The following is a 70,576-nucleotide window of genomic DNA, read 5'->3' on the forward strand; positions in this document are numbered from 1 at the left end:
GCAACAACCCATTTAAAAAATGTGAAACACTGAAATATAAGGAGGTGCAATGTGATAAAACAATGAGTATTTTTCCCATTCTTAAGGAGGTACCGTACCACTATTTTTTATATAAAATTTGGTATCTTCATGTATCTTAAGATATCAAATTTACGTAGAAAACAATGATACCTTCTAATATCTTCTCAAGGATAATAAAATTACTCTCAAACAATGGATTGGAACATAAATTACCGTAAGTTCAAGGAGAGCCTTCCGCCATCTTGCTCTGTTTTCGGTGGTCAGATCCACCTTCTTCTTGTACTCCAGTGGTTCTCGTAGCCTCCTCCTCCTCCGTCAGTCTCCGGCGTAAACCCCGCCATCATCAAGACCAGCCCTAATATTTTGGTAGCTTAGGGCAAACTAAAAACGGGTACCTCAATATTATATTCAAACAATAAGCAATATATATAATATATATACTGCCTCTGTCCCTAGATATTTCACATCGTTGACTTTTTTATACGTGTTGGACCGTTCGTTTTATTCAATTTTTTTAAAACATGTAAAACTATATATATATAAAAGTATATTTAACAATAAATAAAATGGTATAAAAATAACTAATAATTATGTAAATTTTTTTAATAAGACGAGTAGTCAAATATGTATAAAAAATCAATGACGGAGTGAGTATATATGTCATATATAAGGAATGTTATCGTAAACATTTATTAGTGCATCCAAAAGCAATATTTATATGAAAGTTAGCACATTGCTAATATTACCTTGCATGTATCTTCGGACATTTCTAGATACGAAGTAATTGATGAGTACTAGCATCAATCTCATATATCAGTACTACTATAAATGTTTAATGGTATAATTTCTCAATAACATTAAATATATGAAGAATGGGCAAAAAAAATGACAAACTTGTTAATCTATCAGTGGTCAAACTCATAAATGACCGAATTAGTTCAATCAACATTTTTTTTTGCAAATACTTGCATTCTTGAATTAAAAGAAAACGGTCAGCAATACATACTACAAGAGAAAGAATTATTAACTATGGGAAATGTGGTTGTTAAAACTTATCAACAGCCACAAAAGTGTGGTCGATCGTCAACGGTCGTTGAAGGCTCCGTATGTTGGCAGATCGTTTATGTCATTGTATACCGGACTGTCGTATAGCTGCCGAACTGTCCGACTTCTTCGTACGACTTGTTTAGGTCGTGAAAATTTTTAGGTTGGGTGATGTTTGAACGGATATTGAATTACTATTTTAACGATTAATTAAAATACTAATTATAGAGTGTCAAGAAACCACGAGATATTTTTTTAGCGTAATTAATTCGTCAGTACCACATGTGAGTTACTGTAGCAGTTATGCCTAATCATGGCTAATTAGGCTCAATAGGTTCGTCTCGCAAATTCCTTTCAAACCGTACAATAAGTTATTTTTTAGCTATATTTAATGTTATATACATATGTCCAAAGATTCGATGTGAGGGACGAATACATAATTTTTTTGGAAACTAAACAGGGTCGTAGTCAAACTACCCGCAAATGGTCCTTCAATTCAGATACCCAACTTTCTGTAATTCGAGAAAATGTGTATCCACACCCTTCCTCAGTTCCTCTAGGCTTCATCAAAGTACATTGGTTAGAAACCATGCATGTCATGCAATTGAATAAAGTTTACAGCCAGTCCTAAATTTGTTCATGTGTTATCTAGGTACGCATCCTCTTAAAATACACATATAAATCCCAAAACTTATTAAAGTGTGTTATCTAAATCTTAAATTGCCACAACCTCTCTAAAATCCTACTCCCTCCGGTTTCTTTGACGCTGTTGACTTTTTGATTTATGTTTGATCCATCATCTTATTTGAAAATTTTATCCAAATATACAAAATTATAAATCATACTTAAAATTACTTTAGTAATAAACTAAATCGTAATAAAATAGTCAATAATTATATAATTTTTTAAATAAGACGAAGGGTCAAACGTATATCAAAAGGTCAACTGCGTCAAAAAAAATAGGAGGGAGAATTTATCACCGACGTTGCATATCGTTTGTGTTAAAGATGATGTAGTACCCACGTCCGTGCATGTGACATACCACGTAGGAACCTAATGAAAGAGGTTATGACAATTTAAAACCTAGTCTTAGATCTAAATATATATTTTGCTATAAGAATAAAGATAACACAGACGAACAAATTTATAACCGATCTTACTTTTTACTCCACAAAAATTCTATGGGCGCATGCATGCTACATCTTCCCTACGGCCCTGTTCGGTCATTTCCTAAGTGGGAGGGATTAGAGAGGATTGAGGTAGAATAATTCTACATCATAATAGGTGTAGAATAAGTTTCTTTCTAATCTCTTTAAATCCTCTTCTGATAGGAATTAACCGATGAAAGGCTGACCCACGCATTCTACGTCCCTCCCTCTCTTCTCGCTCGCTTCAATCCAACATCTCCTCTCTCTCTCTCTCCAACCATTACATCTTCATTTATTCCCATCTCTCTCCTATCCGGTTGATCAAGGTGAGCTAGCGTTCCCTGGCCCTCTGCTTGCTCGGACTAATTAATTACAAAATTGCATCATATGCATGCGTTTAGATCAGGTGATGTAAATAATCCATTAATTAATGATCTTGCTGCCACACGAAAGCTCAGTCAGTTTCGATTGATTGATTGATTGATTGTGAATTAATGCGATCTCACGTATGGCTATTGGTTGATTAGTTGTTGCATGCATACGGATCGAACAAATCAGTTTTGCACGCACGCAATGAAAAATTGCAAATTTAATTATGGGTTCCTCTTCGTTTTCTCTTTGTGAAAAGGAAATTTTGGTTTCATAAGAATGAAAGATCCCGAGTTTAGAAATATGCTACCACCGAATGTTTTTTTTTCAATGATGGCGTTACAAATATCTGTTTAGTTGGAACAACATACAGAAATATAGAGTCGTTGATTAATTATATATTGAGGATTATACTATCTGAAATTATATACTGGGCATGAAGTTAGTATTAATTCACCGTGTAACTAGCTTCTTAGGAGAAGTGCCAATTAGCGACTAAGAAAAACACCAGATTTTTTTACCCTTCAAATTGAATCTAGTGCATTTTTCAGTATTCACTTACTTCCATCAACTCCCTTCCCTATCGTAAGAGTTTCTAGCTTTAGCTAAATTCATCCATTAGTCAATGTATATAATTTATATATGTGTCTAAACTCATCAGCATTTATATAAAATTTAGGCAAGACTATAAAATTAGCTAAATTCATCCATTAGTTAATGTATATAATTTGTATATGTGTCTAAACTCATCAGCATTTATATAAAATTTAGGCAAGACTATAAAATCTTACGTTATGAAACGGATGGAATAGTTTCGTGGAGTATCAAAATTCAAATGTTTTGATGGACGAAGACACAAAATCTTCCTTTCAAAGGGAATAAAATTCAAGATTTAATGCTTTATCGCACCGTGATGTAGTATCGGTCAATCCATCTTTAATTACATCATTCCTTGACCAAGATGCATATTTAGTTTGATTATCTTTGTTGTTTGCTTCCAATTGCACTCCATTTGTTTGGTCCAAACAGTCCTTGGGGTTTTGCTTCATGAACTCGAATGCTTCTTGGGATGGATTGGTGAAAGAAGTGCACTCCAATGCTGTACCAACGGTCCAACAGTACTCCACCAGTGTTTCCAGGAGAGGACCCTTTTTTTAGGGTGAAAAGGGACTTCCTAATTAAGATTCTTTAGTTTGAAACAATCTAATTAGAGATTTGCTCCAGTCCAACAAAAAGTAACTCGAGATACCGGTACCTCGAGGTACCAAATCATTTCCCACCGTTGGATCTAGCTGAGTGGGATGTGCACTATTAGATCCAACGATCAGAAACGATTTGGTACCGCGAGGTACCGGTATCTTGAGATACTTTTTAGCAAATCTCATCTAATTAAGATCTCTTAATATATGCACGTGAAGTTATAAACCATGACCCAGATCTGATGTTGATGTGTGTGTTGGTTCGACCAAGTCCCTTGGTTTTTGCACTTTTTCTTCAGACTTCTCAGGCCCCAAGTGATCATGGCAGGTAGGGTTTTAGTTGGGTTCAAGAGATGGTTTTCATCTTGATTTCTTCTCTCCTGCCTTTCACTTTCTCACCTCCTGTCTCCTTGGAGACAGTCCAGGTGATTTTTCAACATTAAAAAATAGTATGGAGTTCGCGGAAACGATTGAACAAACTTCATATATTCCTAAAAAAAAGGTTAATTAGAGAACTAGTTCTTCCTCTCAAGATGTAAACACCAGGTTCCTTACTATCATGGAGTTTGTTAGAACGTTAGAAAAGTTACAGAAGATGTCAGTGCTTACTGCATAGTATATATATATATATATAGCCTTCTTCGCAGTCCCATTAATTCCCTTGCAAAAGTTGCCTAAACAATTTTACTCAACCCTGTTGCTTGTTCAAATTCTTTCACTTGATATGAAAGAAGGTCAGCAGGATAGTTACTGTGGTCTAGTCTTCATGGCTGCACGCACGCAGAATACAATAGTACACAGATGCCCCTGCTGTCTCTGAAATCTGAAACTCTGAATATATATATATTCAGCAGAGCTACATTTGTTTCCTGTCTCTCTTGCTGTGTGTGTACGGAGCATGCTGCCGTTCTTGCCAAGACTTCGTCTCCATTGGTTGTTTTTGACTTGAAGCCATCCATTTCAGTAGCCCCTGAGGTAGCTAGCGTAAGCCTCTTTGACTTCCAAACACACAAGTTACTTGCTGCCTCAGATTCATCTTCAAGTCACTGTTACTTTTCAGTATCAAGCTGTAGCACATATATATAAAGTGCAAGAAAAGCTGCCCATTGTGTTCTGATGATCATGAGGAGATTCAGGTGCTTTCTTGAAGTATGTATATGTATGGCCATCTGCGTTCTTTTGCTTTATTTTAATTTTTTTCGTATGTGATGTGGAGAGCAAATTAATTATGTCTTATCGCATGGATGCTTTATTTTCGTTGCGAAAGGGCTGTGAATCTGTGATTGCAAGAAGACACTGAAGAAATTAAGGTGGTTCTTCGTAGGTTTCAGAGTGCAGGGTTTGGCTTAAAACGTTTTGCAAACAAGAAGGTGTCTGACAGTAAGAAGATCTGCATATATGGGTTCCTGCTCTAACGATAGCAGCTCTGAAAACGATGATCCTGCGTCACTAGAGAATTTGGATGATGAACTGGTTTTACCTCTGAAATTGATGCCCTTGCACACCAATGGCTGGTTGCATGACATGAAGTTGTCATCGCCAACTGCGGTCCGTGTGAGCAATGGCTCATCATCTGGCACTTTCGATCCGATCTACCGAGCTTGGACGGTGAGTTTACTATCCTACTGACTGAATCATTTGAGTACGAGCAATTTTACCATTCTTGAGAAGACACTAGAAGGTATCACTATTTTCTATATAAAATTTAATGAGTTTTTTTACTATCTTTGAAAAAGTATCTCAAGGTACCACACCTTTTAGTGTAAAATGGGTGGTACCTTAAGATAGTATCTTGAGGTATCAAAAATTTGTACTAAAATTCTGGGTACCTTGAGGTACTTTTTAAGGATGGTAAAAAATGCTAAAATTTAATACTTCTTGGTATCTTAGATACTAAAAGGTACTAAATTTTATATAGAAAATAGTGGTACTTGGTATCTCCTTAAGGATAAGAAAAATGCTCTTTGTGTGTTGATCCTGTAAGAAGTTGCGCAACTGCGCATTTGTCGTTGCTGCAGAAGAAGTACCCTTCAGCTCTAAATGCTTTCGACCACATTGTTGCCTATGGCAAAGGCAAGAAGATAGCGCTGTTCTTGGACTACGACGGCACGCTCTCGCCGATTGTCGATGAACCTGACAATGCTGTCATGTCTGATCAGGTAGTACGTTTTCAGTGCAAGTTCTAGCTCAATTGGGGTCTCTTCCTCTTGCCAAGGTTCTATTGACTGAAACTTCTGCGCAATGTCGCGCTTGCAGATGCGTGAGGTGGTGAAAAATGCTGCCTTGCAACTCCCCACTGCGATTATCAGTGGAAGGTCTCGTGATAAGGTCTTTGTGTTACTTAAAATTACAAACTTTCGACGTAAATATGTTGCGTCTATTACGTAGTTTGATGATTTCCATGCTGTCTGTCTTTCTGATCTTAACTGTACCCCCTCTGTATCAATTTTAGGTGTTTGATTTTGTTAAATTAACAGAACTGTACTATGCTGGTAGCCATGGAATGGACATCATGGGTCCAGTTGGGAAACATGATTCTGCTACTGACGGTAGAAGCTCTACCAACTCGAATGAAAAGCAGGTGTGGTGAACTCTTAACAGTTCACTCGATCATAATACTTTTTCCCCTACATTTTGGTGAATAGTACGATGGTTGTTTGCTGAATTGGATTCATCTTTTCAACTGTTGTTGTAGGGCGAGGAAGTGAAGATCTTCCAGGCTGCTACTGAATTCTTACCGATGATCGATGAGGTAGAGAAAGTTTCAGCCTTTACAACTCCATATTGTAGCTTCGTTGTTCATCTTGGTGCAATGCAATGGAATGCAGTTTTTTAGATTGCTCGTCGAGAAGACCAAGGCGATTGAGGGTGCGAAAGTTGAGAACAACAAGTTCTGTGTGTCGGTGCACTACCGCAATGTTGCGGAGAAGGTGAAGTTTTTCATCTGCTCAAAATCATTTTTTTGGGAAGAAATATGGAGAAAAGTATTTGAAGACATGAACTATTTATCATCGAAAAAAGACATGAACAATGCCTTGCTTTCTGGCTCATCTGATTTTCAGGATTGGCAACTTGTTTCTCAATGCACAAACGATGTCCTAAAACTCTACCCTCGACTCCGGCTGACTCATGGACGAAAAGTAAAGATCTGTAACTGAAGACATTGGCTATCCTGAACATGACTGTCTGCTGTATCTGATCATTGCAATGCAGGTTTTGGAAGTTCGTCCAGTGATAGATTGGAACAAGGGGAAGGCAGTTGAGTTTTTGCTCGACTCACTAGATCTGGCGAGCTGTAAAAATGCGCTTCCTATTTATATCGGGGATGATCGCACCGACGAGGACGCTTTTAAGGTACATAATTTTGTTTTTTATGAAAAATAATTTATGTTTTCCATTTATAAAATTCATCCTTATGGTTCAATTTTCAGGTTCTTCGTGACGATAAGAGGGGTTTTGGAATTCTGGTGTCATCTGTACCAAAGGACTCTCATGCCATGTATTCTCTGGTTGATCCATCTGAGGTAGGTACATGAGTTTGCACAGCTGTTCCATGTAAGGCACTGTTGTTTGATCACGTTTTCCTAAGATTGTTTTATTGCATAAGATTGTCTGAAGATGTTTCCATAAGATTATCTTATGGCCATTCATGGTATTTAGAGCTGTTTCAATTGTTGCAGGTTATGGAGTTCTTGAAGAGACTGGTGATGTGGAAGAAGGAAGAAGCATCAGATAGTAAGTAGATGGTAAATATCTCTGATGTTTACTTTAGGTAGATTTCTGAATTCTGACAGACAATAAGAAGGGCAGCAGAATTGAATTGCAAATAGTGGACAGTTGCACACCTTATAGTTAATCCATTTTTTTTAGCCTGGGAAGCCGCAACTAAAAATAATTGCCATTCTGTACAAGAAATCGAAGCATTCTGCACCAATCCAGTTCTTTGAATAATGGTCTTAGTTGTATCATGTGTGACTTGTTAACTGTGACATTTTGAGCAAGATTCCAAGGAACTTTGTGGCATTGCAGCAATTTCAAACCAGTGGCAAAAGAAAGCATGCGACTAAACAGTGCGGACAAACGAGTAATTTAATGATCTTTATATACCATACGCGTTGCAAATTACAACAGAAAGCAAAATGAGTATTAATATTTCCAACTCCAAGTCGGTTCTAGGAAAACATGTACACGAATTGTTCTTTACATATGAAAACTAAAACACACACACACACAATTTCTCCAACTGCACAAGTTTAAAAGACTATTCCCTCAACCTGCAAATTCTAACCATAGAAATCACAGCACTAAATGCTGCCCTTTGGGCCTTGTTGATCAAACATCATTTTCCAGAATTACACCCCTCTTATTGATCAACGTTCTAGAATTAAGTGCTGCCCTTTGGGTCCCCGCTCCCCCACTGATCAAGCATCGTTTCAGCATTATGCACTCTTATTGATCAACGGGTCAACAATGACTTGAGGTTTAAAATCTGGTTCCAAGTACTTCGCAAGCAAGGAACCATACATGTCGTAACGGGCAGTCATGCGGAAGCCCCACTTGTCCTTGATCTGGCGGCATAAGTTGAGGTTCATATCAGATATTACCAAGCCATCTCGGTAGCGAGACAGTGATGGTGTGCAAGAAGCATCAGGTGCAGAGAAATGGCTGGATCCATAGAAATGACCAAAGTCGGCATGCTGTGGTCTCCCATCGCCAGAAGTGAAAGGATTTGGGAAGACCTCTGTGCCAACCCGGTTAATTGATCCCACAAAGTAGCTATTTGCAATTGCAGCATTCCTTGCCTGAAACAGTACAGTTTAAGCATCAGCTCTGTTGTAGGACAAATAAGATCAGAAATCAAATAAAAGTATTCAAACTTCTAAAAATTTCACGAAAGAAACAGTGTGGAAAACTTTATCTGACCTCAATGGGCCACATTGGTTCGCTAAGTTCACCAACAGTTGCAGATGGGTTGAACACTATCTCAGCTCCATTGAGGCCAAAAGCAAGCCAATTAAGGGGATGATGCCTTCCATAACAGATGTTTATTGCTATTTTGCCATAAGCTGTTTCAAACACTGGATGCCCAGTGTTACCCTCCATATAGTACGTGCTCTCATTGAAATCACCAACTCTTGGAATGTGATTCTACAGTAGTGTTTAGTGAGTCTGAATAAATGCTTTCAGATAGCAAAGATGCAGCCACAGGAAAATAAATATGTACTGATTACACATACCTTTCGATGTATACCAATTATGTTCCCATGATTACCAATGACAACAGCTGTATTCCACATAATCTCTCCATGGTTTACATCTCTTTCAAGGATTGGGCTCACAATTACCATGTTATATTTCTTAGCAAGTTGTTGAAGGAACTGGGTAGATTCTCCATCAACAGGCTCAGCAAATTCACACCATCTTTTCTCACGTGTGCAGAAGGCAAAAGGCATAGTCCAAGCTTCCTGAATTTTGGGTATGAACGATTAGAACAATCTGCACCTTTGGAAATATAAGCAAATTTGTGGAATATAACATTGTCCAACATTGACAAGTTACTGTATTCTAAGCACATAAGGTTTGGAAATGAATATGTTCATACTAACATGGAGAACAAATATTCTGAGAAACACATCAGGCTGGAAATGAAGAGATAGATAGATATAAACAAGTTGCATAGGCACTATAGAGTAACTCGCCAAACGCCAAAAGGAAGTTGTATAAACGGATACTGGACTCACCTGTAAACACAAAATATTAACACCAGAATAGCCAGCTGCATCGATCATAGGCTTGACTTTCTCCATGATAGCCTTCTTTTGATCTGCAAAATGGCTAGTGGTAGGAATAGCAATTGAGTTCTGAATTAGGCCAACTCGAACAACCCTTGGTTGCCTAAGATACTCTTTATCTGCATCAAAACGGAAGGCCTGCAGCACAAAAGAGCACTTCTTACAAAATTGAGACAACAAGAGTGCAGGGAATTATCAGTTTAATTTTCTATGTGCTAAGGATCAAAAAGAGCAGGGCCCACAAGTATGGAACCAATTCACAAGCTGCCACTACCAAATAAGAGTTTGACCCAATGCTTTATTGGCAGTAGGCATTAAAATTGTCCTGATTATTTTCTCAATAAACAAGGAAATTTTTTCAATAAACAGTGTGTGTTTGATTCCATCCATAAATTAACGAAAGAAAACGAGAACTATCAGGAAATAACCTGCACATCAAAATCATGGGCTTCTGCAAGAGCAGATGTGGCTTCAGGCAGTGAGATGGCCTCAAGAGCACGCCCACAGTTCAGTCCTAGCAGCAACCGGCTTGCTTCCTGTTAACAAATATACAAACTAAGTTAACAACATCTCATCATAAACAAGGTCGATATCTTCAACACAACCTTACCACCATAAAGCTTAAGGCCTTATCGTTTCGCAGTTGTAATTGCTTATAAGCTAAAATTTGAATTCTAGAACTTAATTTTGGACTTGATTTTGTGGTTTTTTCATCGTGGTTTGTTTTATGTATTTCGCTTTTAAGTCGCTATGGACACATATATAAAAGTTTTACCTGCAAATTATTTTTCGTTTGCTAAAACGCGTTTTCGCTTCTTCCCCTAAAAAACGAAACGATGGGAGCCTTAGGGTCCGTTTGGTTGGTGGTCAAGATAGGATGGAATATGATCATCCATATTTTGTGAGATATGGTGATACAGTTTTATGTTTGATTAAATGAATGGGGTGATCTAATTTTTTGTTTGGTTGGTTGGATGGAATGAACATATTGAATTACTAATAAATAATAATATAAATTAATCATCATAGATTTATCGTAATTAGTATAAATTATCAATAAAATATATCTATCATCATTAATTAACACTAAATTAAACTTGTTAATTACTAAATAATGATAAAACAAGCTAATTATCACTAAACAATCACTAATGATCACGGTTAGTGAGGGTGGATGAGCTCGTCCGGCCAATTTGGCCGGATACACCCATCTAGTATCTTCGTGGAATATTCTTTTTCTAGGTCACCATATCCAATTTCGCTCACGAACCAAACGCATTAAAAACCTGGACGGCCATCTCCCATCCAGATATACCCCACCAACCAAACACACCCTTAGTGTATAAAAAAAATTACGAGCCCCCGAAGAATAATTGAACGATAATCTCTTCTTCCATATCGTAATTGAAGTTGATAGCGTCTGATCTTGTGAGTTAACTAGCAACACAACGAATTCTCGATTCGATTTCCATCAACAAACGGATGGGAAATGTAACGTGCAAAAATGTTGTGAGTACAAAGCGTTTCTTTCCTACGGAATCACTCACTGGAAACGGTCACTGTCAGACACAAAATTGACCTCGAAAGCAACCAAGCGAATCATTCATCCATCCATTCATGCACCCAGCCCATCCATCAATTCGAATCAATAATCCTACCGTTCCCAAGCCACGATGATCTAGCGATGACATATGTCAGGATGAACACGCTGACGACGACGTCACAGCACACTAAGGAAATCAAACGCGGGCGCGGCAGCCGCGAGCTCGGCCGCGGGCCGCCATGAACCAAGAAATTAACGGAGCGGGTGGGGGAGACCTGGAGTGGCCGGCGGGAGGTAATCAAGGAAGGAAGTCTACCTTGAAGAGGTCGGGGGAGAGGTTGGACTCGAGGAGCCTGTGCAGGGACTCGTACCCACCGATCGACCCCGCCGGCGGCGGCGGCGGCGGCGCCTCGTCGTCGTCTCCCTGCGGCCGCTTGCCGTTGCTGGCCTCCATATCCGATCGGGTGGCGGTTGGTGCGGCGTGTGATGCGATGCGGCCTCCCCTTCTCCTCGTCGGGATATTGGACTCGTGTAGATGGAGAGAGAGAGAGAGAGAGAGGCGAGTGGGACTCCTGCAGTGTATTTTTTTTTCTTGTGTATGTATTCCTCGCGTCATGTGATTTGATTGTCTTCATGTTTGGACGGATTAGGCTGGATTATACGCGACTTAGGTAAGTATAATAATAAGGACTTGCCTATATAATTATTATACTAGAAAAATATCCGTGCGATGTACCGGGTAAAATTAATATTGATGGTCTAAATTAAAATAAGTTTTAAAAATAAATCGCACGCTGAGTCGAAAATAGTAAATATAGTTAACGTGTAATTAATTTGACAAACAAACACTAAATCATGTTATGATATTTTCAATCAAGTTATCTAAGTCTTACTTCCTTTTATTTTCTTTATTTGATGCAACCAAATTAAAATATTTTGCGTAGAGAAAAGCATAAAGAAATTTGAGATTGTGTAAAAAAACAGAAAAAAACTAAATTTTAGATTGCTCAGAAAAATAAAAAAATAAACTTAGATAATACTGAAACTAAACCTTAAATTCAGACAATTTATTCCATCAGAAGCTTCTACACAATTATCAGTGATAGGTTAAATCAAGTGACTTGTTGTATTTGAAGTCTCCTCTATATAAACTTTATAATAGTGTGTGTATATATATACACACACAGACTCTTCATAAACCGAACATGTTCTATACAACATTTCTTTACTCTATTCAATTGTTAACATGCGCCACTAAATAAAAAGCATTTCTCCTTATTGTAAACAAATATGCAAAAGAAAATGTCATATTTAGTATTTGATATCAAAAACCATTTCAATATTTTTATTATATTAAGTTCTCTTGGAAGTGTATATATGAAAAAAATCATTGGTAAACTTTATACATAAATAAAATATTTCTATTTATAAACATAATATTTCCATTCATTAAATTTTTATATAAATATTCATAAACTTTACGTATAGATAAAATATATATAGTCATAAACTTTATGCATAAGTATTCGTAAACCTACGTAAATAAAATGTTTATATATAGAAATATTTTTGCTCGTCAACTTTGTATAACCATCAAAATAGTCTACCCTAATGATTTATTTAGGTGACAGAATTAATGCTCAGTCGATCGTGCACGGGCAACCTCAAGCTCGTACTGCCTCCTCTTCACCACCGGACTACCAAACCAATTTTTTCTTATATTTGAGCGTGAGTTTAGTTGACATAACCACGTGGTCCCTGAGGGCCAAGGCGGCCATGGCATTGTCATCGATAATGGTCTGTGGGTGACACACGGGATGCACGACCGACGAAAATTTGGTAGGGACGATAATCTTTTTATAAATAGTAGAGATTTGGTACATATTATTATTTGGTTCATACATGGCTTTAAGATTCGGACGTGTATCAGTCTAGTTTTTATATTATATTTGACAACTCGACATAGGCTATGCCTCCATGTGTCGCCCCATGGTCTCATCGATTGGACTGCCGGTGTGCCTCTGTCTCCTATATATAAAGATGTGGTATCTTCACCTTCTATTCCCTCTTGTTTCTTTTGCCCCTTTATCTTACTTCGATTGACTGTCTTCCAACATTATAACAGCATTATTGCCACTTGTCTTTTCGTACATGTCTACTACCACTGCCACTACTCCATCATCTACAATCATTTCCTAAGTCATGGAGAATCTCATCTTTCCTCTCCCCCACCCTCCTTACCCAACCCTAACAATGAATTGTAAGTTTGTAACTAGCCAGAACAAAAGTTGCATTGCCAGGTTAGGAGGAAAATGAGGTTGGCGCGAATCTTGGCTTAGATCCAATGGTCCAAATTTTGACGGAATTCTTCCAAATTATTGATGGATGGAAGTTAGCAAGCACATTGATTGTTCGCTCAGCCACCGATTATTGATTAGTTGTACAATGACTTATTAGTGAAAAGGTATTTTGTGGTAAATATTCTTATTAATTTGAAAACAAATGTAAAAAATACAATGAGTAAACCCCTAAAATCATGATATAGATCATATTTTCTAAAGTTTCCATATATTAGAAATTATGTTTTCAATTAGAAACAAGGCAAAAACTTTTTATATATAGTAGAGACTTTATATTGAGATAAATATATAAACTTTTCAATTATAAAGTTTCTGTAAATGTGTAGTATATATCTTTAGAACCAAAATACAATCACAACATGGGTGAGATTGACGTAGCAGCACAAGCCAGCACAAAATGACATTAGAACACCAATATTGATGCTGAGACAATAAAGCTCATGTTCATCATCATACCACAATTACGCTCATCATCAAATATATGAAGACTCTGGACCACTGTCATGTTAAAATTGAAAAAATAAGTAAAATTCTAATTTTTTAAGTAACCATGATAAGTAAATAATGCAAGAATAGTATGATCTCACTAGATTAATAGTTTGACACCATCTTTTCTTGGTTTTTGTCACCATCATTAATTCTTGCACAATTAATTTAAGAAATTAATAATCATGGTGCATTGGTGAATTCTAATTCCACACCACAAGAAACTCTGATCTTGATGGTAATACTGTTCTAGATATTTCTTTTTGCTTCCATAACAAATAAATGAGTCATTTTTCCTTAATCGTATTGGTGGCATGTTGTTACTGTACCAACAGTACACATGCATTTTAATGATGGTTTACACCCATAATACAAATTGTTGCACTAGATTACACTCACCTCATAAGTTTTTATATCATGGGTGTAGTTTACTCTTGTTAGAGATTATGTGGTATATTTTTTTGAACTAAAACAAGCTTGTGTAGTAAAAATATCTGCTAGATATTGTACGATAGTATTTGATTCTAATTCTTTTTATGTAATAGTAGGAGATACAATGATATTTGTTTTTAAACTCAACAAATTAGACTTCAAATTACACGTTGTTTGAGATTTACAGAGTTATTTTATTTATTTGGTATATACAAACGTTAATGAATTTTTATTTAATATAAAAAATAGTAAGGTGTATGGGATGTAACTCATCTTTGTATAAAGTAGCTATCATTAAAGTTAGCTTTATATAGTTTAAATTTTGTGCTAATATTAGATAATATCAATACATTATTTAATTAAAATTATCCTTGTAATGTGTGAACTTGACCATGTAGCGATTTTAAAATATGTATGTGAACTTATTGTTGCAGTGTTAATAAAATTAGTATATAAACTTGGCCTTACAAGTTCTAAATTACGTCCAAACTTGAAAACTTGCACTTGTCATGTGTGCTAACCTATAATTTTTATGCAAAGTTACAATAGTCGGTATTAATGGTTGGTTTGCTGCTATTTTGTTAGAATATGTCTAGATAATCAAATTAACAAATGCTAGGAAGATAACTTCAAATGTTTGGTTCATATTATTGATTTGAATTGAAGGAGTTTAGAATATTTTATTTACATTACTAAATTATTCATACTGTTAGCGTGGATACGGTACTAGTATATCTAGATATATCGCATGTACATGTTCACGTGTAACACATCTAATCGAAAACATTTGGCTGTTAGTACTTAATGAGACTGGAAATATTTTTGAGGAAGAAATATTACTATGCAAAATTTTTACATTCCTATCAACACTTATTTAAAAGAGTAAATTTCAAAAAACTACGATTTATTTGGCACAATTATCAAAAAAGTTACACATTTAAGCTAAAATATCACAAAACTATAGGTTTAGAAATTACTTTATCATAAAACTATATAATTAAACCAATATATCTCAAAACTACAAATTTTCTTTTTCAGAAAACTACTTATTTTTTATGTGCCATTACTACACCTACGTTATGTATTTTATGGTAGTTTTGTGGGGAGACCAATGACATATCTATAATTTCATTAAAAAATAGCACTACTCTATAATTTTGAGATCAATTGCTTACGTTTATAATTCTGTGATGAACTCATCCATAAATATATACTTAAATATATAGTTTTGTGATAAATTTTCCAAAATACATGTAGTTCTACATAATTTAGTATTTTTATATTTAACCTCGGATAAAAAAGAGTAAATTTTATAAAACCACAACTATTTTATCAAAACTTCACATTGTTGAAAGTTCATCTACATATTTCGCAAATATGCAAAAAGAACAAAAAATTAATTAGAAAATTACAACTTTTTCATCGAGGTGTGACTGACAGGTGGACTCAACTTGCATCGGCTGAAAACTGGGCCTATGGACTAAAATTACAGTTCTCCCATAAAATCATCAGCTATTGTCGTATACCTAAAATACAAACTGAAGTACAGACCATACTTCTAAGAAAACTAGAAATATACCCGTGCTAATGCTACAACCCAATTAATAATATAAATAAAACATTAAAAGTTCTCTTTAATGCAATTATATATAAACCAAACATTCAAATTTGTTTGACTATCAAATATTTATTAATTTTATTATTTAAACAAACTCTGACAAAATAGCAGTAGACCACCCATTAGTGGTGACTATTATAGATTTGAATAATTAATTATAGGTTAGACCATATTGTAATACATTAAGAGTTTTCAGTTTGAACAGTAATTGCAAAACTGGTGACCATGTTTATATAATTTAGAAACATTACAATAATAAATTAATATACTAATTCCAGAATCACTATAATATTGTAAGGATAATTTTAATTGAATAAATTATTCACATTATCTGATATTAACATAAAATTTAAACTCTATAAAGCTAAATTTAATAAAAATCACTCTATACAAACATGAGTTGCATCAAATTACAACTTTCCGTCTTTCTATAATAATTAAAATGTTGTTGATGTGGTATATATCTAAATTACAAAACAACTATGCAACTCTCAAAATTTATTATGAGTTTAAAAATAAATTTCTCCGTGTCTTGTTACATTACATGAAAAGATATTTAAATCAAATATTAAATGATCATATAATTAATAGCAAATATTTATCGCACTAGTTCTTTGTAGTTTAAAAATATATGATAATTTTTAACAGAGTGAAATTATTAATGATATTTTTATAAGCCGTATTTCTAGTTCGTTAGTGTCAGTAGGTGCACATATCTTTTTCCTTGATTTTAAAAATAATCTACAGTGATTTATCATTTGAAAAATCAAGAAATATACTTATTTCACATAAAATATGATGCTAACAAAATATTTCTAGAACATCATATACTCATCCCTATTTTACCAAAGATTTATATATGATATTATTGCTAGTAATTTAACTATTTGGGTGTCCAATAACAGTGGTCTAGTGCATTGATCGATCTTATGTTTAGCGCAACTGTGGTATGAAGTTGATCACGAACTACGTTGGATATGTATCATTATTGGTGTTCTAACGGTGTGTTAAAAATTATGACTGAACTTTAATTCTAAAGATATACATTGCATATTTACAACTATTTATGGTTGGAAACTATTATATTTATCTTTATATAATGTCTAATATATAGAAATTGTTTCTAATTAGAAAGATATTTGCTAACATACATAAACTTTATGATGGTTAAAATAATTTCTAATTTAGAAAGCCACTGATATATGAAAAGTCTACGTAAACCATCTAATCTTACGAAAATGATTTTAGTTGTCGGATTTAAAGAATAATGAATGAAATATATATGACGAGTAAAAATAGTTCGCACGCTAATAGGATAGATAGTCGCAGTTTGCTAAAATTTCCTCAAAAAAGAATCCTAAAATTTACTCAAAAGAGAATGCAACGCAATAGTAGCAACTTAGGCTAGGTACGTAATCAGAGTAGGAAGGCGTATTTTGGCCGACGTCAAAACGGACGGCTCCAAGGGGAAGGAGAGCAGATAGGCCGGCGATAGCTTAAACCCGCCTCCGCCGCCTGCCCGCTGCTCCGCCGATGGCGGCCGCCGCGGCGACCCGCCTCCTCCGCCTGGCCCCACGCCGCCTCCCGGCCCCACCCAAGGCGTGCCCGTTCCCCGCCCTCCCGCTGCAGCCGGCGACTCCGCTCGCCGCCACCTCGAGGTGGCGCCGCTTCTGCGCCGCTGCGCAGGCCTCGGCCTCGGCCCCGCCCCCGCCCCCGGCGGCCGCGGCGGTGGCGGCGGAGGGAACGGCGACCGGGGGGGAGGCGGTGGGGGAGTTCAGGCGGAGGACGCGGGTGGCGGACGTGAAGGGAGGGGAGGACGAGGGGTCCGCGTGGGTGGGGAGGCAGCTCGCCGTGCGCGGGTGGGTGCGCACCTGCCGCGCCCAGAGGACCGTCACCTTCGTCGAGGTGAGGAGATAGCCCTGCGTTCTTGCGTTTCTTTCTATTATAGTTAGTTGTTGTGAAGTGGGATGGTGACACGAAGAATTTAGCGGATTTGTGTTTGATGAAATGTACTGAAATGCTGGTGTGTACGATTAGTTTGAGAATTGCTTTAGTTGACATTGTGGCATAAGAATTCCGAGTGTGGAAACAATATGCTTTTCTTAGTGCATTACTGGCATTTTCTGATTTGTTTCCCCAGTGCAGTTGATCATTTGACATTTCATTAAACACTTAATGCGTGTTCATGACCGCACCAAACTAGCTTCCATTGTTCTATTATTTTGTGGTAAGTTAGGATAACAGGATTGAATTAGTGGATAGATATTGCAAAAATCCTTTTGCGACTGTTTATCACGTCATCCTTCTTTGGATGAGAATTGGAGCCTATTTGATTTGTATGCTACTAATTCTGTGGAGTGTAGTTAGTTGTAGACATATAGCAAATCTTGACTAGTTCCAGTGAAATATTTATGTTATGTCTCAACAATCTTAATTAGTGGTATTTAGATATGTCCCAAAAATTGCAAAACAAAATTAATTTCATAGTAGAAACTTGAGGATAATCACTTGGTGAAGTTATCTGAGGATTGCTAATGAATTTCCCTTTTGACCACCTATGCTATGTATCATGGTATCACCACGCAATGTACAAGTTGCCTGAGTGATAAGTTAGAAATCAGGGCAGTATCTGTAAAGCCTATTCTTGTGTAAAATCAGACAGTCCTTCGTGGACCAGCAATACTAATATAGTAATCTGAGTGCCATATGAGTACACAGTATAACAAATCAGAGTATCTCATCTCTTATTCTGTGTGCATAGGATGTTAATACTGTCATCTGGAGACTTCAAAGTTCCTGAGGGCTTCTACTTTAAGGCTCAAAGTCCCTAACATTCCAATTCGTTTCAGGTTAATGATGGTTCTTGCTTGTCCAACATGCAATGTGTATTGACTCCTGATACAGAAGGTTATGACCAGGTAATCACTTATGTACAATGCCACATGTTAGATCTAGAGGTGACAAAGTGCTAAATTAATTAATTGAAATCATTCAGGGAATCTTGGTACATCTAGATAGTAGAAACAATATATGTTAATTTTGTTTTGTTATTCTTATGGTCAATAAAATATTTTGATCAATCCAATGGTTATCTTGTGAAAACATAAAATAAAACTCTGATAATTGTGACATGCCACTGGCAAATGGTATCCAGATTTGATATTGCATGCCACCAGCATTGTCTAATTTGTTACATGTCTCAATGCCTTCTATTTTGCCTTGCTATAGTTTCAGTTAATGTTCTCGTGGGTATAGTACATTTTACTGGTCAATCTTTTCAATGGTGGATGTCAGATAGATTCTATCGCTACCGGGGCCTCTGTGTTAGTGGAAGGAATCATAGCAAGCAGCCAAGGTGGTAAGCAAAAAGTGGAGTTGAAGGTTTCAAAGATCATTGTGGTAATGGCTTTGTTCTGCCTACAGTTCCCTCCTTTTCTTTTTTATTTTCTTGTTGCTTTGCATGCCTCATAAATCCAAATTAAATGTGGAAAGATCTGTATTTAACTACCTACTGTCCAGATATCAGAATAGTCTTTCTATGTTTTTATAATAGATAATAGAAGAAAATACTTGTGGGGTAGTTAAGCTATCTGTTTCTGAATGCTAGCCGTGTTAAAGAAAGATGGGAGTTAACTGATCCTCATGTATTGAGTAGTTGTATTAGATGATCCCTAATGTTGTAGCATACAGTGCATAAAAAATTATCCCCTATGCCTTCTTCTTATATAAAGAGATCTCTGATGTTACAATCACAAAAAGATAGACCTATAGACTGTTAATGTTGATTGAGAATCTGTCATTGCATTCAGTTAACTTCTAGTGCATTTATTTAGTGTATTCTGATTTAGGTTTTACTTCTTTTTACAGATTGGGGAAAGTGATCCGACATCTTTCCCTATACAAAAGAAGCGGGCGTCAAGAGAATTTCTGAGAACTGTAGCCCATCTCCGTCCTCGGACAAATACTTTTGGCGCAGTATGATTCCACTCATTGCTAGCTCTTTTCTGATTGCTTTTCTTTTATATAGAAACTACCAAGTCTGTAAGGAACTATGTTAGGCCTGGGAAATGATTACGCCCTTTCTGTCCATAACTTTCCTACAGAATGCTCATCATTATCCTTTTCTAGATGCATTGTCAATATGCAAATATTCCAAAATAGGTGACATGTATTTACAGATGACATTCTGGCCAATCCAACATTGGATATAGATCTGCCGATGTGGTTCTGAAATACAAACCTTTTGTATAATTCTAATGGATTATGGCCAATGGAGGCGTGGACATTCCTAGGAAATTTGTATGCTTCTCATATTAGCAGGAATGTAACAATATTTAATGCTGATCTAGCATCATATTCTGCAAATCATAATAGTGCAAATGTTTGTAGTTCTATGCATTGTAATAAAATGAACTTTTGTGTCCAGAAAGTGCCTTTTTCCAATGATGAAGAAGCTGGGTGATGTCCAACACTTATCATTTATCTAGTTGTGTAACTTTATTCTGTGGATTTTTACTGTATTGTATTTATTTAGGTAGCAAGAGTGAGAAATGCTTTGGCATATGCAACACACAAATTTTTTCAAGACAACGGATTTGTTTGGGTAGCGAGCCCTATTATTACAGCATCAGACTGTGAAGGAGCAGGGGAGCAGTTCTATGTGACAACATTGGTTAGTATTTCCTTGATAAGATTCTATAGACTACAGAGATATTTCTTGGTATGTTCTAGAATTTACTTTTTGTGGGGGCATGTTCTGCTCATCATGTCATTTCCTATACTAATATGATGTTCATATTGTAACACTATTATAGGCCTTTTCTATGTTTACCACAAAATCATGTGTACCTTTTGTTCCAAATCAGAATTATTTTAGTGTGCTACACATCATCCTGTACTAATATGCCTGTTTTCTCCAAATCAGAAACTATTTGAAGTTCTCTTTTAGTTTTGTACTTCTGTGGTTGGTTAGAGCAACTTCGCTATGTTTATTAAGTAATTACTATGGATTTGCTCATTTAAAACCCATTGAAGTTTTGCTATAACAGCCATGTGAAGTTTGTACTCATGGCCCTGAACATCACTTATTATCTTTTTATGTTTACAATATACTCTATAGAATGACCAGAGTTCTCCAGTTTGGCTTCTAATCGTTTTTCTCCCCTTCATTAGACCTCTGTCTAACAGTGTTTATTTTAATCCCTTTCAGATTTCAAATAGTGCTGAAGGTGGTTCTCTAGTCAAGGATATTCCTTCTACTAAGGATGGAAGGGTTGATTGGTCACAGGTAAAACTTCGGTATGAAAGCTTAAGTGTTATTTTTTTTATTGTTTTCAAAAGTCAAATGCCTATTCCATATTTCACTCAAATTTACATGTATGATTTTTGTGATATACTACATGCTATTTGATTTAACGGCTGTTCAAGTAGTCCAGATGTTTTAATGTCTTTGTAGTTTTGATAACAATGGTTATTTTCTTGTATCTGTTCTAGGACTTCTTCTGCAAACCAGCATTTCTAACAGTGTCTGGACAACTGAATGGTGAAACATATGCTACAGCTCTATCAGATGTAATTTTTCATTTGCCATATTCATTTGAAACAATTTTCGCTGTCGTATTTGATATAGCTGTAACCAATGTTTCTGTTTCCTGACCTTGCTTATTTTTTCTACAGATTTACACTTTTGGTCCGACATTTAGAGCTGAAAATTCAAATACTTCAAGACATTTGGCTGAATTTTGGGTATCTCAATATTCTTTTACATTTATTTTTCTTTCAGAATTTTAAATTCCCGAACTCTTAATTTACAGTTCTTTTTGTTGGTTTGTGTTGTGTTCTGGGGGAAGATGATTGAGCCTGAACTTGCCTTTGCGGATCTAAATGATGACATGGCTTGTGCAAGTTCATACCTCCAGTATGTAGTAGGTGCCCTTTTTGCTTGGTGCTCAACTCTGTTAGTAATCATTTTGTTCAATAAATATTTATGGATGCTTCATGCTTACTTACTGCATGAATTTTGGGAAGATGTCTATGCATACATCATTTACCTAGTTACATCTTGTTTCATACAGGTGAAGTATATTCTAGAGAACTGCAAAGAAGATATGGATTTCTTCAATACATGGATTGAGAAAGGGATCATCGATAGATTAAATGTATTCATCTCAGATCTTTCTTCTGATGTGCATTATTGCATGTTTTGGTCAAGAGACATGCTGAAATATTGAAAATGTTTCTTCTACCAGGATGTAGTTGAGAAAAACTTTGTTCACTTGTCATATTCTGATGCTATTGAGCTACTTGTTGGGTCCAAGAAGAAATTTGAGTTCCCGGTAATGTACAAATTCAATTATTTATGTTCTCATCTTTGACTACAGTACAATTTTGTTTGAGTTCTATTTAAGTCCTAACCAAGATTAAACTGGCATTTTCAGCAAAACAAAAATTGACTGCATATATGTCTTTAGTGTTGGATGGCATGTCAACATGCATGTTGATAGAACAAGTTCTTATATATATTTTTTCCATTGCTATAATTTGATCTGTTTAGTTTTGATCTGTATGCACAAAATTATTCCCTCCTTCCCAAAATATGAAGCACTGTGTTCATCCAGATTCATAGCCAAAAGTGCTTTATTTTGGGACAGGGGGAATACTTGTTTGTTTTTCCATATCTACATACTTCAGTTCTTTTCTACATCTACATCTACGTACTTCAGTTCTCTCCATCCCAACACAATGGTCACTCTAGGGGAAGAGTGTGAAATTAGTAGGGAGGAAAAATGATCTAAATGCCCCTCATTAGATGATGAATGTTTGGGAGTCCGAGAGTGGTTGGGGGACAAAATGGGAAGAAATTTGAATGAAGGGTGGTTGGAGGGAAAGTTAGTACTCAAAAGTGACAATTGTTGTGGGACAAAATTTAATGCTAGAGTGTCAATTGTGGTTGGACAGATGGAATATTGTTTAGTTTCAGGAACTCCTTTCCCTGAGTAGGCAGATGGGGAAAGGCAGAAATGCAAGTGATTACATACTAAAATCATGACCTTATGACCCTTTCTTTTATTTCTTGAACCACCAATAGGTCAAATGGGGATTGGATCTGCAAAGTGAGCATGAAAGGTATATCACAGAAGTTGCTTTTGGTGGGCGTCCGGTAATTATTAGAGATTATCCAAAGGTTTGTAGCATCACTTGTCTGTCATTAACTAATTTAGCTCAAAATAGTCATACTTCAACGATCCTTTCATTTTATTTAGGAAATCAAAGCTTTCTATATGCGACAAAATGATGATGGAAAAACAGTTGCTGCAATGGATCTATTGGTTCCACGGGTAAGCAAGTACACCAATAGCTGACATTTCAAACATTAAATCATATGTTATATTCTGAGTATAAATACACAAATTGTAATATGATTTTTCCTGTTCAATTTCAGGTCGGTGAACTCATTGGTGGAAGCCAAAGGGAAGAACGTCTTGATTACCTTGAAGGTCGCTTGGATGAGTTAAATCTTAACAAAGAAAGCTACTGGTGGTACTTAGATCTACGGCGATATGGATCAGGTTAAAAACTATATAACTAGCTAACCATTCAAATATCAAAATAAGCTGGATAATGCATTTTCTCTTCTTTTCATTACAGATCATTCAAAATTTATTATCTGACTGTATCATGATTTTCCTCTCACATGAGCCATAATGAATTTCCTCCTTTTCTTAACAGTTCCTCATGCTGGTTTTGGACTTGGATTTGAAAGACTTGTACAATTTGCAACTGGAATGGACAACATTAGAGACACCATTCCATTCCCCCGGGTTCCTGGCTCCGCAGAGTTTTAGCATTCCAAAAGTTGCTCACTGATACTATTTACAACATTCTTTCCTGGGATTGGGATTTCAAGAAAAATATACGGTCTACTGTTTCATTGTACAGAGTTTAGTTAAGCTATTGCTTACATCGAGCAAAACAATATTGTTCCAAAATTCATTATTTGGAGTAGCGGGCTTGCAAATTTTCATCGTTTACTGTAATTTAAAGTGATGAACTTTCCATGTACATTACTGTTTAACGAACCTAGGAATTTTGCCTTGGGAATTGATACTGGACTTGTTATTATGATCACCTGATGGATTGATGATTAAGTGTATTTTATCTGTTTTACCTCGTAACAAGAATTTTGTCTATACCACTTCTATCAGAATTCTCCCTTTAAGGTTTGATCTGTTTCACAAGTAAATTTTGCTGAAAAAGATTATTTTTACCACCTATCGTAACTAAATTTTCTGCCAAAATTTTGTTCTTCAAGCAATGTTTTGGCTTAACTTTCTGGTTACTGATGTTTACATTGGCAAGCTCATTTTTTGTCCTTCAATGGAATACCTTTCTGGACGCTACTTGGTGATAATTGCTAGCTAACCCATCTAATCTAACTTCATTTTTTTTAGTGCATTTTAACCCATGGACAGGATCTCTACCTACTCATTTTGCTGGTGCAATTTATCCTTGTTTAGTGTACACAATTACCTTTTTTTTTGTTCAAGACAATTTTAAGGATCTCTACCAACTCATTTGAAAGTGGAAAAGAGAAATATCAAGAGCAAAAGCACCATAATTCCAGGGTATAATCCAAAGCTCTGTTAGTTCTCATTTTTCTTTAGAAATAATATTATATTGATCGAAAATTGCAAATCGAGAGATCGGTTGGCTAACAATGTATAAACACCCTCTATCCAGATGAGCTTTTGTAGTACTATGGAAGTGAAAAATTTTTATTAAATAAACATTTTTATCAAGTAATTTTATTACTAAACCACCAGGCAAATTTTTTTAAAAAACTGAGTCTTTTGGTCACGCCAATGTTGGTGCTGTGGCAAGACAGTTGTCACGTAGCCTGATCAGCGGCGTGGCAAGATAATGCTGCCACACCACTAATGATGATGTGGTAAGCTATTTCACCACGTCAATATTGGTGGTGTGGCCAAAAGGTTTATACGATGAAAATATTTTCTCCGGAGGCTTAGTAATAAAATTATTTATTAAAAAGGTTTAAAAAATAAAAAAAATTCTATGGAAGTTCAGTGCAAGCATCAACACGCCTCTTCCAGCTGCACCACCCAAACTTAGGGATGTCATGGATCGTCGTGCAAGTAATTCAGTTCAACTAACTAGATGAAGTTCTCATTTTCAACATCGTAAACATCAAAAGTTAAACTCGAGTTGGACGGAGGGAGTATCATCTGCTAAGAACTTTTGTATGACCTGAAATATTTCGATCATCGACGAGTAGCACATGCAGAAGCCGGCTTTCCCATTAATATTGGGAGTCTGAAGCCAAGTACTGTCATACACGCTCAATGATAAAGTGCCCAGGTTTATCGCAATCCTAACCTACTCATATAATTCACGAGTAATGATAAGGAATTAAGGATCAAGGCTGCATAGTGCCTACGACACATCAACAACAGCCTAGCTAATGTCACAGCACAGAAGAACTGGACCACATGGTCCAAGGAACAGCATCGCAGTTGATAGCACAACCAGTTAGCCCAACGGATGCTTCGTTTCAGTTTCAGTTTCAGGGGATGCACAAGCAAATCTTGTCGAGGGATTTCTGTAAGCCCAGCCGATCCTGATCCATCTGTGCCTACTTGGGTTTATCTGTAAGACTGACGAGGGATTTCACGATGCCAGGGCTGATCCTGTCCGCAAGGGCACCTTTCTCCGATATCACAAATGATTTCTCCTTCACAAAGCTTTGCAGCTTCTTGGTGTCGTAATCTAGTCGTTCTTGATCTGTGGCACACATTACGAAGACAAAACCATCAGTACTGTCTCAAGGAGCTGGACACATAAAATTATGTTGGAAGTTAATCAACGGCGGAGGGATATTTCAAGGGCCACATGGCACATGAATGCAAACAGATGTGGAATGGCACAAGTTTGTGAACATAAATGGCAAGCTAACTTGGTCAACCAATTGTAACAGAGTCATTTTAGCATTTCTCACTAAAAAAGTACCAATAAAAATGGCACAAGTTTGTGAACATAAAAGGAGAGCTAACTTGGTCAACCACTTGTAACAGAGTCATTTTAACATTTATCATTAAAAAAAGTCCGAAGAAAATGTGAGTTACAAACAGATAGGGATCCACATCGCTGTTTTACATGTTAAGGTTATGCCATTATGAGCACGCACCTAAGCGCCTTGTTCTGCTTGAGATGTACTATTGTTTTTCTTTTGAAAAATACAGCAACGAAGTAATTTGACAAAAAAACTAGTTAGACCTCCTAGAAACCCACAAGTGAATGAACTTAAATTATTGACCATCGCTGCACTTTTAAAATGGATGGTAGATCTTCTTCCATGATGACTATTGAACGTTCCTCGACAGTATTGAAAATAGATCAAAAGAATACCTTTATCTAGAACAGTGTGGGCCACATGAAATGGAACACGAGCAAAGATATCTGATCCTGGAAACATTAGCCATGTATCTTCCTTGGGGTCATGATCCCCACATGTTGGGCATATCTCCTTTACCAGCTGCCTGCCAGAAGTTCCTTCCAACTCTTTCATTATGACTTCAAAAGGGGTAGGAACACTAGTTTTGGTTGTCTTGGCTCTTTTCCGGAGGGCTGTCAGGGCTTCCCTATTAGCATTCCTCATCCTATCATTTTCCACTAACTGGTTATCACAGAAAAATACAAAGTTATCAGTATTGAGACCTACCTAATGTTTCAACAAGAAAAATGCCAGTCAGCAACTCATAAAGACCTGATGCCTTGCCAGAAGAAGTTGCTCTGCATCAGTTTCAATGTCAACCAGTGCTTCTTGAAGCTGCTTCATTTTGGGATCCATTATAAAACTACAAGACAATGCCATTTAATTTGTAAGCTAATCATCTAAGAAGAGTACATGAATCTGCCCATTACAAAGAAATGTACACAGGTTCTCCACAAATCTCTACAGCTTCAAATTTTGGTGTTATCCTATCCACCTTTTAAGACAAGACAACCACAGGATTACAAAACATACATACAAAAAAGATGCATAGAAGAAAACAATGACCTAGAAAAATAGAGCTAATAGTAGAGAAACAATATGGAATGGGCCTTGGATAGGGAAGAGTCTCAACAAAGGATGGTGTGCAGGGCCGCTCCTAACTTTTCAAGGGCCCGGTGCGAAGCTAAACCCAGAGGCCCTTATCATACTGTATGATAATAATCAATATATATATATATATATATATAGAGCAAGACTAATATGTACACCCCCTTAATATAAGCTATTCTATATCCCCCTCACTTCTAAGACCTCCCAAGGCCTATCCCACCTCCCACCCCTCTTTTCAAAGGCCAAAAATCATCTCTATCTCAATTAAAGGTTGGTCAAAGAGTTCCCCCATGGGTCAACCCCCTTATGAGCTTCCTCTCATATCTATCTAAGCCCACCTAATACAGTAACACGACAACTAATTTACAGTAAACATATCTATGAGAGATCTACATTTTTAAAACACTTTTTTCTAACAATGTGGTACAAACGTTTTTAAAAAATAATATATGAGGTGAGAGATAAAGTTGTTTAAAGTTTAAAATCTTAAGAAATATCTATAAGTGCAGTAACAATGTGTCTTCTAGTAGTAATAACGCTATGTTGCTATAAAATATGTGTATTGTTACTGCACAGTTGCAGTAACGTCATGATATAATTGTAGTAACATCGCGATATACGTGCAGTAACATGTGTGTTGCACAATTACAGTAACGTCGTGATACAAGTACAGTAATATCATGACTGCATATTGTTGCTACAGTACAACTAATCCATGTGAGAGAGTTAAAAGATTGTATTTTCAATCTTTAAAGAGCAATATCTCATCATGTGTTTTATATTATTTTTCAAAACCGTTTTCAACACAATGGTTAAAAAAATGATTTAAAAAACAAGATCCGGCATGACTATATTTTAACGTTGTTACTGTATTTTATAAGACATGTTACTGTATTTTTGTCTTCGTATTACTGCACTTTTTAGATAGACGAGAGTTGATAAAAGTGAGGTGTAGAGGAAGGTCAATGTACCGATTTGACCAGCGGGAGAGAGCTTTGACCAGACTAGAAAAGTGGTTTTGGGCCTTTGGAAGGAAGTGGGAGAGGTTTTGGGCCTTATGAGGGGAGGGGGACATAGAATAGCTTATTCTATGGAGGTGCACATATTAGTTTTGCTATATATATATATATACTTGTGTGTGTGTATATATATATATATATTTATGTGTGAATTATTGTTGTATATATTTAAATTGCATTTAGAAATAATATTTATATAAAAAACATGGTACGTGTTATCTCATAAAAATTTTCTGACGTTTTAAGGGTGTGTTTAAAGTTCACGAAAATTTTTGGATTAGGTATCACATCAGATGTTTGACCAGATGTCAGAAGACTATTTCGGCGACTAATTAAAAAACTGATTACATAGGGTATCCGCAAACCACGAGACGGATTTTGTAAGCATAATTAACCTATCATTAGTGCATGTGAGTTACTGTATTAGTTATGGCTAATCATGGACTAATTAGGCTCAAAATGTACGTCTCGTAAATTTCTTCCAAATTATGCAATTAGTTATTTTAAAACTATATTTAATGATCTATACATGTGTTGAAAGATTTGATGTGATGGGTGAATGAAATTTTTTGGAACTAAACAGGGCCTTAGATGTGAAGCCATTGATAATGACACCAATATCAATTTCATCCAATAGTTTCTTCTCAATGCATAAAGATGAAACTAGTTAATAGATGATAGATGAATATCAAAAATTTCAGAATGTATCGGCATGAGTAGGGGTAGGGGCCCCCTAGAATTTGGGGGCCTAGGGTGGCCGCACCTCCAGCGCCCCCTTAGGGCCGGCCCTGATGGTGTGACACATGAAGAGGAGACCTAAAAATCTAAATGTCCCAGACTGAAGTTCTTAATCTACTGGATCAAATTTTCAATATGAAGATATGTTTTATAACAGAAGATGCATTATAGAGAATTTTATCTCATCAAGGAAGACATAATGAGATAATTTTAGTTAATGCATACCATGTGTAAATCAGGATATAATAAAGCATGTAAAATCTAGATGAGAGAAAACCTTGAACTACTTTGTTCATAGGTTGGGCAACAGAACTTAGAGTGCAGAAATTTGATAGATGGATACAGTGTTCAGGAATGGATATACATCCATGGTTCTGCCTTATGGTGTCTTTGTTCATCCAATAATATAGGAGTATAACGTATATGTTTTATCATCTACAAGACTAGCATCCTACCAAATGGCATACTGACAGCTGATGTGTAGGAGTATAACGTATGGAAAGGCAAGAAATTCTGGTACAGGCATAATGCCAATCAATGAGATTTAACAGCTCCAACAGCAAAAGTGAACCAACTGTTGAAAATTATTTCCACCATTAGTGGCCTCATGAGGATCATTTTGATAGTCCAATTCCAATTACGTGAGGGAGTCTGTCCTGATTGATCTTCCCTGATGCTTTAGTGGCCTCATGAGGATCTATACTAGCACCAACCTTTCGGGAATCACATGATCACATCGCTATAATAGTTCAGCAACCACAGCAACTCATTTTCAGATTTCAGAGAGGAACCCCAGGAGGGGAACAAACCTACGAAGGGGGGGAGCACCACCAGCGGCAGCGGGGGAGGGGGCGCCGCCTTTGCCGTGTCGCGGCCGGCGAGAGAAGGAAGAGCTTGGCTTGCCTCTGCGGGAGGGGAGCCTGACCGCGGCCGCCGCTTGGGGTGGCTTGGAGACGGCGGCGGCGGCGGGAGTAGGCAAGGCGAGGGGAGGGGATCAGGATGGGCCAGCATATATGATGGGCTTCCGAAAGAGGCCTTTTCTGGGCCCGCAGGCCACTCCCCGCTGTGCGGGCCTTCGCCATGGGCCCACGAGCCCAAGTCTGGGGGTTATAAAACCAAGGAAGGAGCTCGCCGTCTTCTGGCGCAAGCCTCCTCGTCCTCGCCTTCTTTCTTTCCACGCGGATTTTTTTTTTCCCACCGGAACGCGGAGCTCGCCGGAGATGGTGGGCGACGGCGCGGGCGCCCCCGGAGCCGGAGATGGAGGCGGCGGTGGCGGCGACCGGTCGAGCTTTGTGATCGGCCTCATTGAGAACCGAGCCAAGGAGGTGATGCTTCTCACTAACTCAACCCTCCTCCTCCTCCAACTAGTAGTCCCCGCACGCATTTTGCTTGTCGGATTGCTCGCCTAGCCCGTCCGCTAGCTTCCTAGTCTTCTCTCGCAAGGCGCCGAGGGTTCCCATTTCCGGTTGTTGTCCTTCATCTGCTTGGTTTCTTCTCGGTCTGCTCCGCGGATCGTCTTTCGATCGTGTAGGCTTGCGTATGCGCCAGCGCGGGGGTGGGTTCTGGTCTCTGCCTGCAGATCAGCTGGCCGGATTGGACGGCAGGGTTGATTTTGCGTTTGGTGGAGCTCGCGTTCTACGGCTTCATTAGTGGCCTGATTTGAAGGTTTTTGGGGTTTTTAGGATCGGCGCTCCATTTCGAGGCCGATGAGAGCATGGCTATCCTCGATCGTGCTGCTCTAGCGGTTCAAATCTAGTTGTTCTGATATGTACGGTAAATTGCTGGAGAAGTGCGCACAATTACTGCAGTGTCCCGCTGACGGCCGTTACATTTTCTTCATACGCTGAGGCTGGTATTTCTTATATGTTGGGAATCCGGATAACCACCGGTCAAAGCCATTTCAAAGACGTCAGAGTGTAAGGTATTCCCTCCATTCCATATTATAAGACTTTCTGCCCTTGTCAAGGAGGTTTATATGTGTGCTAACAAATCTAGACATATATATATACAAAACATATACATTGATACATGATGAATATAGGCAAACGTAGAAAGTCTTAGGAACGGAGGGAGTAATAAGGAATAACATGTGGGAAGGCATTTTAAATACTATGTTAGCTGTCCTCCAGGCTTGCTTTAAGGAGTTGCAAGTTCATTGCAAACAGAAAAATGCATTGGATCACGGTGCTTTGGTGCTTCGTGCAGAAGAGAGAAATTTGAACAAAAGCTTAACTCATGAACTTATTATGTATGAATAGCCTGTGAAATGTTTTTCCAATTGTACACATTTGTTTTTATCATTTATCAATGAACAAGATCCTCTGAGGCTCTGACCTCCGTGTCACCCTTAGTTTTCTTATTGTAATTTGTATCTTATTTATAGAAGCATCTCAAATTTTTTGGCAATGTTGAATACTTTGTAGTGCCTGTTTTGGAAACAATTGTGATATTAACATGTGTGGTTTGTCTGTGCACATCAGTTGATGTGAACCCAAAAATTTTGAGGATTTATCGAGCTAGTACTTTTGCAGGTTGGGGTTGCTGCTTTTGATTTGAGATCAGCCTCACTGCACCTTTCTCAATATATTGAAACCAGCTGCTCATATCACAATACAAAGACATTGCTGCATTTCTATGACCCTATGGTTGTAATTGTGCCCCCAAACAAAACAGCAGCAGACGGTATGGTTGGAGTTTCAGAGCTCGTTGGTAAACATTTGCCAGCAAATAAAAAGGTGATTGCTTCCATTTGCAACTTTGTTCTGTATTTTCTCATAATAAGGACCCACTTTCGTTTAGTCTAAACAGAGTTCACATTTTAGATAACAATGGCACGTGGCTGCTTCGATGACACAAAGGTATAATGTTTTGTATTCCTTCTAACCTTTTGTATTTGCTTAATTGTTTTGTGTACAACTGCCGCTTAACATCATACATATTCTTGTTTGCTTTTAAGGGTGCTGTTATGGTTAAAAATCTTTCAGCTAGAGATCCATCTGCACTCGGTTTAGATACTTATTGCAAGCAGTACTATCTTTGTCTTGCTGCTGCCTCTGCAACAATTAAGTGGTACGTGTGCCCAGCACATTGATACATCACTGGGCTGCAACGTTTCCATCTTCAGGATTAAGTTAATAGCTTCTATTATGTATCTCCCATGAATATCGTAGTGTATTGCTTCAATATGGACACACCGGCTGGCCAAATCTGTAACTTATTTTTCTATTTTTTTTTTCAAAATGTAATTGGAGGATGTGAACTTACTAGTCAGTATCCAGTACAACTCTCAATGCAATTTACTTATTAAGTTATTTTGTATTTTTTCTGTTACATCTCCTACTCCCTCCGTTTCACAATGTAAGATTTTCTAGTCTTGCCTAGATTTATATAAATGCTAATGAATCTAGATATATATACAAATTATATATACATTCATCAATGGATGAATCTAGACAAGACTAGAAAGTCTTACAATATAAAACGGATGTAGTAACATTTTATAGGAGTTACACGGAAGCACCATATTTGGTGATACTATTTGTTATTTTATACAATGCCCCTGTATATTTGTTGCTATTTGGTCCATTCAAATGAAAATTGAGTTCAAGTTATAAACTCCAGAAAGGCTTCTCAAGCTCGATCTTTTAAAGCTTATCTTGGATCATCAAAATATATCTCTCATGTTAGCTTTTATCATAGTTATATATAAGTATTTCATTCCTTGCATTGGAATGGAAATGAGGATAAAACCTTAAATGTAGCAGGGGATAAAACCTCATGTTAATAGTGTTTTTAAGTATCACATGATTGATGATTCCGTGTCAATTTACTTTGTTTCTTCTTACAGGATAGAATCAGAAAAAGGTGTAATTATCACTAATCACTCATTATCAGTAAGTTTTTGGGAGTTTTATTTCATATAAATTGCTGTTAAGCCTACTTTTCACTTGTAAGAATACGGAATTATGTATTGAAAATCTCGTTTCGGTGACTTCATTTCCATGGGCTATGCTGCTTTTGCTGATTTGAAAAAAAAAATACATTATCTCTAAAAACGTTGTTTTCAAGTGAGATTAGATCATTAGTGTTCATGCCAACCAATTGTGCACTTCGCTGTAGTTCCCTGATTAGGTTATTCCTGTACCTTCTGAGTATTGGTTTATGCAGGCTGCATGTGCTCAAATGTTTTGATAGCTCATGCAGGGTTTAATATTTTTCTTCAATATGTCCAATATCACCTGAGCATTTTGTTCTGATTGTTAGAAGCAAAAGAATTAGGATTTCCTACATGTAAACAATCCTGAAACCTTCATATGACATTCATCCATTTATATTCCATACTTTCATATTCTGTAACTTTTATTATTATTATTTGTAATAAACTTTTAAAATGTGGGTTTCTCTAACTATTTGTTATGGCTTACATATGTATGTATATCATTTCAGGTTACATTCAATGGCTCATTTGACCACATGAACATTGACTCAACTAGGTAGTCTTTTGGATTATTCATCTAGTTAAATTAATCAGTATTATATGTAATTTGGTTAATCTTCTTCACCACAATCTGAATTGCCTTCTTTGTTTCATGTATCCACCTACCAGTGTACAAACATTGGAAATTATTGACCCTCTTCATACTGAACTGTGGGGATCTGGCAACAAGAAGAAAAGTCTCTTTCAGATGTTTAAGACTACAAAGACTACAGGAGGGTATGGCTTTCACATCCACAAACTACTTTTACATATATTTGCACTGCAGGATAAGCTGAACTTAACGTCATTTTTTTACATTGGTTACCATAAATTTCATCTTTTTTCCATTTGAACAATCTTTTCCTGAGATAAAAATTTTATGTCAGCTTCAATTCATGTTACGAGATATGTTTTACTTTGTTTAGTCTATATTGGAAAATGAAGCACATTCCAGCAATTCTCTTCAACTTGCTTGTTCAGGACTAGACTACTAAGAGCCAACTTGTTGCAACCGCTAAAAGATATTCAAACAATCAATACTCGTCTGGACTGTTTGGTAAGTAGATCTATCCTTTATGTTATTATCAGTTCATAAATTAAAATATATGTTTGATCGTATTGACCATATGGTAATCCTAACTTTTCAAAATTCCAAAGCATGTTAGGATAAACTATATTTTGCACATTATAAAATTTATCCTGTCATACTAGTTTGAAATTAATTAGGTTTTGGTTGCTTTTTTAGTAGAGTTAATTCAATGTTATTCTCTAGGAAAACTAAAAAATGTACAACCTTGGGAATTTTGGGTGTTTAGGCTTTCCTGATATCTGAAGTCTGAAAAATCCTATTACTTGTGCAAAGTTAGTATTCATTCAATGTGATACTTACGGCAGTTTCCTCACTCACTATCAGATTTTTATTTATTTATTTATTTTTTGCCGGGATGGCCAAGGGCCATCCAAATTTCATTTAAGGAATGCACAATGTACAGGGGGGTGTCCTAGGGACAAAAGAAAGTAAAGGCCGTTTAAAAACAGCTAAGTGGCCCCTTCAGGGGTCAATACAGCACAGCAGAACGGGGGAAAGAGTATCAGCTTATCCCCTACATCATACTGCTAACATCTGTAACAATTCTTCTTGTGCATACTGGATAGACGTGTAAGCTTTATCTATTTTTTTCCAATCTTTGCACGGTGCAACAGAGTGTAAGTTGTATATTTGTTTTTCTTTTGAGGAAAGGTTAGTACTAATTTCTTATGAATGCATTCTGGGATGGAGGAAGTATCTTTGTAACCCCCTTCCCCCTAAAAAGAGTAATAATGCAATGAAACTACTTTTTGAGGAAAATATATAGAATATGATATTCATGGATCCAGCCTAAACATTCAAAATAATGGATGCTCAATTTTTGAATGCTGACTTGATGTATGTGCAAAACATATGTTTTCGTGAATAAAAAGAAGGGTACTCTGTATGATTCATATGTTGTACTTTGATATGCCATACGCAGGCTTAGTTAAAGAAAATACAATTTCGAAAATGAATACACATTGAATGCTGTGTGTTATGGCTAGGTTCTGGATCTTCTAATATGAAATGAATTAACTTCACGGAGTATGAACCATGCCCTGTGCATCTGGAATCTTAGTGCATAGAGCCTTAAAATGTAACTTGGAAGTTTGTACCAATTGTAGTTTGTTTCCTGTTGGAGCAGTTGCCTGTAAACAAATGGAGAAGTACACCACAGCCATTGTGAAAGAATTTTCATGAGATGGCGAAGTAGTACTTCTTTTAATATTGAGGCCACATTCTTTGGGAGGTTAGGTTACCGGCATGAAAAACGTAGCAATATATTAGTACACGATTAATTAATTATTATCTATAAAAAACTTAAAAAGTGGATTGATATGATTTTTGAAATGAACTTTCCTATATAAAATTTTCGCAAAATATACACCGTTTAATAGTTCGGTAAGCGCGTATGTAAAAAACGAGGGAATCGGGGTTAGTTATTTGGGGAAAGAACGCAGACTGATATGCAATGCTCCTCTGCAGGAGTAAAAGTCATCTGGAATCTGGGATATAACAAGTATATTTAGTTACTAATATTATCATTGCAAATCATCAGTAATATATCCAATAAATGCATGTTTCATTAATTTTACATTTTAAATTTTAGGATGAGCTAATGAGTAATGAGGAATTATTCTTTGGCTTGACACAAGGTCTTCGCAAGTTTCCTAAAGAATCAGGTGAACTTATCTCCTTTTCTAAAATTCTATATCCTCTTCTCGCTGTGCAACACTGCAGATAGTATGGTTTCTACTGTTAACAACTTCCATACTATTATTATGCCTCAGATAAGGTTCTTTGTCACTTCTGCTTCAAGCCCAAAAAGGTTACTAATGAAGTACTGAAGCCTGCTAATGGTAGAAAGAGCCAAATGCTGATTTCTGACATTATTGTTCTAAAAACAGCTCTAGATGCCATACCATTCCTCTCCAAGGTATGATATGTGTTCGTCCTAGTATTCCATTTTGCAGTTTATTTTTAATCTTAATTATTCCTATTATTTTTCATTTTGTTTTTTTAAAGACGTGTGTTATTTTGTTCATCTAAGGATAAATGTCTCCGAGAAACATATCAATCTACCTTTTCAAGCATGTGATGTGTAGCTCTCATCACACAGGTTCTGAAGGGGACAAAGAGTTTTCTTCTTCGCAACATTTATCAGACTATATGTGAAAACCCAAAGTACGCAAGCATGAGAAAGAGGTATTGTTTTCTGACATATTCCCTACCGTATCAAAGGAAAAATTAAATTGAGACTGAAGACAGCATGTAGACTTCAGGTTCTTGCATATGGCTTTGGATTGACATATTGGTCTTGCTTTCGTTTGTATATTTGTGTTTAATTCTTACTCCCTCCGTTTCACAATGTAAGTCTTTCTAGCATTGCTTAGATTCATATAGATGCTAATGAATCTAGAAACATATATGAAGTATATACATTCATCCATCAATGAATTTAGGCAAAGCTAAAACGACTTACAATATGAAACGGAGGTAGTAGTAAATACTGCAGGTATATTAGCATTATCTGACTATAATTATGTTCATCTATATTTTAAATAAAAAGTATGTCCCTCTACATTTTAGTTAATCATTCACCTTTTGTTTTGGTTGTATGTTTTCTCTTATGATCCTAGAATTGGGGATATCATTGATGAAGATGTTGTTCATTCAAGGGCTCCTTTTGTATCCTGCACTCAACAATGTTTTGCTATTAAGGCTGGTATTGATGGGCTGCTTGATGTTGCTCGTAGATCTTTCTGTGATACCAGTGAAGGTGTCTATCTTTTCATCTTTAATTTTTAATTTTACTTGACACAGCTTTAACGTAATACATTTTTCAGCCATACATAACCTCGCCAACAAGTACAGGGAGGATTTTAAGCTTCCAAATTTGAAGATACCATATAACAACAGACTAGGATTTTACTTTATTATACCCCAGAAGGACATTACTGAAAGGCTCCCTAATAAATTTATACAGGTATCTGGATATCCCTTTTAAACCAGCCTATTAGCATACCTGTCTGTTGCTAACTGAATATTTGTGAATCTGTAAGCAACTTAGGTGGTTAGACATGGGAAGAATGTCCACTGCTCAAGCCTGGAGCTTGCTTCGGTAACTTTATATCCATTGTGTTATCATCCTTGTTCATTTTTAGTAATTTGATACTAACTGCCAAATTGCAAATTTAGCCAAGCAATTCTTTTTTCTAAGATGCAATTTTCAAGTGGAATATGTGTTAGCCAATAGTTAATCATTTTGTGTTCTTTTGTTTTCCCTCAAAGAAAGGTTCATCTTGTTTAAGTGTAACTTTTTTATATAATGGATTAAAACCTGGCCTCTACATTCAACAAGGATGTACACAGCCCACAAAATACAAAGTACTTAGACTAATATCTTACACAAGGAAACACACTTAACATGAGCATTTGGACTCCATAATATCCAAAAGAAGACTAACTATCAAGAAACTAGCAAAACAAGATACTAGCCCTCAACTTTTGATCTGAAATTCCACCTAGAAGTTGAGAAGAACTCCCAACACTCTTGCACCCCTCCTTCACTTTGAAACAGTGAAACTATCTTCTTTAAGCAACAACGGCCATTGACGTGTCCAGTATGTTCCTTGGAAGATTACTTGTAAGGAGTTGTCTTGGATCCATTGAAGACCGCATCATTTCTACAAAGCCATACTGCCCAACAAAGTGCTGTATCCAAAATTTCCGAGGCCTTTCCAAGCAAATACTCCTCTTGGCCTCCATTATGTCCTGCACTTTCATTCAGCCTTGCACTATCCTTCTCATTCTCCTCCTCATCTACTCCATCTATTGCCATGTCATCAATTTTTGCTCTTTTTGCATTCCTGTCATTACGTCCCTCCTCTTCCTGTTCATCATCTTCTCCTCCCTCTCCAATATCTATATCCACCTCATCTCCATTGTCATAAAAAACCCTCTTCTCAATATCAAATTTCAACTGAAAATAGTGATCCCCAATCACCACATCTAGACTCTTCGGGATTGATCTAGGATTCAAAACAGCCACTAAAATTCTTCCAAAGTCACCCTTTCTTGTGGCCATCATATCCACCGTTGGAATATCTCCCAACAAAGATCCCACCGCCTATAAGGTGGGGTATTCCCTCAACTTCTTCCTCGGCCCAAACACCTTCACCCATAATTTTGGCGAAAGATAAACTTCTTTCTCAAACCATTCTTCAAATTGTAACCACACCCCCGTGGCAACCCCTTTCTCCTTCACATCATCACCTCTAAACGCAATGGCCTGTTGCAACTCAATTTTTGAAGGGAATGGCACCACAAAAGAATCTTCCTCATGCACCGATAGCTCCCATTTCCATTTAGTTGGAGAGAACTGAGCGAACTATTCTTTTGCATAAGCATTGGGACACTGTTAAATGTTTGTATGACTAATTTCCAAAATATTCAAAAGGTACATTGTCTAAACATATCTCTGAACATTATTATTTTTAAGTGTAAGGTATAATTTCATCACAGCTACACATGAAATAAGCTTTTATTTTATTTTATTGATTAGTATTGACAAATACGATATACTGCTGGAGAGTTTATTTCTTCATACAGTCATTTATTACCATGTGCTTTCTACCCAATTGCAGCTAAATGTCAGGAATAAGTCTGCTGCTGCTGAGTGCTTCTTACGCACAGAACTTTGTTTGGAAGGTTGAGCATTTTTTTTCATTAGAGTTTTGCTACTTTATTTGTTGATATTGATTCGGGTTAAGCTCTGACCCGGTTAACTAATACCTGTTATTATAACTTTCTAACGATAAAGTAAGAGTTAACATGCAATACATGCATGCATAATATATCTGTTGCACTGAGATATCAAATTCTATATTTGTTGGCATCCTCCACGTAGGTAGCAGAAGTTAGTTGTTGTACAACAGAACATCATCATTCTTCTTAACTCATAACTATAGGTTTCCTGCTTTTACTTTCTCTAGCCATCCATTTTTTTGCTTTCTGGACCTGTTTTGACTGTCAATATGGCTAAATTGGCTGGACTTTGGCTGTCGATACACTTGACTAATTGAACCATCAAACTTGAAGGCAATTGTTTGGATTTATCACTCCAAATTTGCATGCAAATATGTTGTCCTAATGTTGGACAAGACTCTGGAAACTTGTGGGCAGTGTAACTCGTTTTTGTGTGGCATTTTAAATTTCATCTATTGTGCAAGTCACTTAAATCTATGCTGTTGTTTCAGGGCTAATTAATGAGATCAGAGAAGACATTGGTATATTAACGTTGCTAGCTGAAGTATTATGCCTATTGGACATGCTTGTAAATTCTTTTGCGTTTACAATATCTACAAAGCCCATTGATCGTTACACGAGACCTGAATTCACAGGTGGGCAATTTAATTCAACACTAGCAATTGAGTTCATTAAGGATTTTATTATTATTTTTATAAGTGTTGATTTGGATTCCTAATCTGCCAGTTGTTTTCAATTAATCAGATGATGGTCCAATGGCAATTAATGCTGGCCGGCATCCTATTCTTGAGAGCTTGCATAATAATTTTGTTGTAAGTTCTTCATTTGTTATCTATTTCTCAGTATGTATTCCATTCTTCATGACTTTTTCATCATTATTCGTTTTTTAAATGCAATGATATTAATACTGTTTATGTCATGCAGCCTAACAATCTCTTTCTGTCTGAAGCATCTAATATGGTTCTTGTCATGGGACCAAACATGTGCGTCCATAAACATTGTATCCAAATGTCTTTAGCAGGCTACTTATCTAGAAACTCATCTACTCTGTGCATTATCTGCTGTTGCAGGAGCGGAAAAAGCACATATCTTCAACAGATTTGTCTAATAGTCATACTTGCACAAATTGGCTGCTATGTTCCAGCTCAATTTGCATCACTAAGAGTGGTTGATCGCATATTCACACGGATTGGCACTGGGGACAATGTTGAAAATAACTCAAGCACGGTATGCAAATTCATCTTTTCAATATGGTTTGTACCTATGTCATCTTGTTATTTAACCTACAGAATTCTTCCAGAAGGACCTGAAAAAAAATGATTATATAAACAATATTGAACTGTTACTGTTGGTAGTCTTCAAGTAACAATTATCCCTTGATGATTGTTTAACATTCTTTAGGCTTGTTTCCTCCCACAATAATTATTATTTGCTATCTTAAATCTCCTGATGCACGTTACAGCTAGTCCTCAAACATAACAAATTTCTCTTGCGTATTTGAGAAAAAAAATGTAACAAATTTAAGATGTTTCCTTTTCCTTGAAGTATAGACGGTCATCTGCATTGTATGTCCAGCAGTTGGTGTTTTTCGATTCCTTGGTGTATTTTCTTAAAATAGTATAAAATCTGGAGTATCTTAACTCTTCAGATTGGTACCTGTTTGTCATACTTATGGATGACACTCCACAGGAATTAGGATCATGAGAACCCATACTATACTTTTTTTTTGTAATTTATGATGGTTAATCTTGACTTTTGAATTTGTTCCTAGTGTCATTTAAAGTCTTTCCTTCAAGTTGTATTTTCATGGACACTTGATAAAGCAATGCATGATTTCACATATAATGTTTCTTCGTTTAAGTCAAATATTTCATCAGCGGTCCATCTTTTGTGGAGTATTAGTAATTAGTATGAAGCCAGTTGATGTATAATTTTTTTCAAAGTTGCTAATAAACTTAATTTCTCTTTGCAGTTCATGACAGAAATGAAAGAGACTGCTTTCATTATGCAAAATATTTCTTCGAAGTACTACGGTTCTACCATGATGCATAGATTGAGTTACATTTGATGTTTCTCCTGTTTCCTTTTAATGATAATGAGCACATCTGTGTACATTACAGGAGCCTGATTGTTGTGGATGAGCTTGGAAGAGCCACGTCTTCCTCTGATGGGTTGGCGATTGCATGGAGCTGCTGTGAATATCTATTATCTTCTAAAGCGTAAGAATTATTAACATCTTAAGTACTCCATTCAATCCTTTTCTGTAGCATTCTGGTCCAATTTGGATGGCTCGTGATAGCTGTGTACGTATGTTTAGTACCACATTACTAGTTTAGCAAGGGGGAACCAACTTATAAGTCTTTCTCCGTCCAATCATACTAACATTGAGTTAACCCTTTTACATGAAGCAAGGATAAAAATATAAGTGGTGTGCTACGTGTAAGGTTCACCCCTTGGAAATATTCATGCAGCATATTTTGAATTATCAAGTCCTGGTAAGCCCTAACTTCGAGTCCTGATAAGTCCTAACATGGAGTCTGTAGGACAAAACTTTGTGCCTTGCTTTAAATAAAAGCATGTTTTGACTTATCACAGTCCTGATAAGTCCTAACTTGAATTTTGTAAGACAAAATAAATAACTTGTGCGCCCTTTAGCTGCTTTGGGCAATAGAGAGAGAGAGAGAGAGAGAGAGAGAGAGAGATGATGGTTTTGTGTAGGTTGTCATACCTAAATTCTTAGTAGATGATGAAATGGATAAGCGCAAAACAGATAAACCAGAATTAAATCTACATGCATTCTTTAACAGATGTTTTCTTGCAATAGTTTTGAAATTGCATGCTTTTATGAATATAAGTTTAGGCCTCTGCTATTAAGTTCCCCGATCCATCATTTTTATAGCCTATTAATGCCTTGCTTGGCATTTTATACAATCATACGATGTTCTCAGTTGGTTCTCATCTTGAATCAACTATTTTATAGTGGTTAGTGCAACAACATTTACTAACCATATTATGCTCACCTTAAGACCGTGCTAGTGTGCTATATACGATCAAGTTTCAGATCCCATATTTACCTTATGACCTAATAATTAAATGTTAGCAGTTAGTTCATCATAATGCCTCGGGGTTCTTTCATGCTAGATGCAGTTGGTCATGTTTGGTAAATGTTGTCAGCTACAATGTGCGATTTATTAGTTACTGATATAGCCTTTTTTAAGACGAGAGCATCCTTGTTCAGGAAATCCTTCTATCTTAGTAGTATCACTATCGCGTCTTTCACCCATGCAGCTACACGGTGTTTGCCACACACATGGAGAGCTTGTCAGAGCTTGCAACCCTTTATCCAAACGTGAAGATCCTCCATCTTGAAGTTGACTTGAGAAATGACCGTCTTGATTTCAAGGTATGAGCCAATTCATTGAGCCTTGCTTGCTTAATTAGGTTCACACCACTAAGTTTTACGGTTTTAAAATATATCACTACTATTCATCTATTTGGAGTCATGTCATTATAATTTAACCATTATTTGATTTATGCCACTGCTTCCCTGTTCAAAACATTTTTTAAATTTATAGACTAAATTATCCTCGTCTTTTTCCTTCATCCTCCTCTCTTTTGTTCATCTTCTTCCTCCTGAAGATAGATCTCCAAGCTCCCCGAGTTCACCCCCTCCTTGACCTTGAGCTCTCCTTCCTCCCTGCCGATCTCCATACTCTCTTTGGCAACTGGCCAGTTTAGGGAGTTGCTGTACACAGCAACCACATATGCAGATCCAGCCGTGACGAGAGATGGCCTCGATCCGGTTGCTATCTTGCTGCTGAAAATAATCTTCTGCGGTCCATCTCGTAAATTCCTTTGGTCAGATGAAACAGAAAAACACGGGTGAGAAAAAAATCCATAAGTTTTGGATAGAAGGACCCAGATCGATCAATCTAAGGCCGGGTAAAATATACTTCCTCCGTTTTACAATGTAAGACTTTTTAGTCTTCCTAAATTCATATGAATGCTAATAAATCTAGACATATATAAATTATATACATTCATCAATTAATAAATTTAGATAATACTGAAAAATCTTACAATATAAAACAGAGGTAACGGAGGTAGTACAAGCTATAGTGCTATACGAGTGACGAAGCGCCAGTAAAAAACATTTTGACATCTCCTTCGCCGTGTTGAATTCGGACTTTTCCAATTTCCAGACCGCCAGAGGGGGCAGGCAGCCACATCGCCGTCGGGGTGGCTCTGTTCGTTTAACGTTGTCACCACCATCGGGGTCTGCTAATTAGATCTTAGCACATCCAGGAAGAAAACTAGTAGAGGCAGTAGTTTATACCGGTGGTGCTGTAGAGCGATGGTTCACACGTGGAGCAGCGAAGTAGTAGTAGCCGTTCTCCACCGTGGTGGCTCCCGGAATCAGGCGCTAAAGTTGGTCCTCCGCCTGGCCCGTGGGAAAGATGTGATAAATTGGTCCAAAATTTTTAGAAAATGCATTGGAAGGGTAAAGTGGCATATATCTAATAAGGATAAAGTTATAATGATATGACTCTAAATAGGTAAATAGTATTGATATATTTTTAAAATATAATATATATATATATATATATATATATATTGACATGAATCTAATTAATCCATGTCAACATCATGGACCATACCATCCCTACATCAGTTCCGGTTGAAGGATGGTGCCCGAAGAGTACCGCATTATGGTCTTTTGCTGGCAAAGGTGGCTGGCCTCCCTACTTCAGTGATCGACAGTGCAACAAGCATCACTTCACGGATCACAGAACAGGTAAATCATCGTGGTACTGATTAGCTGAAGTCGCTAGCACAGTGCGTAACTGTTTACATTACCTCTAGGGATAATGGTAAATTTACCACTAGTTTAAAACTTTACTGTAAAAATATCATTAGAAAATTATAAAAATACCACTAAAACTATTATTCGAGTGATATCTTGTAATTTAGAAAAAACAAAACAGTGACGAATTTATAAAAGCCCCCTACATTTTAGAGGATGCTTACGTTACGTGGAGCGACTGAAATTGAGTACCCATTTTCCTGTCGAGGGTCTGGAGGTTTTCTTTTTTACTTCCAGCACTTGCTCAATCTGCCTGAGGGGTTTGGTTTCTTGTACAAGTGCGCGCTGATAACGTCATCGAGTTAACCTTTTTACTGATCCGGCGCAGGAAATGGTGAGGATGGATGCCAACTGCGAGCAGTACCGGTCGCTCCAGATGGCATACCAGGTCGCGCAACGGCTCATCTGCTTGAAGCACTCCAACCAAGGCGATGGCTACGTCCGACAAGCGTTGCAGGATCTCAAGTACGGCTACGCTGCAGGCCGCTTGACATGACAAGTGCTACAGCCAAATTACACCAACCTAAATATAGTGCTTTATCTAAAAAAGAGGGGATAAATGCAGTACCGTGCCAGGAGCTGGTCCGATAGCAAGTTAGCAACCCAGGATCGGTCAACAGCCGCAGTTGGTATGCTCCCTTTGCTTCCGTGAAACGGCCGCGTAATCCTTGCCACTGCGTTGGTACTACCGTCACGTAATCGAATTCTTTTTTTTTTCTCTCGTATTCGGATTTTGTAGCTGTATCTTTTTTATAACATGACTAACCACATCCCGGGATAACGTACATGGATGGGAGAAATTATGAAAGAGCTATTAGTATTACTTATTACTTGAGTGATACCTGGTAATATTATCAATCATCATATCAAGTATCACATCATACTAACTGATTTATTCTTAGATGATATTAGATGGTGTCTTATGGTACCATCAGTGCAGTTGGCGAGGCAGTGCGGAAGGGAGCAACACGAAGGGGTGGATGCGGAGCGCATGGGGAGGCAGGCATTGACACGCAAAACTAACGGAGGGGAGCAGCGTAGGGGGATATCAGCGTTGGTGGCGAAGCAGCGCAGGGGGGCGGAGGCTGAGCAGCGTGGGGGAAGTTGGTGTTAGCGGTGTGGTTGGCAACGGGATGGGGCCGCGGATGGTAAGAACGGCCTGCCTCCAAAAACCATTCCTGGCCCCGGCCCCGAACACGACGAGTTCAGGGGAAAAAAAAACATTCCTGCCCCTGTCCTCAGTGGATCCCCACCCTCGACCGGAGACCCGTTGGCCTTGAAAAAAAAGATGAAAATATTAACCTGGTGCCGCAATAGGAGAAGAGGGCGGCGGGCGATGCCCACGAGGCTAAATTGCTCCGTCCCTACCCTCGTCAAGCTAGGGCCCTGCTGGGGCCGTCCACGCTAGAGAAATTGTCATCCCTATAAAACAACGTGGAGGGCGGTGGGATTTAGGTTTTGTTTGGTTTATGTTTGGAGAAACAATGGAACAGTTTTATTAAAAAGATCTCGTACGAATGGGAGGAAGTTCGGTAGATTATCTGTTTTATAAATCGATCATCCCCTGCATCTATGTTAGTGTGGTAAGGTTGTCACGCTAAATATTCTACATGTAGTCTTGTCGTACTAGTGGTGATGGCATGACAAAAAAGGTTTATAAGCTAAAAATATTTACTTCAAGGTTTAGTAATAAAATTATTTATTAAAAATATTTAAAAATAAAAAATATGACACCATTAATTAGTACATGATTAATTAATTATTAACTATTAAAAATATTTAAAAATAAAAAAGTATGATTAATTAATTACTATGTCTACACTCGGATGGGCATACCCAGGCTGCGTTCAGCAACTTGCTTATTAACTACATGATTAATTAATTATTAACTATAAAAATTAGAAAATAGATTAATTTGAATTTTCCAAGTAATTTTTCTATAGATTTTTTTTAAAATCTGAGGTTAAGGTTAAGAAGAGAGAAATGAACGGAGCCCCACTCTTGGACACTAGACGCAACTGTGCGTGGAAGCATCTCGATCCGGACGCATGGGTTGACCTCCTCACACAGTTCACTCTGTCCTCTGTTTCAAGCTACTTTGCTTTTAGCCCTAAATGTAACTCTCACTCATGTACTCTGTGTTTAATAATAAAGCACGAGTTGTTTCAAAAAAAAAAAAGGACAGATAAGTTCGCTGCTGCTTGGTTGTCTCGCATAGCGCCCGCATGACACGGCCGCCTGACTGCAGGATACTCAAAGGACTCGGAAATGTACTCGAGGGCCACTCTCACCTACATGGGCAGGAGCAGATAATTGAGGTAATCGTTTGATTTTTCCATACAAAAACCAAACGATATATTAACAAATAAAACATAATTTATAAATAAAAATTTATATACGTGTTTTAGTGATGTAAAAGAAAATGTCAAATAATAAACTATGATAAAAAACTATAAAATTAATTTCAAATTTAAAATTAAAAATTTAAATTTTGACTTATAAGTATAAGTAGAAACAAAAAGATAAGGCATATTGCCTCGTCGACAATATCTCGGTTTGCTTCTCTAAATTCTCCAAAGAAGTAAGTCAGGGTATTAAGGTACAAATGATATAATATTTCTTTGACTTATTCGGGCAAATCAAAACCAAGCTCCCAGTTAGTGGCGGAACCGGAAATAAAATATAGATGGGGCGGACTCGTCAAGGGCAAATAAACACAACCCATATTATAATATTGTTATTAACATATTAAGGTGTAAAGAGCATATATGACTTCTTTCATTTCACAATAAAGTCAGATATAACAGTATAATTTAGCATAAAAAAGATAGCAGAAGACCTATCCGTCTAAAAAAATAAGGCAATTTCATAGTTCAGTAAATGATATATTTAAGTAATACATAAAAAATACCACTAATAAATCACTAGTGTGCCATGACCTTGCACTATACAGTGAATTAGCAGTGGCAGCGAGCACTATGCTGTCTAAGAGAAGTTATAACGGGCCATGATTGCTTGTTTTGTTCACTGGGCTGGGTTGTGGCCGTCGGGATCGCTTTTTTCATTACTTGCCTGGCTTGGACAGTGTCTTGGACTGTGAACCAACTTCTTGGGCTGGGCTGCAGGGGGGTGTGGGTGGGGGCGACGTGGGCTGTAGCTGGATCGGTCGTCCCACCCTGCCCAATGGATAGTTCCGCCACTGCTCCAAGTAAACCACGACCCGTAGGGAAAGTGCAAAGTAACATTGTCTCAACGTTAGAAAACAAGTTTCCAGTGAATCATATAACGAGCCCAAAACCTACGGGCTTGTAGTGCCCTTTTGTCGTGCTGGGAGGACCAAAGATATGTGGTCACAAGCCTAATTAATGTTGCTGAGACGTACCTTCCACTCTACTCCACTCCAAACTACTGTACTCCGAGATGAGCCTAGCATTTGAAAGTGCTCACATAAATTTTTGTTGAGCTACTAAATAGGTGGAATGCACGATTTTTTTATATATTACTTGCTTCAAAACAGACGGCGTTCTTCTTTCTTTTTAGCTTGGACAATCTTATCACCCTTTAAAAGTTGCTGCCGTGTTTCTCTCCTTAGCCCTGGCGAGGTGGTCCTAATAATGACTGGCTGATGTACCGCATCCAGGTTGCTGCAATGGGACGCGATTCCTCCGACTTAAAGTCAGAGGGACGTCGGTCCCTGACATGTGGGCCCCACTGTTCACGGACCCACATGTCAGCCCCTCTGACTTAAGTCAGAGGATCCCGTTCTGCTGCCAATGTTGCTAGCAGGATTCACCAAACTATTTGCAGAGCCAATGCCACTGCCTAGCTGCACAGCGTGGTTACTGTGAAAACCGTGATAAATTTGACCTTCAAACATTAGAATGCAAAATCTACTATAGGCATAATTTTGTTGTGGTTTTATCGTGGTAATCGTATAGTTTGTCGTGGAAGAAATTTTTTTTGAATATGAATAAATTTCATCCAAATAAAATCGCCGGTTGCCGCACCCTAGTGGTAAGTCCGGTTACTACAGCTAGGTACCATGGTGGTAACCGGTGGTTTCGTGAACCTGGGTTTCTAATACCTGCTCTAATTGACGCAAGTCCACTTGCTGACAGCTGATCGCTTCTTTTTGTATATAGATTTTCATTTGAATAAAAGTAAAGTGAGGAGAAACTTTCATTTGAATAAAATCTAAATCACAAACCTTCGGGGCTACTGCACAAAAAATTCCATGTTGTCAATCCAGTTTGTTCAAAATTGTTGGAACTTCTGAAAAAAAAAACAGTTGGTCAGTTTATAATTAGCATTAGAGTCGGCTTTTCTAACTAGGACTGCCTAGGTGACACATTCTACAAACTACATATTATAAGTGTCGGTTGTCGATTAACCGGGACAAAAATATATCATCATGGGATTCAAACTTGTGTAGATTACAATAGCTCATCTTAGCAATCTCAACTAACACTAAATCTTAATAGGATTGATTAACATTCCATTTATCCTTTGGACCCAAACGTTTGTAACAAATATTTTGGCATTTACGAACTTTTCAGCAACATAGTTTGAGATCTTATCAAGATATACACATTTTCACATTTTATAGAAAGTTCGTCTTCATTCAATTTTCTTATAAATGTAATGTTCAAAAATATTAATGCCTCTCTCTATGATGAATGGACACTAATACATAAGTGTTGCTTGATAATATTAATTATTCCCTTTCTCCTGGTATAAGTGCTTTCCAGCATTAGGACACGTATAAAGATTGCTAGTTGCTGTCTTTCTCGCGTCTTTTTCGATTAAAAATTGCTGATATGGATGAGAGAGATGGTAGGAGAGAGAATACCTGTTGTTTTGTATGATGCCGGCTAGAGAGATGATTCCAGCCGAAAAAAACCGAGGCAGTAGAAACTCAGCTTTGTACGCGCTTCGTCTCTGCATCGAGTCAGCCAGTGGATCAAATGTGCAACGACGAAAAATATAGAGCGTGGGCGCGGGAACATCCAGCGGATCGAGGACCGGATCAGCCTGCCTTCCATAATCCGACATCAGCGGTCGGCGGCCTTCATTCCAGTGCTCGGCGGCGCCCCCCCTTTGTCATGGCGTCGCGCTCCTTCCGGTGCTCGGCGGCGGCGCCCCCATTGTCCAGATCCAGTACCCCCAACGCCACGCTCCTTCCAGCTCCAGCGGCGAAGACTCCTTCGTCCAGCTCCAGCGGCGGCCGCCGGTCAACTCGCCCCCACGGGCGGGTGTTGCCTCGGTGCTGCACTACTGCTGCATCTTGTCTGCTTGTCTGCACTGTTGCCACAGTGCTGCACTGCTGCTGACTGCTGCTGCATCTTGTTTCCCGGTGCTGCACTGCTGCTGCATATTGTCTGCTTGTCTCAACTCTCAAACTCTCGTCTCTCTGTCCTTCTTGGAGTTTCGGTGAGTACTAAACTACTACTGGTCTAAATCTCTGAATTATCCAAAATCGTAATTTTGATACAAAGATAAATTGGTTTATCATTTTATCTACTTTGTGACTCTATGTACTAAATTTATTTTTTCTCTAGTCTTTACATCATGTATGCTATGTCCATAGGTGATAGGTTTATCTAATATTTAAAATTTTCAGTCCATGACTTCGGCAAATCGAATTAAAAAATATGACTATGGCCATGATAAGCGTAAGAAGAAAAAAAAAATATAAGAATCACAAGGTCCATCTGATGATCAAATACTAAGCTATCAAATATATAACACAGTCCAAAGTAGTTTCATTTTATTTTCATCAACTAAGTTTAGTGCTATGTCAAGATTTTGTTAAGATTTTGCACAGGGCCTCCAAATTTTACGGCACAGCTCTGCCCATTATCACCGTGCCTACACATTGTCATGCGATTCATGGATGGTGGACAGAAGGACCCATCGGAGGTTCAGTCTTCCCCCACCAGCGCCGGCACTGCCTTCCCTCCTAGACCAAATTATCATGAATTTTTTTAATGGAAAATCATAAAATTAGAGGGCATCCGTGAAAAATCGCAAATTTAGGGTCTTGTCGAACTGCCGTAGTTCAATAGGACCCCTATCGAACGGCCAACAGTCGACTGGGGAGGAGATCGGACTAGATAGCTAGCGTTGCAGTTGGGCAGGGCCTGTCAAACTGCCCCTGTTCGATAGGGGGCCTGTCTAACTTTGGCAGTTAGACAAGCCCCCCTGTCGAACCGCCAAAGTTAGACAGGCCTCCTATCAAACTGTGGCAGTTCGACAGGTCCAGCTGGCTCACTAGTCGAATGGGTGGTGGGTCCTGTCGAACTCCCTCCATTTGATAGGCTCCAGTCCAACGTTCACCGTTCGATAGACCCCTAAATTTGTAATTTTTCACGGATGGCCTCTACTTTTGTGATTTTCCATTAAAATAATATTAATTCTTAAAAAAAATTCAATTTTCATCCTTTCTCTCCATCTTGGATACCTACAACCATCAATGGCAGACATGTCAGTAGCTCTAGCTCTCCTACAATCATGCCCAACGGATAGGAGCTCGGATCATCGTAACATAAAGGATATGCCCTCTTCGTATTCACTCATGCAGCATTGGTACACGCACTGAATTTTTTTCATACACATCTTACATACTTTGTAACTGTATATTGATTCCATAAGACATTTAGAGACAAACTTGTATTTTACTTCATGTAAATTTGATATGATTTGTTGTTATATCCTGGTTTAGATATGTAATAATGGCAATTGTATCGTAGTTCGGCTAATGTCTAAAAAACTGAAAATTGTTTATTTAAGGGGGAATGGTACACACCCACCTGGAGGGTTTATGAGCTACTTCCAGCCTAATATGTCTCAAAATTTTCATTTCGTGGGCACACCTGCGCAGTTCACTCCACTCAACTGTAATAGTTCTTCACCACCTCTAGCGGAGACGGCCATGCCACCGACACATCATGTGAACCAAAACCCCGTCAATGTTGACAGTGATGATGACACCGACGCCGTTCGTACCAAATCAAAGCTAAATTGGTTACAAGTAGAGGATGTTAGACTAGTGAGTTACCATTTCATATTTACTTCTTGTACATTGTGAGTTTGGCTGCACAACTCTAATATAATTTTGTATTTTTTGTAGGTGAGCTCTTGGCTGAACAATTCAATGGACCCAATTAATAACAATGATAAGAAGGCTGAAAAATAATGGGGAGATGTTGCCAAGGAGTATAATAAAACCACAGAACAAAAAAGTTGGAGAACTCAAAACAAGCCAAGAAGTGTTGGCATAAAATCAATGCTCGGTTAGATTTGTTCCAAGGGTGTTGGTTGAAGGCAAAGAGGACATATACTAGTGGTTATTCAGACCAAATGTGGATTGACATGACGCAAAAAATCTACAGGGAAGAGAATCCAAAATTAGGACATTTTGTTCTAGCGGAGGTATGGAACATATGTCGTGACTAGCCTAAGTGGATTGCGTATAATGACTCATTGGAGAGAGTTCGTAAAAGGAAGACGTCCGATAATAGAGAGCCAACAGAGGAAGCATCAGCAAATACTGATTTTGAAGAACCACCATGGCCAATTGGCCAAAAGGCTGCACAAGAAAGTAAGGGGAAGTCGAAGGCTACTACCGATATTGATGATATAGAAAAGTTGAAGAAAGTTCAAGCTGATATTCAGACAAGGTGAATCAAAATGATGGAAATGAAAGACAAGCTATCTGCTCGTCAGGTTAAGTCATCCAAGCTTTGAAAAATTGCTGCGCGAGAAAATAGATTAGCGGCAAAGGACAATAAGGATACCAAGATGCATGAGAAGGAATGCAAGATGTTCGATACCTACAACCGTCTACTCACACAAGACACAACAAGTATTACCGCTGAAATTAGAGATGAAGCTGCTGCCTCTGACTAAACGATTATGGCTACGACTTTGATGATGCCGACACTAACCTCGATGACATCGATCTTGATGTTGATGATTTTGATCCTATGGATAGGTACAACATGGATGATTTTGTTGCTGAATCAATGCTTTTAGATGAATATAGTGAGAAGATTATTGGCAGACTGAAGGAGAAGATAGCATCTGGGCCTTCTCGTCGCCGACGTCACATTGGTACAAGAAGATATATACCATGAAACCATGAAGCTGGCAATGATGATCTTGTCGCCAACTACTTCTCCGAGTCTCCAACTACACATATGAGATGTTTCGCAAGAGGTTTCGCATGAGGAAGCCTCTCTTCCTACGAATTGTGAGTGCCCATAGTGAATGGTCTCCTTATTTTACTAATAGAGTTGATGCCACTAGCGGAGCTTGACATTCACCGCTTCAAAAGGGTACAACAGCCATCCGTATGCTAGCATATGGGACCTCTGTGGAGCAACTTGATGAGGTATTAAAAATTGGTCCTAGTACAGCTTTAGTATATAGGCAAATTTGCTAAAGGAGTCATACAAATATTTGGTGACAAGTACTTGCGTGCTCCTTGAATTGATGAGGTGGAGAGCATGCTACAGGTTGCTGAGTTGCATGGTTTTCCTGGCATGTTAGGAAGCATAAACTGTATGCATTGGCCATGGAAGAATTGTCCGGTCGCATTGCGAGGCCAATTTACTCGTGGTAACAAGGGAGTTCCTACCATGATCTTCGAAGTGGTTGCATCCAAAGACCTTCACATATGGCATGCATTTTTTGGTACTGCAAGTTCCAACAATGATATCAAGACTATGTTTGTTAAACAAGTCACCATTGTTTGTTGAAGTATTGAGAGGAGAAGCTCCCCATGTACAGTTTACAGTTGATGGGAACCCGTACAACACAAGGTACTACCTAGCCGATGGAATTTATTCAGAGTGGGCAACATTCATCAAGACTATACGACCTCCTCAATCAGATGAAGATAAACTATATGCAGACCGTCAAGAAGGATCAAGAAAAGATGTTGAGCGAGTCTTTGGTGTGTTGCTATCTCACTTTAATATCGTGTGTCGTCCAGCACGGATGTGGAGGAGGAGTGACATTATTAACATAATGGAAGCTTGTGTTATTCTTCACAATATGATAGTTGAAGATGAAAAGGAAATGGTTATAATTCCTTTGGATTTGAATGAAAACCTAGGAGCATCCGTAGTTCTGCCACCGGAAGTGAGTGCTTCGTCCAACTCCAATCCAAGCTTTGGTGCGGTACTAAGAAGAAATTGATCTATTCGTGACCGCTTAGCACATATGAAACTTAAGAAAGATTTAGTTGCGCATATATGGCAACGATTTGGGAAAGATAGAACTACTTTGTCAAAATAATGTAATTTAGTTCATTTGTCAAAATAACAATTATATATATATATATATATGTGTGTGTGTGTGTGTCATATTAGTATACATGTTTTGTTTGGTTGGTTTTACTATATGTAGGTAGTACTTCTTTTACATACATCAAACATAAAAAAAAATGCAATGATCACATGCACATTGGATCCTTGCTTGCATGCGGAGAATTAATTAGTCTGTAATTATTAAGAGTCATCTAGAGAGAGACCATCTTTGTATGAGAAGTTATTTCCGCTGACGTGGCTTAAGATAAAGCCCATCAATGACTCTACATTGAACATGCCCTTATAGTGTTAAATGAGTTGAAAGAGGAAATGACTTAAATACCTCTCATTAAATAAGGAGATGGTATGGAATGAGGGGTAGGCAGGGGTCAAATGGATAAATATTTGAATATGCGGTGATTGATGAGACAACTAGTAGTATACAAATACATTTTTTTTGTGAAATAAATTTGAAACATAGAAATGAATTTATTATGGTACGGAGGTAGTATCATTTATACATGATGTGGGTATCTGTGCCGGTCCTGTCAACTTCCTTGCTTGGGATGAGCGAGAGTAATGAACTAGTACTGAGGCCATTCCAAATCCAAATGGGAGATTTTATTTGTATGTTTCCAATAGTGTCATGTAAACAATACACCCTCTAATTTGATAATTCTTGTCGTTTTGGATAATGGCACAATTTTCTAAATCTATCTTCGACTATAATATTATATAACAATATAAAAATAAATAAATTGTTTTATGAAAGTACTATTTAATTATAACTCATTTATGTGTGTTGTTATGTTAATAAGGTGTGTGATATTAGGGACTCTCTAGTAAGGTCACTCTGAATAGGAGTTTTATTTTTATTAAAAAGGGTGGGAGATCAATATTTTTATGATGTGGCAAATCGATGCAGAGAGAGATGCAATTGGTTTGATCTCTGATATAGTTTATGTTTTGCATGTATTGCCTATGAAATAAAAAAAATGATGAAATACGACATTCCATACCAATTTAATGCCCTATGCTTATAAGACACTTGTGCAAACATAAAAATGAGACATTCCACTGGGAATGACCTATGTGAAATTTAGATTTTCGGTACTCAACATTCATGTCCTGAGTATTGATACAATAGTATTGTATTTTTTCATGAATACAGTACCGAAATGAATACAATATAGTATTAAATCTCACAATTTAACAACAAAGTATTATTCCACGTATGCACTACGGTAGTATAGTATTACACACCCACACTTGTCTTATTTATTCCCTTAGTACCATACATGTATGTGTGTGTTTGGGTCTCATTCATGCACACATCAAGGAAGGCACACACACAACCTTATGGATAGACCTCGAAGACACATCGAGCTCCCAGTTTACTGACGATCTTATATTCACTGAACCCTGCTTTCTTAAAGATGTCGCTCCAGTCATTCTCATCACGTTGCCTGCTTCTGAAGTTTACCAGCATGAGCATGTCCATTAGAAGTTGGGCTTCCAATATTGGCCCCGAAGTAGAAGATCTAGAGCCAATAACTACATCTATGATGATCACCTTTCCTCCGTCTGCGCGTGCAGGGATGGCCTTCTTGCGTTGAGCCAATATTTTCACGCAATTCTCGTCACTCCAGAAATGCAGAACAACCTACAAAGACACATGGATAAAAGTCTATGAGTTAACTTATACATACAAAGGACCATAGTCTTTGGGACTCAGGGGTAGACCTGGTTCCGAATTCCTTTTATGTTAAATTTCATATAATTTCACCATATGTCACTCCGTTAATCTAAACTGATGCATACCTGCAGCAAACTGCATCCATCTCTATTTTATTCTAGCTTCATCCCTCTCGGGACTAGTTACATTGTAGCGCCATATTTTTCCATGAAAGAGTCAAATCATTTCTGCTACGTAAATTGTGTATGTTTTTACACTCTAAATTTCAATTTGTAGTTTTTTCTAATAAACATTATATAAGAGATCGAGTTAGGATTAAATAAAAGTAACTGATTAACTATTTAGAGGAGGAGATATGAGAGAAACAAATATAGAGAGAGAGAACTGTTCAGTGCTAATTCCTGTTCCTTTTCTTTTATTATTACCTTGAGCATCACAGCTTGAGAAGGTGGGATGGAATGAAACATGTCACCAGCAACATAGGTAACCGAACCATCGGAAGGAGGGGCATTGTTGATCACTCGTGGAAAGTCCAGCACGATGCACCTGACATGAGGGAAGGCCTTGGTGATGGCCCTCGCCGTCGTGCCGTCGCCGCCGCAACAGTCCGTCAGTGCCCGCAGCCCGCCGAACACCTGGCCGCACTGCCTCAGCAGCGCGCCGATCCCCATGTGATCATGCGCAGCCAACGCCTGGTTGAACAACCTGTCGGACTCCGGGTCTAGGCGCGCCATGCTCTCCTCAAAGGGCACCGCGCCATGGACGTCCTCGAACGGCGGGGGGATGGGCGCGGCGTGGTCCTTCCTGAACCAGTCGGTGAGCCCCATGGCCGCCTCGACGTAGTACTTGGAGGACAGAGCGAGCACGATGGCCTCCTGGTGCGCGTCGCCGTCGATGCGCACGCCGTCGATGAGGATGCTGGACAGAGGGGTGAGGCCGTAGGTGCCGGACATGGCATCACCTCCGTCGACGACGGTGAAGACGCCCGACGAGGCTAGCTGCCGCATGAGGCGGGTGAGGTACGGCTGCTTGGCCGGAGGAAGGGAGAGCGCGACGCTCAGCTCGGGCAGCGACGCGGTGCCGCCCAGGTTGTGGATGGCGGTGGGGATGCCCAGCTCGATGGTGCACTTGAGCGTCATTTGCTTGAGGTAGAGAAGGCTGTGGCGCCACAGCTCGGCCTGTGCTTGAACCAGCTCCGTGTCGGAGGGGAGTGCAGGTGTCTTGGCTTGGTTACCCGCCATTGCTGCTATGGAATCTCTGCTTCGATATGTTTTTGAGCTCTTGATGATGAGAATCTAGAGGGTGAGGGGTTAGGTATTTATAGCAGTTTATAAGCAAAAAATTGTCTGAACAGAAGCTTGATGAAGGAATTTAAGGGAACAGTGCAGGTACAGTGATGTTTGTATTATGAATTAATTAGTACAGGCATAGTGATGTTTTGTATTGAGAATTAATGTAGTAGGTATTAACCCCATCAATTCGTATGATATGTAACCTTTAATGAGATTCAGTGTTTTGTCAGATTCGTGATAAGCAGTGGATACAAAGAAGGTGCAGAATCATTGTCAAATAATTTTGGTTTTTAGTTTATGCTTTCTGAAATAAGAATTTTAGAAAAAGAAAAGTATGAAATCTAAACAAATTATTGCCAATGTTTCATATGGTAAGTCATTTTGTCTATCCTAAAATCATGTATTATTCGATGTATATTGGTTATATCCTTCTAAAAAAGAAGTAGTTGTGGTGGCACCATCTCTACAGGTTTACAATTTAGTCCTCAAATTTCTTGATATTAAAAATTGATATCTACATATAAATCTAAATTAAGGGAACTATTTCATATAAGAAAATTTGATAATACATCATAAAATCCATAGCAAAACATGGGTATTTAACTAGTATATATACATATAACCAATATACATCTGTTATTCTGTTCAGAGCTAACAGAATGTCCGTTATGTTTTCCACCTAGCCAAAGAAAAACCGAACAAAATGGCATAACAGAATCTCTGTTAATTTTCCAACCGAACCTAATAGAAAATTTTTGACTCTCAATGGAACTTCCGTACCTAACTGAACAGACTGCACTAAATTTTGAAGAACTCGTCTCAAATAAAATTTTGAGCACTAAGATATCAAACCTAGGTTAATTTCCAAGCGGCATCCCTTATGATCTTTCCAAGCGGCATCCCTCATGACTTTTCCTCTCCTCTCCTATCCTCTCTTCTTGCCGACACGAGAAAGGCGATGGCATCGGCAAGCGGCGAGGGCGGTAGATCCGACGGTGAGGGTAGCGGATCCGGCGGCATCCATAGGCGGTGAGGGCGGCGGATCCGACGGCGTCGACGGGCGGCAAGAGCGGCGGATCCGGCGGCGCCATCATCGGGAGGGCTGGATCCGCCGCCCTAGGGATCGGAGGAGCTCGGTGCTCGGGGGCGGGCGGCGTGCACACGGCGACGGATCGGATGCCGCCGTCCTCGAGAGACCCGTCATCGGAGGGCCGGATCTGCCGCCCTACGGTGGAGCTCGGTGCTCGACAGCGGCAGTCTCAGGGGGCGGTGGCGGCGGTCTTGGATGGTGGCGGCGGTGGTCTCAGGCGGCTAGCGACGACAACGGCGACAACGACGAGCTCGAGCGGCGGCGGCAACGCAAGGTTTTTTTTTTCATTTTTTATTTTATGAATTTTATTTTTTTCGTGATTTTTTCTCTTTGCATGCGGTCGGCTTAAGTGCCCGCATGTGAAAATCGGATTTTCGCATGCGGGTGGTCTGGCCGCATGCAAAGATTTGCATTTTTGCAGACGATTTGGTGCATGCGGTTGGGACAACCGCATGCAAAAATCGCTCCGGCTTGTTTGCAAAAATGGTTTCTCTAGTAGTGGAACAATCTTCTAAATCTATCTTTTGACTATATTATTTTATTAAAATATAAAAATAAATAAATATTTGTTTTATGAAAGTACTATTTAATTGTTATAACTCATTTATATATGTTGTCATATTAATGGTGTGTGATATCAGGGACTCTCTAGAAAGGACACTCTCAATAGGAGTTTTATTTTTATTAAATACGGTGGGAGATCAATATTTTTGATGATATAACAAATCAATGCAGAGAGAGATGCAATTAGTTTGATCCGAAACCATGTATACCCTGTTTCCGATATAGCTTATCTTTTGCATGTATTGCCTATGAAATAACAAAATGATGAAATACGACATTTCATACCAATTTAATGCCCTGGTGCTTATAAGACACTTGTGCAAACATAAAAATGAGACATTCCACTAGGAATGACCTAATGTGTCTAGCTCTTTCCACACACTTATGGTCAAATCACTGTGGACCAAACAATCAGAATAAACTAAATTTAGATTTTCGGTACTCATATTGTATTGTATATTTTCATGAATACAGTACTGAAATGAATACAATATAGTATTGAATCTCACAGTTTAATAGCAAAGTATTATTCCATGTATATACTATAGTAGTATAGTATTGCACACCCACACTTGTCTTATTTATTCCCTTAGTACCATAGATATATGTGTGTGTTCGGGTGGGTGCACACATCAAGGAAGGCACACACAACCTTATGGATAGACCTCGAAGACACATCGAGCTCCCAATTTCTTGACAATCTTATATTCACTGAACCCTGCTTTCTTAAAGATGTGGCTCCAGTCATTCTCATCACGTTGTCTGCCTTGGAAGTTCACCAGCATGATCATATCCAATAGAAGTTGGGTTTCCAGTATTGGCCCCGAAGTAGAAGAGCCGATCACTACATCTATGATGATCACCTTTCCTCCATCTGCACGTGAAGGGATGGCCTTCTTGCATTGAGATAATATTTTCACGCAATTCTCATCGCTCCAGAAATGCAGAACAACCTACAAACACACATGGATAAAAGCCTATGAGTTAACTTATACATACAGGGATCATACTCTTTGGGACTCATGGGTGCTATGTGTTGAGAGAGGGGGTGCCGAGGAACCTGGTTCACAATTCCTTTTAAGTTAAATTTCATATAATTTCACCATATGTCACTGATCCGTCAATCTAAACTCATGCATATATACCTGCAGCAAACTGAACTCCATAGTATATATAGTATAGCAAACAAGTAGCACCCATCTTTATTTTATTCCAGCTTCATCCCTCTCTGGACTAGCTATATTGTAGCGCCATATTTTCCATGAAAAAGTCAAATCATTTTTGCTATGTAAATTATGTATGATTTTACACTCTAAGTTTCAATTTGTAGTTTTTTCTAATAAACATTATATAAGAGAGTTAGGATTAAATAAAAGTAACTGATTAACTATTTAGAGGAGGGCCACGTTTGGCCATAGGATAAGTTAACTAAGCTCCCCTCGTTTTCCACACGCACGTTTCCCGAACTGCTAAACAGTATATTTTTTGTAAAAAATTTCTATAGGAAAGTTGTTTTAAAAAATCATATTAATCTATTTTATATTTTTTTAATAATTCATAATTAATTAATTATGTATAAATCTATTATTACGTTTTCTGTGGAGTCGTAAGTTAACTTACCTCCCATCTCCGTCATATGAGAGAAACAAATATACAGAGAGAACTGCTCAGTGCTAATTCCTGTTCTTTTTTTTTTACCTTGAGCATCACAGCCTGAGAAGGTGGGATGGAATGAAACATGTCACCAGCAACATAGGTAACCGAACCATCGGAAGGAGGGGCATTGTTGATCACTTGTGGAAGGTCCAGCACGGTGCACTTGACATGAGGGAAGGCCTTGGCGATGGACCTCGCCGTCGTGCCGTCGCCGCCGCAGCAGTCTGTCAGTGACCGCAGCCCGCTGAACACCTGGCCGCACTGCCGCAGCAGCACGCCGATCCCCATGTGATCATGCGCAGCCAACGCCTGGTTGAACAACTTGGCGGACTCCGGGTCCAGGCGTTCCATGCTCTCCTCAAAGGGCACCGCGCCATGGACGTCCTCGAACGGCGATGGGATCGGCGTGGCGTGGTCCTTCCTGAACCAGTCGGTGAGCCCCATGGCCGCCTCGACGTAGTACTTGGAGGACAGAGCGAGCACGATGGCCTCCTGGTGCGCGTCGCCGTCGATGCGCACGCCGTCGATGAGGATGCTGGACAGAGGGGTGAGGCCGTAGGTGCCGGACATGGCATCACCTCCGTCGACGACGGTGAAGACGCCCGACGAGGCTAGCTGCCGCATGAGGCGGGTGAGGTACGGCTGCTTGGCCGGAGGAAGGGAGAGCGCGACGCTCAGCTCGGGCAGCGACGCGGTGCCGCCCAGGTTGTGGATGGCGGTGGGGATGCCCAGCTCGATGGCGCACTTGAACGTCATTTGCTTGAGGTAGAGAAGGCTGTGGCGCCACAGCTCGGCCTGTGCTTGTATCAGCTCCGTGTCAGAGGGGAGTGCAGGTGTCGGACGGGAGGCCATTGCTGCTACGGATCTCTGCTTCGATATGTTTTTGAGTTCTTGATGATGAGAATCTAAAAAAAACGAGGGTTAGGTATTTATAGCAGGTCCTCAACAGAAGCACGAGGAAGGCATTTAAGGGAACAGTGCAGGCATAGTGATGTTTTGTATTATTGAGAATTAATGTAGTAGGTATTAACTCCATCAATTCATATGATAAGAACACATTAATGAGATTCGTTGTCTTATCAGATTTGTGAAAAGGACACGTACAAAGATGTCTATTAGCTAACTCTCTTAATCACCACGTAAACAAATTTGACTCTCTTAATCACCACGTAAACAAATTTGTTGACGTAGAGAAAAGAGAGGGAAGGAGAGAGAAAAGCTGTTGCCATGCGTGGCGACGGCTTAGAGTCGACTCTTAGCGTTTATTAAAAGAAACTTGTTTGCATGAGAATGTATAAAAATGAAACTAGCTTAATAAAAAATATTTTATTGCATTAATGAAGAAACCACACCTGACTCTACCTTTGTACGTATCATATAGACTCTTGTTGCTGACGTGGCTTGAGATAGAGTTCACGATGGGCTCTACCGTTGAACATGACCTAATGAGTGGATACAAAGAGGGTGTTGCCAAACAATTTTGATTTTTTGTTTATGCTTTCTGAAATAAGAATTTAGAAAAAGAAAAGGTATGAAATATAAACAAATTATTCTGTTTGTTTCATATTGTAAGACATTTTGACTATCCTATATTCATGTATTAATCAATGTATATTGGTTATATATATGTGTAGATTCATTTGTATCCATATAAATCTAGTCCATACTAAAAAGTCTTACACTGTGTAATATAAATCAGTCTTATGGTACACGGACCATAAGACACGAATGATCTGTATTGGAACGGACTTGTATACAACCTCCAATAGTCACCAAATGGTGAAATGTAGCTATTGTTCATAAAAGGACAGTTTGAGACCCAGAGGACCTAATGTGGTATTTTGACTGCTTATGACTGAGTTTTTGTTGAGAACTAACGGAATTTCCGTTGAATACTTACGAAATCTCTGTTAGACAAAAAGAAACAATCTCACAGGTAAATATAAGAGCTAAGTCTACCAAAAGGTCTATGCACAAATAACAGCTAGATACTTTATGGCCTAATGTAGACAAGGGTTTCCGATCTTTTGAAAGGTTCTGATAAACAATCGATTTGGTAGAGTCGTGACACAAGTCAGTCCAACTTCTGAACATACATGCTCTTGTGCCCTGCAATCCCAACACCACGTCCCCTCTAGTTATCAACCGTGTCAAAACCCAGTTGATCTCACCAAGAAGACTAATCTCTGCTTGCGAATTGAAGAACACAAACAAGAAAAGAAAGATTGCAACCAATTTCAGATGAATGATTAACCTAACTAGTTGGAGTCTGACAAACCTAATGATCAGCAAAACTGTTCTTGACAGGTTAATTGATCTAAGCAAAACCCCCGAACACAAACTACGGCAGAGGCTACTAATATATGGATTTGAGGGTCATGCAAACATCCCTTGATGCAACCCTATAATGAGCTTCAACGTGATACACGACCCAAATGCCAAAATTTGACGATGCAGCCCCGAAATAGATTCTCATCGTCAACTTGTTCGGTCGATTCCTGATGACTCGCAATGAATTTGGACATGGGACCATAACCATTGGAAAATTTCTCTTCTTAGCTTTCCATCCATATAAAAACACCCCAATCTGAGCACGTATGCCACCTGGCGCTCGTTTTAGTGCAAACCGGTCCTCGACTCCGAAACATACTCGAAGTCGAGTTGGTTTGGGCCTCCATCTTAACTTGGATGCCCTTGCTGACCCTCCATGACTCTAAGTCCCTCTCTAAGTGTCTTTTTGTCCTCTCTATTGTTCCAAATCATAATATAATCATTAGGTAACAATCTTCAAAATCATATAAACAAGAACTTAGGAACAAGCTCACCTCTAAATTCAATTGTCATGCGAGGGCTCTTGTGATTGAACCTTTAATGATTAGTAAAAGATTGTTGTATATATATACAGAAGAGTTATGTCCTCATTACCACCTAGAAGACATAATGGAACACATACCCCAACACATTTGAAGCCTAGTATGTAGTAGTGTGGGTTTGGCCCAAGTGGCCCATAAGTAGATTTGTAGTGGTGGTTTAGTACCATCTTGAAAGTTTAGGTGGGTGAGGACCTGCTTATAAGCTTTGCTGTTCTAACCATGGTATGTCCGGGTTAACCTTTTTACACGAAGCGAGGACGAAAGTGTAACTGAGATACTATGTGAGCGTGGTTACGCTCAATATATAGAGTAGACTAATGTAGATTTTGGAGGCAGAGTGTTATAGTTGGTATAAGAGCATCGTGTAAATGGGCGTCAGCACTTAAGGTGGGGTGAATATAACACCCCAACCCGTTTGAAGCCTAGTAGTAGTGTGGTTTTGGCTCATGTGGCCTAGAAATGGATGTGTAGTGGTGGTTTAGAACTAACTTGGAAGTTTAGCAATGTGTAGAGTGGATTAATGTGGAGTTGAATTCAGGATATATATGAAATAGACTAGAACCCAAATAATATGTTAGCTTGTATCCTAAGGCATGATATATAATTCTAATCAAATAATGACATACAGAGATTGGGAAATCAAAGTTGAATTAGCTTGTATCCTAAGGCATGATATATAATTCAAATCAAATAATAACATACAAAGATTGTTAAATTGAAGTTGTATTTGAGGGGCATAGTATTCTACCTTATAACTTTTCCTTTCGATATATAAGGGGACGTAGAGGGGCCATCAAGGGCACAATACACAACACTTCCAAATACAATCAACAGAATATAATCCACCAAACAATAGTTGGGTATTGCCTTATATTGAGGGCGTGAACTTATATAAATCGATATTGTCCGCTCCATCATGTTATTGGACTTGTATGCTACCCCCTTTGTTTTCCGATGGCAGATGTATCGATAGTTTCCATGTTGAGAAGGGGTTGCACCAACATTTTTTATGACAAGTGTGATGGATCCAATCTCTAGAGTCGCTAGTCTTATCTTTGCCCTCAAACAATCTTTTTAGTTCTCTGGAGTCGCTAACAACTTTGGCAAGATCTCCTTCTTTTACTCAAGTTTGAATTACTCGAGATTGCTCGAGTGAATCCCTATTTACCGATGTCTGTTGGGTATAGATATTATGCTTGATGCAAACTCTTACCACCCCATGGCTCATCGGGATGTACAATGTGAGGTGCTAAGTAGTAACCAAGACTAAATAAAGGAGGAAAGGCAAAAAAACACAAATTGTAGAATGAACTTAAGGATTATGTTGCTTGGATTTTCCTGAAGTAAAATTATTTTGTATCATATGTAATTGATTATACATGTTTATAATGCAGAGTGTAGATCCGAATATACTTGACAGAAATCATAGCCATGAGCTTATTTCCTACACTCGAGGATTCCACCAGCCAGCCAAGATGCTCAACGAAAGGATATTAATCAATCATCACTAATGTGCTCCAGAAGGACCGCCAACTGATTAGTCACACTAGTACAAACTTAGATGCCACCTCTAATTTGGTAAGTCTTATGAGGGACAAACCACATAGATCAGAAGTCACTCAGTTAAGATGCACTTGGACCATAATACTTGGATGATTTACAAGAGTTTGGAGTGTGCGTGATGGACTTGGGCCTTTATGATTGTTTTGTCAAACCCTACCCTAAAAATATAGAGACAGGCAAAAAGTATACCACTCCAGATGACGCTACTCATGATATTGGGACTTGGGAAGAGGTGATTAGGTGATTGGTACTCAGAATATTGCACTCAAGTGATGACTAATCGGTGACAAGAAGTTACTATTCTCAACTCTATGTTTAGTTGTTTTCCAACTAAGCACAAAATTGAGGACTACACCTATTAGGTGTGCCTATTCAATGCACCAAAGCTTTATCTACAAAGACCCCCCATGGCCTCTCTGTATAGGGGTAGGGAAAATCTAGAAAATATGAGATATATTAGAACTCGGATAATATGTTATATTATATCATAAGGTAGGGTGTAAAATCTCAATCAAATAACATATGTAAAGATAAGTGAACCGAAGCTAGGTTCACTGTTTTGTAAACCTGTCCCTTGGCATATAAAGTCGTAATATTCAACACCTCCCGACCCAATCGACGGAATATAAACCACCAAAATAGGAGTATAGTATTACCTCACATCAATGGCATGAACATGTATAAATCCATGACTTCTATATCCATGGTTCTTTCGGTCTCATGTGCTACCACATTTATTTATGCTGGTAAAAACATCGACAGTTAGATAAAGTAGTGATATAGTTGATGAATATGAAAATAGGAAACTGTTCATTCAAAATTGTCTTTTTGGCAACCAAATAAAGTTGAGGTTGGACTTAGATTTGGTGGTAATTAGTTCATAGATATGAGAAATTTTAGCATGACATGATCAAATGAGCTAGCTCTCTCACAAACTTTCCCCTCTCCATAATAAACTTCCCTCCGTTCGAGCCCTCTCCCCGTCCAATTCCAACGACTCGCCGCCGGTGAGAGTGGGGCAAGCTCCTCTCTAGTATACTTAGGTTAGGGTTTCCCGGGCTTATCCTGCTGTAGTCACAATACTACCTACGTGTTTGTAGTGGCGGTGCTCAGAGTTGGTAGAGAAGCAGATCGGCGATGGTTGAAGCCTCTAGAGCCGCAGAGGGGAGGAAGCTTGGAATTAAGCAAGGAGCCATGGATCGACGTCTTAACTGCTATTGCCTCCTTTCGCCTCCCCCTTGCTCTCCTTTGTACGTATGGATCCAGGTTCCTTCCATCAAACAAACTGCAGATCTCCACCCTCCCTGCCTCGTAGTGAATCCTGCGAGGCAGCAGCTAGCTCTCTCGCCAGCTCTATATATATCGCCCTCTCTTTCAAGACCAAACATGCCTGGACTTTAATTTGGTAACTACTAGCTTCTTTGTTTTCTACCATGTAAGTTTGTTATTCGGGCTGAGCTTAAGCTCCTCAGATTCAATATCATGACGATGGACTTCGTTGAAATCCTCTACCAACTCCGGTGTAGTTCACACACAAATATATATATATATATATATATATATATGGCTCTGCAGCAAACCTCCAATTTGTATTGTTCTTATAGAGGCGACGATTGTTGCAGTTGTACCACAGTACCATATATATAGATTTGCTCCTCTACTGCCGCTAAGTCTCTCAAAGAAATTCATAACCTTCTGAATGGTTTTAAGCTTCCAATTAAATTGTATCTTTGGCAATGTATTGGAGTTTACCACCGTGAGCTATGTCTCTTTATTGAATAAATATTAAGTTCCTCAAAACAACTTTTTAGCATACTTGAGAAAGTATCTTTAGATATTAAAATTTTGATACCTCAATATTACAGTAGGAAAATATGGTACCTCTCAAGAACACCCAATTATTTTTTAAATTTATTTATTTTTATGTACATCGTGTTCGTTGAGATAGATAGGGCCGTAGGGCCACATTGAAACTGAATGACAACTTATATACTGCTAAGACTCCATTATTAGATTTTTTTTTTCTTCACTTTGATGTGTACGCTTTCTAAACTGCTAAACAGTGCATTTTCTAAAAAAAAATTCCATATAGATATCTATCGTCTCATATTTCTAGAGTAAAAATTTAATTTATCAATGATTAATACCATCGTACTGTTAAATAGCTATCGTAAAATCATATAATCTTTCATCACATTTAATATGAGATTAATTTACCTTGGACAAATGTGACTACGGACATGTCCGGCTGCAAATAAACCGTGTGGGAGACGAAATGCTAGTGAAATCGATTGGAATAAATGCATTTGTGCAGCGCCAACCACGAAATGATGCAGCGCCAACAACAAAATGTATTGGAATAAAAGAAAATTTTTTAATGTCACGTTGAACATTTGATTAGATGTCGGAAGGAGTTTTCAGAAACAAATAAAAAAAGAATTTCATAGCTCGCCTAGAAAACGCAAGACGAATCTTTTAAGTCTAATTAATCCCATTTGTCGATGATCTATATTGGCAATATATATGAGGTGTGGCTAGCGACAAATAAAAAAAGAATTTCATAGCTCGCCTAGAAAACGCAAGACGAATCTTTTAAGTCTAATTAATCCCATCTGTCGATGATCTATATTGGCAATATATATGAGGTGTGGCTAGCGAAGCGCAAAGATCGATGCATGGTTCGGATGAAGACACGGGGCTACCCATGTTCAGACTCTCGGCTAACGAGATAATACCCTACTCTTGCTTGGCGATTGTATTCGATTGTAGGCAGATCAACTAGAGAATAGACGATCTGAATATCACCTGCCCCATGAGGGGTGCCCCTGTCCCCCTTATATAGTGGGGGATATGGCTTACAGAGATGGTAGAGTCCTAATCTAATAAGACTAGAATCTATCTTATGGGTACGGTTGGGCCTGGTGTAGACGGCATGCAATCCGGACGTTACCAAACTCGTAACTGATCTGGTATAGATATAATTACTTTCTCATTCGGTAACCCCGTATCATACATATGTATAGTCTACGGACACCCCTAGTACATATATTCCACGTCATCATTAGCACATATAGGTTACTATAACATTTATGGCTAATTATGGACTAGTTAGGCTTAAAAGATTCGTCTCACGATTCTTTCCTAACTATGGAATTAGTTTTTTTATCTATATCTAATGCTCTATTTAGATATCGAAAGATTTGATGTGATGTTTTTAGGAAAAAATTTAGAAACTAAAAAGGCCCTCAACGCGACACTGCCAGAAAGGTAAGTACGAGTCACATAACTATTTTTTTTTGTTGATTTGCCACCGACGTCACGTGCCTATTATTCTGTGGGAGTAATTATATCACTTTTTGATATAACGTCACTTGAAAACTTTCGATTGTAATATAGTATAGCTGTGATGTAATTTTTTTAATTATAATTTGCACGTAATTATGATTAAAATATGTGTCCACATAAACGGTTAACGCTAGTCGGATGATTACTCACAGTGTAGCGTGTAAATGGATTAAATGTTTCAGGCAATTTTCCTACTTTTGCAATAAAATACATAATACAAAATAATATCCAATACATCGCTTTAATTTTTGGCACGTGCATGGAGTATTACCAGCAATCAATCACTATATGTCTACATCCATCATTGAACAACAGAACTCATTCAAAGCAAGAAGAAATCATTCACTCAATCGCTCATTAGTGGATTCTGTAATGGAGAACTAGAGGTGGAGTTTACCTAGATTCCTGGGGTGGTAGAGGCCAAGTCGTCGTCGGCGAGCAGCCATAGGAGTGAAATCATATTGGTAATGGCAGGGAGGAGGAGCATCAGAATGGAGGGAGGCTGGTGGGGAACAGCAGCAGCAGAGGGGGGGTCACGGCGATGAGGAGAGGGAGAAGCCTGGCGCTGCCACGACGCCATGCCAAGCAGCCATGAAGAACAAAGAACGTGTGGTAGCAGAGTAGCCGTGAAGTACAAAAACTGGCATCGCATATCATGAGGCTAGCCAATATTATAATTAATTTATTTTCTGTATTTCATCGCAATATCCTAACTCATCCGGGATGGGTGTCTGAGTTACGGCACATCAAAGATGAGGTTAACTCAATTTATTTTCTGTTGTATTTTTCTATTCCTGAAGAGTCGTAATTAATGGCTCTCACGGATGTGTTATCCGTGACAGACTGTGAATGTCTTTCGTGATGGGCTTTGTTTTTTTGCCTGTCAAGGATTTTTGTCAACGGTGACTCAACACTTATTAGGCTGCCGTCCATCATAAATATGGGTTTAGGCCGACCATAGATTAACAGTTGCACATTTCTGGTTGTTTGATAATATTAACCATCATTTATGTATGATGTGTGTTTTCTATGGCAGTCCTATTAACCTGCTAGATTGGGATGACCAAGAGTTATGAACTAGCACTGAGGTCATTCCTATTGGGATATTTTATTCGTATGTTTCAGATAGTGTAATTGAAACAATAAAGCACTATATAATGTATTGTTTTGTTTTTGGTGTTTCATAGGTAATACATACAAAAGATAAATTATATTAACATCAATGTAGATATAGATAAAGTTTCGTATACCTGAAACACATTTCATCTCTTTTCATTGATTCCTTATCAATCATCAAAAGTGTTGATATCACACCCTATTTCAAGATAGCAAAACTTTCAATCTGAGTAACCTAATACTAATTTAAATCACCGATATTAATGAGGTGAGATATTAGTGATTCTCTAGTAAGGCCACCGATGATAGGAGTTTCTTTTTTATTAAATAGGGTGGGATATCAATATTTTCAGAGATGTGACAAGTAATTAACGAAAAGAGATGGAATGGATTTGATCTAAAACCACGATACAATTTTGACATTTTGGTTCTTTTCAAAAACTTATTTTACAAATAGATCCTAAAAAACTTATTGCCCGAATGGACCTTTTTTACGGCGGCAACATCGTTGGCACCATCGTTGAATAGGGCGGCGCCAATAACATTGGCGCCGAGGATCTATTTGTAAAAAGTTCTAGAAAAAGGATTAATCTGTAAGAAAAAATATTTGCAAATAGGTCCTTAGTGCCAATGACATTAGCTTCGAGGGCCTATTTGTAAATATTTTTTCTTACGTGCAGGTCCTTTTCACAAATTTTTTTTACAAACAAGTCCTCAGTGCCAATGATATTGGCGTCGTCCTTCCCCATATCAATGACTTAGCCATCTCGGAGGCCAAGTTTGTTGATGCCATCGTCTTTGGCGCCGAGACATTGGACCACGGCGCCAATGACGTTGGCGCCGAGCTAAAAGGTCCATTTTTGGTTGAAGTTGTTTTAAGGGTCTATTTATGATTAAAGTTTTCTCAAAAGGCTGCAAGTTAAAAATTCCAGCCCGGTTTTTGATATAGTTTATGTCTTGCATTTATTATATATGAAATAACAAAATGAAACACTATGTTCCATATCAATTAAATGGTTTTTGTTGCTTATATGATACTAGTGCAAAAATAAAAATAAAACATTCCACCGGGAATTTCCTAATGTTGCTAGCTCTTTCCACACATTTATGGCAAAATCACGGTGGAGCAAACAATCCGAATAAGCAAATTTTAGATTTTTAGTACTCCACATGCATGTTATCATGGGTGAATTAAATACAGTACCAAAATGAATACAATAGCATTGTATCTGACAATTTAACAACGTAGTATTATACACAGAACATACTATGGTACTATAGTATTGTGTGCCCGCACTTCTCTGTCACAAACAGATATATATTGGCACACAAAACCTTATGGATAGACCTCGAAGACACATCGAGCTCCTAGTTTCTTGACAATCTTATATTCACTGAACCCTGCTTTCTTAAAGATGTCGCTCCAGTCATTCTCATCACGTTGCTTGCTTCTGAAGTTCACCAGCATGAGCATGTCCATTAGAAGTTGGGTTTCCAGTATTGGCCCCGAAGTAGAAGAGCCAATAACAACATCTATGATGATCACCTTTCCTCCGTCTGTGCGTGCAGGGATGGCCTTCTTGCATTGAGCCAATATTTTCACGCAATTCTCGTCACTCCAGAAATGCAGAACAACCTACAAAGCCACATGGATAAAACCCCATAAGTTAATTCATACATACAACCGTCACAATCTTTGGGACATGAACTAGTTCAGAAATTTTAGTGAAAGTTCATCTAATTTCACGATATATGCACCCTCTCAATCAAAACCGACACCTGCAGCAAACTAAACACAATTCAAAGTAGAGTTTGGCAAGAAAGTGACACCACTCTCAATTTTATTCTAGCTAAGCTCTTGTTAGGACCAGCTATATTTATAGCACCAATTTTCCTTGAAAGGGGAAAAATCATTTGTACGATGTAAACTATCTACGTTTTCACACTATAAATCTCAATAGACTTAGCGAATAGAAAGGTTTCGCAGATGAAGATTAGGATGCACTGAACACTTTTCCAGATCTGGTTTTAGCGGGACAAGTGCACTGAAAAATCTTTGATTCTCGTCTCGTTTCACTTGCATTTTCTTTCGTTCAGTCTCGCTCTCGTTCTAAAGTCTATTGCTTTTTCTAATAAACATTATATCAGAGAGCCAGGATTAAATAAAAGTAATTTATTAACTATTTACAGGAGGAGATATGAGAGAAGCAAACATACTTGGAGATATATCAATTCACTCATATATAGCAATCACATAGGGAAAATAGGCTCAGATAAAATAACAATGTGTTGTCATAATTTCGCAAAGCCATGTAGTATTGGAATGGACAGCTATTTCTAAAGGAAAAAAATACACCAATTTTCTTTATTTAGCATCGTTAACTTTTAAATATATATTGATCATTCGTATTATTCAAAAATTTTATCCAACCATATAAAATTATGTCATGCTTAAAGTTTTTATAGTAATAAATCAACGCATAAAAATAATTAATGATTATAT

The 70,576-nt window shown here is 38.1% G+C and overlaps 7 protein-coding genes across 7 annotated transcripts in view; 3 read left to right on the plus strand and 4 right to left on the minus strand.

Moving 5' to 3' along the window:
- Positions 1 to 2,367: 2,367 nt before the first annotated feature.
- LOC102710712 (probable trehalose-phosphate phosphatase 10) lies at positions 2,368 to 7,834 on the plus strand. The gene is made up of 11 exons (XM_006657640.2): positions 2,368 to 2,539; positions 5,106 to 5,389; positions 5,800 to 5,940; positions 6,038 to 6,109; positions 6,234 to 6,362; positions 6,477 to 6,533; positions 6,610 to 6,711; positions 6,844 to 6,921; positions 6,995 to 7,135; positions 7,213 to 7,305; positions 7,462 to 7,834. Exons 2-11 carry the CDS (start codon positions 5,180 to 5,182, stop codon positions 7,522 to 7,524), a joined length of 1,086 nt encoding a protein of 361 aa, XP_006657703.1. The 5' UTR covers positions 2,368 to 2,539; positions 5,106 to 5,179; the 3' UTR covers positions 7,525 to 7,834.
- An 11-nt stretch (positions 7,835 to 7,845) lies between these two features.
- On the minus strand, positions 7,846 to 11,701 carry LOC102710997 (beta-ureidopropionase). The gene is made up of 6 exons (XM_006657641.3): positions 11,433 to 11,701; positions 10,002 to 10,109; positions 9,523 to 9,711; positions 9,019 to 9,246; positions 8,705 to 8,929; positions 7,846 to 8,583 (listed from the first exon to the last, which is right to left on the minus strand). Exons 1-6 carry the CDS (start codon positions 11,568 to 11,570, stop codon positions 8,221 to 8,223), a joined length of 1,251 nt encoding a protein of 416 aa, XP_006657704.3. The 5' UTR covers positions 11,571 to 11,701; the 3' UTR covers positions 7,846 to 8,220.
- A 5,759-nt stretch (positions 11,702 to 17,460) lies between these two features.
- On the plus strand, positions 17,461 to 23,975 carry LOC102719314 (asparagine--tRNA ligase, chloroplastic/mitochondrial). Its single transcript, XM_006658498.3, has 15 exons — positions 17,461 to 17,917; positions 18,862 to 18,930; positions 19,307 to 19,411; positions 19,880 to 19,987; positions 20,547 to 20,684; positions 21,222 to 21,299; positions 21,506 to 21,583; positions 21,689 to 21,757; positions 21,862 to 21,936; positions 22,087 to 22,170; positions 22,261 to 22,347; positions 23,100 to 23,195; positions 23,275 to 23,349; positions 23,454 to 23,580; positions 23,741 to 23,975. The coding sequence occupies exons 1-15, from the start codon at positions 17,546 to 17,548 to the stop codon at positions 23,854 to 23,856; spliced, it is 1,677 nt and encodes a 558-aa protein (XP_006658561.2). The 5' UTR covers positions 17,461 to 17,545; the 3' UTR covers positions 23,857 to 23,975.
- Positions 23,976 to 25,234: 1,259 nt separating this feature from the next.
- On the minus strand, positions 25,235 to 29,854 carry LOC102711274. The gene is made up of 4 exons (XM_006657642.2): positions 29,698 to 29,854; positions 26,793 to 26,883; positions 26,435 to 26,702; positions 25,235 to 25,810 (listed from the first exon to the last, which is right to left on the minus strand). Exons 2-4 carry the CDS (start codon positions 26,874 to 26,876, stop codon positions 25,662 to 25,664), a joined length of 501 nt encoding a protein of 166 aa, XP_006657705.1. The 5' UTR covers positions 26,877 to 26,883; positions 29,698 to 29,854; the 3' UTR covers positions 25,235 to 25,661.
- A 243-nt stretch (positions 29,855 to 30,097) lies between these two features.
- Positions 30,098 to 44,406, plus strand: LOC102719603 (DNA mismatch repair protein MSH4). Its single transcript, XM_006658499.3, has 24 exons — positions 30,098 to 30,213; positions 31,420 to 31,623; positions 31,711 to 31,746; positions 31,845 to 31,957; positions 32,736 to 32,781; positions 33,335 to 33,381; positions 33,495 to 33,602; positions 33,846 to 33,921; positions 35,546 to 35,618; positions 35,727 to 35,872; positions 36,056 to 36,141; positions 36,576 to 36,715; positions 36,783 to 36,922; positions 37,007 to 37,057; positions 38,583 to 38,646; positions 39,195 to 39,338; positions 39,448 to 39,515; positions 39,628 to 39,686; positions 39,774 to 39,930; positions 40,676 to 40,728; positions 40,824 to 40,922; positions 41,992 to 42,106; positions 43,376 to 43,498; positions 43,896 to 44,406. The coding sequence occupies exons 1-24, from the start codon at positions 30,109 to 30,111 to the stop codon at positions 44,061 to 44,063; spliced, it is 2,421 nt and encodes an 806-aa protein (XP_006658562.2). The 5' UTR covers positions 30,098 to 30,108; the 3' UTR covers positions 44,064 to 44,406.
- Positions 44,407 to 54,235: 9,829 nt separating this feature from the next.
- LOC102711544 (flavonoid O-methyltransferase-like protein Os11g0303600) lies at positions 54,236 to 60,028 on the minus strand. The gene is made up of 4 exons (XM_006657643.2): positions 59,219 to 60,028; positions 58,186 to 58,473; positions 55,000 to 55,137; positions 54,236 to 54,541 (listed from the first exon to the last, which is right to left on the minus strand). Exons 1-4 carry the CDS (start codon positions 60,026 to 60,028, stop codon positions 54,236 to 54,238), a joined length of 1,542 nt encoding a protein of 513 aa, XP_006657706.2.
- Positions 60,029 to 69,174: 9,146 nt separating this feature from the next.
- LOC121054881 (flavonoid O-methyltransferase-like protein Os11g0303600) overlaps positions 69,175 to 70,576 on the minus strand; it is a 2,393-nt gene continuing 991 nt past the window's right edge. The window contains exon 2 of the mRNA XM_040525671.1: positions 69,175 to 69,709. Coding sequence (XP_040381605.1) covers positions 69,410 to 69,709 — 300 coding nt within the window. The 3' untranslated portion in view covers positions 69,175 to 69,409. The remainder of the gene's footprint in view (positions 69,710 to 70,576) is intronic.

The sequence above is a fragment of the Oryza brachyantha genome, chromosome 7, assembly GCF_000231095.2.
Source record: "Oryza brachyantha chromosome 7, ObraRS2, whole genome shotgun sequence".
NCBI lineage: Eukaryota > Viridiplantae > Streptophyta > Magnoliopsida > Poales > Poaceae > Oryza > Oryza brachyantha.

What these genes read in the sequence shown, in the direction of transcription:
- LOC102719603 (XM_006658499.3), top strand. Translation starts at nt 30,109, where the DNA reads ATGGTGGGCGACGGCGCGGGCGCCCCCGGAGCCGGAGATGGAGGCGGC. An exon ending in ATTTGCCAGCAAATAAAAAG is followed by an intron (nt 31,624 to 31,710) that starts GTGATTGCTTCC and finishes TTCACATTTTAG; the next exon opens with ATAACAATGGCACGTGGCTG. An exon ending in TATCTATTATCTTCTAAAGC is followed by an intron (nt 40,923 to 41,991) that starts GTAAGAATTATT and finishes TCACCCATGCAG; the next exon opens with CTACACGGTGTTTGCCACAC.
- LOC102719314 (XM_006658498.3), top strand. Translation starts at nt 17,546, where the DNA reads ATGGCGGCCGCCGCGGCGACCCGCCTCCTCCGCCTGGCCCCACGCCGC. An exon ending in ATACAGAAGGTTATGACCAG is followed by an intron (nt 18,931 to 19,306) that starts GTAATCACTTAT and finishes GGTGGATGTCAG; the next exon opens with ATAGATTCTATCGCTACCGG. An exon ending in AGGTTTCAAAGATCATTGTG is followed by an intron (nt 19,412 to 19,879) that starts GTAATGGCTTTG and finishes TTCTTTTTACAG; the next exon opens with ATTGGGGAAAGTGATCCGAC.
- LOC102711274 (XM_006657642.2), bottom strand. Translation starts at nt 26,876, where the DNA reads ATGGATCCCAAAATGAAGCAGCTTCAAGAAGCACTGGTTGACATTGAA. An exon ending in TTCTTCTGGCAAGGCATCAG is followed by an intron (nt 26,703 to 26,792) that starts GTCTTTATGAGT and finishes TGTGATAACCAG; the next exon opens with TTAGTGGAAAATGATAGGAT. An exon ending in CCACACTGTTCTAGATAAAG is followed by an intron (nt 25,811 to 26,434) that starts GTATTCTTTTGA and finishes TGTGTGCCACAG; the next exon opens with ATCAAGAACGACTAGATTAC.
- LOC102710712 (XM_006657640.2), top strand. Translation starts at nt 5,180, where the DNA reads ATGGGTTCCTGCTCTAACGATAGCAGCTCTGAAAACGATGATCCTGCG. An exon ending in GGCTGACTCATGGACGAAAA is followed by an intron (nt 6,922 to 6,994) that starts GTAAAGATCTGT and finishes ATTGCAATGCAG; the next exon opens with GTTTTGGAAGTTCGTCCAGT. An exon ending in CTCTGGTTGATCCATCTGAG is followed by an intron (nt 7,306 to 7,461) that starts GTAGGTACATGA and finishes CAATTGTTGCAG; the next exon opens with GTTATGGAGTTCTTGAAGAG.
- LOC102711544 (XM_006657643.2), bottom strand. Translation starts at nt 60,028, where the DNA reads ATGGCCTCCCGTCCGACACCTGCACTCCCCTCTGACACGGAGCTGATA. An exon ending in CTCAGGCTGTGATGCTCAAG is followed by an intron (nt 58,474 to 59,218) that starts GTAAAAAAAAAA and finishes GTGTGTTTGTAG; the next exon opens with GTTGTTCTGCATTTCTGGAG. An exon ending in GAGCTCGATGTGTCTTCGAG is followed by an intron (nt 55,138 to 58,185) that starts GTCTATCCATAA and finishes GCCATCACCAAG; the next exon opens with GCCTTCCCTCATGTCAGGTG.
- LOC102710997 (XM_006657641.3), bottom strand. Translation starts at nt 11,570, where the DNA reads ATGGAGGCCAGCAACGGCAAGCGGCCGCAGGGAGACGACGACGAGGCG. An exon ending in CCCATGATTTTGATGTGCAG is followed by an intron (nt 9,712 to 10,001) that starts GTTATTTCCTGA and finishes TTTGTGCTGCAG; the next exon opens with GCCTTCCGTTTTGATGCAGA. An exon ending in AACCAATGTGGCCCATTGAG is followed by an intron (nt 8,584 to 8,704) that starts GTCAGATAAAGT and finishes GTACTGTTTCAG; the next exon opens with GCAAGGAATGCTGCAATTGC.